The sequence below is a fragment of the Coffea eugenioides genome, chromosome 6 (genome assembly GCF_003713205.1).
Source record: "Coffea eugenioides isolate CCC68of chromosome 6, Ceug_1.0, whole genome shotgun sequence".
NCBI classification, from domain to species: Eukaryota; Viridiplantae; Streptophyta; class Magnoliopsida; order Gentianales; family Rubiaceae; genus Coffea; species Coffea eugenioides.
In genome coordinates, this window is record NC_040040.1 from 51941785 (window position 1) to 52013266 (window position 71482).

The following is a 71482-nucleotide window of genomic DNA, read 5'->3' on the forward strand; positions in this document are numbered from 1 at the left end:
TTTTGGCCATAAGGATAATTTTATAATAATAATATGTTAAAGAATTAAAATTTAAAAGCTTGATAAGGCTCAACGAGCCTTCGAGCATTGCTTTTAAATACTTGAATTCGACTTGCTCAGCTTATCGAGGTACTCGAACTCGGTTTGACCGAGTTCACGAGCAGCTCGTTTTGATTACGGCCCTAGTTTGAAAGGAGGGAGTGTAAATAAGAGGTCTCAAGTTCGCTAAAAAAAACTAGTTAATTAATTGGTCAATTTTTATACAATTTATTTTGTTTAAAGTATTACTCTGACCATTTTAAGGAGTGTGATACTACTGTTAACTAGTCAATTAATTGATCAATATTTTGTACAACTTAAAGTAATTAAGGTATGCCTCTGATCACTATAAGTAGTGTGATACTATTGTTAACAAGTTAAAGAAGAGATGTTCAGATCCTTTGCTAATTGAAATCCATCCCTGAGTGCACAGCACTCAGCTAGTGGGACTGAGCGGGTTCCAATATTTCTTTGCAAAGCTTGCCAGCCAATATCCATTACAGTCACAAATAATGCCTCCAACTCCACCTTTGTTTGACGGTCCTGAGACAGAGCCATTAGTACTTAGTCTCGCCCAATTAGGTGCCGGAAGGATCCATCTGATGAAGATTTCCTATTTCTTCATTTGTTGGGGGTTGACAAGTTCTAGGAGATAGAATTCATGTACCAGATGAAGACAATCAAAACTGAGTTTTTCATTTCTTGCTAAGTGGGATTTTTGAAAAGTTTTTCATTTCGAAAATGCTAGAGGCTCCAACAGCCAAAACTGAAAATGGTGCCCAGGGGAATATGTGGTTAAAAGGGGGATTTGAGACATGATGTACATCCCTTTTTCAGCCATCCATGAAAATTAGTATTGTCTGAAAGAAGGGAGGAAGGTAGGAGACTCTGTTCTAGAAGTTCGAAGCAACATGACAATTTCCAAGGACATGGTTGGTGTCTTTAGAAAGAGAACGTAAGTAAGAGATCTCAAGTTTAGAAAGGGTTGCGTGATTCGGAGGGAGGGAATGTAAGATTTTATTTGATAATCCAATTCAGCACTTAAATTTAATAAATTCAAATATTGACACATTCAGAACATTTGATAACCAAAAATTAAACATCTGAATTAATTAAGTGGCACTAAATTTTCTAGAAAAAAACTTGCTCCCAAAATTAAGTGATAAGCTATTCACTTATCACTGAATGCGATATACACTCAAATATATTAGATTTAATACTTAACAATTCAATAAATTAATGGATTGAGATTTTAAATTTCAGATTTCATACTTCAATTTTCAAAAATATCAATTTTATCAAATGCACCCCAAATAAGAAGTTTTAGGTTCGAACCCACCCACTTACAATAAAAAGCTAGTTAATTTTTCATACAATTTATTCTGTTTAAAGTATGCCTCTAATCACTACAAGGAGGGTGACACTATTGTTAACTAGTCAATTTTTTGTACAATTTAAAATAATTAAAGTATGCCTCTGATCACTATAAGTAGTGTGATACTATTGTTAACTAGCTAAAGAAGAGATGTTCAGATCCTTTGCTAATTGAAATCCATCCCAGAGTACCCAGCACTCAGCCAGTGGGACTGAGCAGGTTCCAATTTTTTCTGGCAAAGCTTGCCAGCCAACATCCAGTACAGTCATGAATAATGCCTCCAGCTCTAGATATGTTTGACGATCCTGAGATAAAGCCATTAGTACTCAGTTTTGCCCAGTTAGGTGCCGAGAGGATCTATCTGACGAAGAATTCTTGTTTCGTCAATTGTCGAGGGTTAACAAGTTCTAGGAGATAGAATCCATGTGCCAGATGAAGACAGCATTTGGCTGAATCTTCATGCTAAGTGGGATTTCTAAAAAAATTTTCATTTCGAAAATGTCAGTGGCTCCAACAACCAAAATTGAAAATGGTGCCTTAGGGGATATGGTTGAAAGGGGGATTTGAGACATGATGTACATCCCTTTTTTAGCCATCCATGGAAATTAGTATTGCCTGAAAGAAAGGAGGAAGGCAGGGAGATTCTGTTTCAGAAGTTCGAAGCAACACGACAATTTCTGAGGATATGGTCGGTATCTTCCGAAAGAGGACGTGAGTAAGAGATCTCAAGTTCAGAAAGGGTTGGGTGGTTCGGAGGGAAGGAATGCAAGTAAATGGTCTCAAATTCGAATCCTCCTACTTACCAAAAAAAAAATTTAGTTAATTAAATAGTCGATTTTTTATACAACTTATTCTATTTAAAGTATGCCTCTGATCACTATATGGAGTGTGATACGATTGTTAACTAGTCAATTAATTGATCAATTTTTTTGTACAATTTACAATAATTAGAGGATGCCTCTGACCACTCACTATAAGTAGTGTGATGATACTATTGTTAACTAGTTAAAGAAAAGATGTTCAGGCCATTTCTGCATTACGAAGCAACCCTCCTCCTGTTCCCCTAGCACTAGTTACACTAGCGTTCGTGTTCAACTTCACAAATTGAATCGAAGGCTTCTGCCAAAGAACCACTTGAAACCGTAAGGAAGTGTGCTGACATTGAACCATATTAAACCAAATACAATCACGATCCCCCGAAAATGGAGCAAAACACTTATATATGCCCTGAGAAAATTAGTGAATGAGAGGAAAACCAGGTAAGAAATAGTCAGGAGATGGTAACTGATTGATGTGCAAAAATACCAAACCGATGCCCAGAAATGCCCCAAACAACATCAGCAACTGGCCCATTCATAAACAAAAGAGTAAACGTTTCCTCTGCTTGTGAACAACACCCACACCTTTGTATCAGACAATCGATTGGAACCCCATTCACGCAACAACCTCCAAGTAAAACAGGATACTTTAAGAGGAATAATGGGATCCCAGATAAACTTATCTATGAGCGAAATATTCCTTTTATGACGCAGAGCTTCCCAAGCCGAGGAAATTGTCTCAATTTGTCAGTAGACCCCGCCAGCCACACCATCCCATCCTTTTAAGACTGATCAAAGGGATTTCGCGTTTCATAAGGAGTTCGATGATGTTGATGTGCTGACAGAGGAAGCTCTATCACTGTTGGCTGGTCTCCAAACGGAATGTTTGTAATCTAGTAGTACAGGTTGATGCAAAGGGTCTTGTGCAGCTGGTTTCCTCAGGCTTCTTAGCCGGGTGGCCTTTGTGTCAGATCATCTAACACATACAAATTCTACTTAGGGATTTGCAAGCTACGATTGTTTTTACCTTTGGAGAAGGGAATTCGTCGGCTGACGCTAACGCCCTTGCGTCAGCTCACTTGGGCTCTGACGTGGCTCCGTTTGAATTAGCTGTTTTTGAAGATGTTTTTGAAAAAGTTTATTGTAACAGTGTATATGAAAAATTTTTACCATAAAATTTTTTGAAATATTTGATATATTGTATGGATGGGATATTTTTTGACACATAATGTATTACTGTAGCATTGTATTTGAAAAACTTGCTCTGGAATCTTCCAGCGAAAGTTAAGGCTTGTTTGTAGGTCGACAAGTTTTCCTTCCCTAATTTTCGAATAGGGAGAACTGCATCAATTGTCCCTCACATATCATAGATGTGAAAATTTAGTCCCTCAAAACAAAAATGATCAGTTTTAGTCCCTAACAAACAAAAAATGATCACCTTTAGTCCATTTTCACTTTTCCGAACAAATTTTGGCCGAAACTCACTGGTCCACATACAATGACCAATTTTTAAAGGGTAAAAGTGGCAAATCACCGTTGACCAATTATGCAGGGACCAACTGTGCAAAACTTTAGCTAAACATTCATCAAAAAAAAAAAACACAAAAACTAATCCACCGTTGACCAGCTCTAGCTTTATATGACGGTCCTGAGACAGAGCCATCAGTACTTAGTTTTGCCCAGTTAGGTGCCGGAAAGATCCATCTGATGAAGATTTCCTATTTCTTCATTTGTTGAGGATTGACAAGTTCTAGGAGGTAGAATTCATGTGCTAGATGAAGACAACATTTGTCTGGATCTTCTCTCTAAGTGGGAAATCTAAAAGTTTTTCATTTCGAAAATGCCAAAGACTCCAACAGCCAAAAACTGAAATTGGTGCCCCAAGAAATATGTATAAAAGGGGAATTTGAGACATGATATACATCCCCATTTTAGCCATTCATGAGAATTAGTATTGCCTGAAGGAAGGAAGGCAGGCAGGAAGATTCTGTTCCAGAAGTTCAAAGCAACATGACAATTTCTAAGAATGCGGTTGGTGTTTTCAAAAAGGGGATGTAAATAAGAGGTCTTAAGTTCAGAAAGGGTTGGGTGGTTCGAAGGTAGGGATTGTAAATAAGACGTTTTAGGTTTGAACCCTCCCACTTACAATAAAAAAAAAAACTAGTTAATTAATTAAACAATTTTTTATAGAATTTATTCTATTTAAAGTATGTCTCTGATCGCTATAAGGAGTTTGATAATATTGTTAACTAGTCAATTAATTGGTCAATTGTTTTTGTTCAATTTGTAACTAATAAAAGAGGAGATGTTCAGATCCTTTGCTAATTGACATCCATCCTGCGCTCAGCTGGTAGGACTGAGCAAGTTCTAATATTTCTAGCAAAACCTGCCAGCCAACATCCATTGCAGTCACGAATAATGTCTCCAGCTCCTGCTTTGTTTGATGGTCATGAAACAAAGCCATCAGTACTTAGTTTTGCCCACTGATGAAGATTTCCAGTTTCTTCATTTGTTGAGGGTTGACAAGTTCCAGGAGTTAGAATTCATGTGCCAGATGAAGACAGCATTTGACTGGACCTTCTTGCTAAGTGGGATTTCTGAAAAGTTTTCATTTCAAAAATGTCAGAGGCTCCAACAGCCAAAACTGAAAATGGTGCCCCAGGGGGTATGGTTAAAAGGGGATTTGAGATGTGATATGCATCCCCTTTTTTAGCCATTCATGAAATTAGTATTGCCTAAAATAAGGGAGGAAGACGGAGATTTTGAAGCAACATGACAATTTCAAAGGACACGGTTGGTGTCTTCAAAATTAGCTCTATGGTTTGTTTGGTAGTATGGTTAAACCTCAAAAGAGGTAAATATAATCAACCCTTATTTTTCCTGTCTAGAACCAATTTTCTACCCCAAACTTTACCCACTACTCAAATACTCAACAAAAGTTAATTCATAATGTAATTACTCCAACACCAAGAATTGTTGGAATATTAGGAGAAACCTCCCCTAAGTTTCTTTCAATATTACTTAGCATCTCTAAGATTTTAAAAATATTACTTACCTTCCTTATTTTTGTTATTTGTGCAACAAAAATTTTAAAAATTCAATAATACCTTTTTGCTCATTTTACTAAATAAAAATATGAAAAATCATTCAAAACGTTCTTCGTATTTCGTCAAGTGAATTTTTTCGTCCTTTACTTTTAAAATAGTAACTTTATGTCACTTACAAAATCAAGCTGATAATATTAGTTCCAACCTAATTTTTTTTTCATCGCTTTTTACGTTGAATTCATCGTGTAACCCACATACAGTCATTTTTTTGGTAAAATGGTTAAATTTCATTTGTAATTAAATAAATGGCTTGATCCATAATCACTTTTGCACCTGAAAAATGTAGAATTTGACTTGAATCATATTTATTTTTCTCCTAAAAAGTGGCATTTGATCTAATTCATATTCATTTTTTTTATCTCTAACAAAGGTGAGATTTGACCCTTGTTGTACATAAAAAATGACTGCATACAGGTCACACAGTGTTTTTCAAGCTAAAAAGTGGTAAAAAAAACTTAGATTTGAACAAAATTTTGCTAATTTGAATTTGTAAGAGACGTAAAATTAACTTTTTAAAAGTAAAGGACAAAAAATTCATTAGGTGAAACATGAGGAATGTTTTGAACGATTTTCCCATAAAAATACTTCTAAATCATTTTGTTTACTCCAAGAAAAATAAAAAATTTAACACTCTATTTTTTTGGATGTAAAATATTTTCATGACGAAAATATTTTCACCTGAAATTATTTTATAGGAAAATATTTGCATTTTAATAATTTTCGGTATTTGGTTGCAATTTTGCAACTTTATTCCTACCCTCAAAACGATCATGATTGATCAACACCACCCCACCACCACTATTCTTTACTGATTACTACACCACCACGTTAAGCCGACAAACCCTTAACCATGGGAATCCATCTTCTCACCACTTTTGGGTGTTTGGTTGTAATTTTGTAACTTTGGACGTAAGGTTCTTTTGTTAACAGATATTATGAGTTTCAATTTAGTTAAAGACACATTCTTCGCAGTTGTGATCTTCTATGCCTCTATTCGGTGCCAAATCCAGTGCCAATTTCACTTATCACGTGATGGTAAAAGATATTTAAATAAACAACACATGACAAATTAAATAAACCGGACACTTGTCATAAATATAGATGTAGTACTGAATTGTCACTGGAAAAATGGCACTGAGGATCTCCCGTGCATTCTTCGGAAAAACAAGTTCGGTAGCTCATTTAGGGAAGTTATTTTATATTGTCCCTGGGAAAATATTTTACCGTAAAATGTATTTTCACTAGTTTTAGAGCAACAAAACACTGGATTATTGAAAACGTTTTCTAGAAAATATTTTCAGACCAAAGAAATACACCCTAAAAAACAATCTTTAATACTACCACTACATCACAAAGTTGTAGTCCATAAAAATATATAGTTGAAAAATAAAAAAGATATTTGTAAAGAATTACACTAGTATCAATTCAACTCTATATGCTCAAAATCGATTTTTTTATGAATTTTATTTTTTGTCCTAATCTTTTCTCAACTCGTGGTATAAACTTTTAAGTTGTATTAAGTCATTATAAAATTTTATTTAAAACAAACAAACAAATCATATTCCACTTTATCATAATCATAAAAAAAAAGGTAAACAAAATTCAATCCACTATATTTACAAATAAAAAATTACAAGTCATCCAAAAAAATGAATAAGAGAAAATGTTGGAGAAAGGAGAAATAGAAGAAAATGGATTTTGTTTCTTTTTCTTCAAATTTTTGAGTTTCATTTATTTGATATATGAATTATGTATCGAGTGAGAATTTATATAGTCATTTTGCAATTATGAAGGGTGCTAAGTGTTATTAGAAGAAACCTCAAGGGAGGTTTCTAATGTTATTCCAAAATTGTTTTGACTTTTGAGATTTCCAAAGTAATCATGAGCTAGGCTGAAAAAGATAATTTTCTTTGGGCTTCCTCCAATTTGACGGGCCACTGTGTCATTTACTTCAAAATTGCCAAGATTAGGGCTTTCGGTCTTTCGCTTCGATTCACCCCGCTTGTTCTTCTTCTTCTTCTTCAGACACTGCTCCTGCTTTTTCTCCAAACATCGAAAATGGTAAACTTTTTCCTTCCCTCCTATGCCTCGGAATTTTGAAATATTTCGCATTGTTCCAGTTAATATTTTATTCAATTTATTAATTTTTACTTTTAATTTTTTGTAGCCTTCCCACAAGACTTTCTTCATTAAGAAGAAGTTGGCGAAGAAGAAGAGGCAGAACCGACCCATTCCTCACTGGATTCGGATGCGAACTGGCAATACTATCAGGTTTTTTTTTATTATTAATTTGATTAAGCTCTAATTTCAGATAATTAGTACGCTAACCGCTGCTCTTGCAATCATTTCCTGTGTTTTTGATTCGTTGTTTGTGGGTTTCAGGTACAACGCAAAGCGGAGGCATTGGCGTCGCACCAAGCTAGGGTTTTAGATGAAAAGTTTTCGAATACTGTTGTTGATAGTGTTAATTTACTTGTGACAGTGTGTGTGTCTGTGTGTGCGTGTGTGTGTGTAGTTGTGAAAGAATTATTATAAATGGGATTTAAAATGTGAGTCATGATATTTAATTGAATTTGGTAATAGTGTGTGTATTTACTGTTGGATTAATGATACTAATAGTGATGAATTTATCTATTTTTAGTACATCTTTAAGGTGGCTTTCCTTGCAATGATTTGGCTTTTGTTATTTTCCTGTATTAATTTGGCATGATTTTGTTTTGGGGCTGTCTTGTAATGATTTTGAATATGGGGAAACGGCATTGTGGTTAGTAGGGTTTTCTTCTGTTCCTAATTTGGGATATCCGATTTCATGAAATTAGGCAACCTAAAGTTCTATAGAATGACTTTTGGATTGGAATTAATCGCTAGTACTGAGCTTGTTGATTGGTATGAATTAGCAGGACTGGCTTGTACATTGGTTGGTTTTGTAAGAATTGAGCTGGTTGGTTGGTCTTTATGTGGGATGGTAATGAACTACCTACAAGGAGAAGAGATATCCTTCTTTTGAGTCTATACAACATATGTGATGCTCAACCTCGCACGATATCACCTTTTGTGTAAACATTGGTATTCTTGGTCTCTTTAGCAGGTGTTCCTAATCCATGTTTAACTGTTTCTACTTCTGTAGACTTGGGATATTTCATTCCCTTGTTAGCAGGGCTGTTAAATTGGAAGTATGTTGCCTTGCTTAGGTTTGGAGTTATGGTAAATGTCAAAACCTTTTTCTTCGATTATTCCAGAACTGAGTTTGCTTGATCAGTTTCTATATATCTGGCATTTGGTGGTAGACATACATTTTCTGGCGTTGTTTTGGTGATTAAAAGCATATATTGGGCATTGTTTGAAGGGGTCCCAGTTGTTCTGAAGCTTGTGTTGAATTAATGTAGTAAGTATGTAGAGTTTCTGCATTTATCTTGATCTGTAGAATGGAAATGGCTGGCTGCCTTTATTGCAATAAGAAAGTTATCATTTGGCAAAAAAGATATGGACGCTGTAGGTCCTCTGATTCATTAAAGTAGTGGATAGGTGTATAAAACTTGGACACATTTGACAAGATGCACAGGGCATCCCTGTCCTATTTGATTCTGTTAAAACTTCGGTAGGAAGCAACATTTGTTGCAGTACTGGGGATGCATATTCTTGAATTTTGGAAAGGGTGCAGTTTTAAAGTTGATTTTGCACTATATCGTGTTATTTTTAGGAATTTTTGTAGAAAAATATACTGTAATGATTTGATGTAAATGAGGCGAAAAGATGATTGAAAAATGTGTTTACAGAAAATGTAAAAAAAAAATTTGTAGAAAATTACGATCCAAACATGCTGAGTCCTAGGATCTTGCAAGTGGTCCTTCTAAACATAGAGGAAAGAAAGCAATGGCCATTGTGCATGTAGGGAGAGTTTAGAACAGAGAGTTCAAAGAGGATGGGACAAGGAATTGGTGGTATTATACTATTATGTGAGCCAGGTTACGTTCACTTGGCTTGTATAGGACGATGTATTGCAAACGAGCTTGGTTATTCTTTTTTGTTTTTTTCGGAGACGACAACTGTTGTATAACCTAATTTATCCAACACTAGGGGAAAGGGAACGGATCTAAGGAGGTTCAGAGGTAACTTGGAGGGGACTGAACCATCACCGAACCAAATGGGTGCACTACGCATCCGCTTGGATTTTTTGAAACCAAGCCACTTTAAATGTGGCAATTTGGTGGGAGTCTCACCCCCATCAAACCTTAATGGCTGGTGGTTCAAACGGGCTTGGTTATTCGCTGTTATGTAAAGAACAAATCAACCTAGTTAAAAGTACATAAGCTTTATGGTCGTCATTGAGTAACTTATAGGATTACTTGTACGTTGCTCAATATCAACCCGGCAATGAAATGAAAACAATTAAATGATCCTGAAAGCTACATTTAGCGTGTAAAATTTTTATGTTTAAAGTCTCAAAATGGCAATATACAATTCCTCAATTTATTTTTATTAACAAAAAAAGGAAAGAGGCCCATTAATCTTCTATTCAAATTATTGATACTTATTATTCATCCTGTGTAGTGGAGACATGGAAATTCTAATTTCTATGTATTCCATCCATCGAAACATAAAGTCCAATCCACCCATCGAATTATCATAAAATTTTTTAAAAAAAGAGCTGTAATTTTAATGTATACTACTTGGTAGATACAAGAATTACTACGTGTAACATGTTCAATCATAAAAATATAAACTCTCATTTGTCCTTTAGAACCTTCTAACTTTGTTTTATTTTTCACTTTTAATCGGAACAACCTACTAAATTTATTTTATTTTTCTCATTTAGTGTGGATCTATAGCGAAACCTTGATAAATTAATACTCTATAAATTAATAATATCTGTCACATAATAATTTTTTCGGTGCCAACTTGGATTGATGAGCTAAATTAGTAATTTTAATAAAATAATAAGATAATAATAATTTTTTTGAAAAGCTTATATAACCCTTTGGTTCTGTTTTTATAATAAATTAATAATTCACTAAAATTACACATCATATTTTACTAAAAATGAGGGTATTATTGTTTATTTAAGTCAACCTGAATCTCATCCCTAATTTTCCTTATTACATCTAAAAGTTTTGTTCTTGAATTAAATTATACTTGTAAATCAAGTTGATATTGATTAAATTATAGTATTCCTTAGACTTTTATCCTCCTTTTATTAATAGAATAATTCATATTTTTATAAGATAAAAAAAAACTTTAGTTGATTAGATTGAGTACACTCAGATAAACTAACGAATTATTAATTTATTGATTAGTTAATACCTTTCTAAGTTAATAGAATTTGTATCATCCCAAAATTATTAATTTGTGGATGTTTTATTGTATCACTATAGACGATGTATCTCTATATACATTGTAGGCAGTTTACTGTGTCGAACAACCCACAAAAAGAAAAATAACAAAAAGTAAAAGTATTTTAGAGCTGTAAAAGTATATGACTGCCTAACGGTAGCCTCATTTTATGTTCTAACCAAACACTTCATCGTCTGCTCAAACGCAAGGCAGAGAGCTGTAGAAAAGGTCGGATGGTCATGATTCGTCCGTCTTTATAGGCTTTCCACGGACGTCCCGGACCTGCCAATATAAGGAAAGGAGGTCTCTAAATAGCGTGGGCTTCCAAGGCATCCTCTCACTTTCAGACGAGATCTATATATGTTTGAGAGAGGGAAAGGCGTTAGTTGAGAAAAAAAAAGAGTAGAGCCCGTTAAGGGGGGGAGATAGAGAGATTTAGTGCTCTTTATCTTTCTTCCTTTATTATACTTGAACTGATTCTCCAAACACTAGTATAGCAATCATGGCCTCTGATCTTTCTTTGGAAGAGATCAAGAATGAGCAAGTTGATCTCGTAAGTTTCCCTGCTGAAAATGTAGCAGCATTGTTGTTTTGTATAATTGTGGTATTTATGGACAACTTGATAATGCAGGCATGCATGCATGCTTGCCAAATTATCAACTTGAACTACGAAAACAAAGAGTTGAATGTTTTATGTAAAAAGAAGATTGCTAATACTAAAATGCCTTGATAGGAAAACATCCCCATTGAGGAGGTGTTCAAGCAGCTGAAATGTTCCAGGGAAGGTTTGTCTGAAGAGGAAGGAGCAAAGAGGCTCCAAATTTTTGGACCCAACAAGCTTGAGGAGAAAAAGGTCCATTATGTTTTCTCTTTGCTTAGAGATTCTTTTATTTATCAAACCGAACAGTGAACTGAGTTTTGAAGAATATATACATATGTATGTTTAATAACAGGAAAGCAAGCTTCTTAAGTTCTTGGGGTTCATGTGGAATCCTCTGTCATGGGTTATGGAATGTGCAGCTGTGATGGCAATTGCTTTGGCCAATGGAGGGGTAATTTTCTATATAACTTTTAGAATTTTGCCTCAGAATATGAGATTAATTTTTTAATATATTATGGGCTAATATTTTTTTTGGTTCCAAATGCAGGGCAAGCCTCCAGATTGGCAAGACTTTGTTGGTATCGTCGTCTTGCTCATCATCAACTCAACTATTAGTTTCATTGAAGAAAATAATGCAGGAAATGCTGCTGCTGCTCTCATGGCTGGTCTTGCCCCCAAAACCAAGGTACCATATTGTGTTTCTCTCATTCATCATAGTGAATACTTTGGAAGAGTTTATAAATAAATTTGAGTCCAAATTGATCATTTTGAACATTTTGAAGGTTTTGAGGGACGGTAAATGGACGGAGCAGGACGCAGCAATCCTGGTTCCAGGAGACTTGATTAGTGTTAAGTTGGGAGATATTATCCCAGCTGATGCTCGTCTCTTGGAGGGAGATGCTCTCAAGATTGATCAGTCAGCCCTGACTGGTGAGTCACTACCTGTAACAAAGAACCCTGGTGATGAAGTCTTCTCTGGTTCCACCTGCAAGCAAGGTGAAATCGAGGCTGTGGTCATTGCCACTGGTGTCCATACCTTTTTTGGCAAAGCTGCCCACCTTGTTGATAGCACCAACCATGTCGGTCACTTCCAAAAGGTAGTGCAACTTCTTGTTGGAATGTGCAAACATTTCATTTAAAGAATTGACTTTTATAGCATGCAAGAATTAATTTGCTGATGTTTTCTGAATTCTATTAGGTGTTGACTGCCATTGGGAACTTCTGCATATGCTCCATTGGGTTGGGTATGGTAATTGAGATAGTAGTGATGTACCCAGTGCAGCAAAGGAAGTACAGAGAAGGAATCGACAATTTGCTGGTTCTGCTAATTGGAGGTATCCCAATTGCCATGCCAACAGTCTTGTCTGTGACAATGGCCATTGGGTCTCACAGGCTATCACAGCAAGGTGCCATCACAAAGAGGATGACAGCTATTGAGGAGATGGCTGGCATGGATGTCCTCTGCAGTGACAAGACAGGAACCCTCACCCTTAATAAGTTGACTGTAGACAAGCAAATGATTGAGGTATTCCCCAAGAACATGGACAAAGACAGTGTTGTCCTGTACGCTGCTAGGGCTTCTAGAACTGAGAACCAGGATGCAATTGATGCTTCAATTGTTAACATGTTGAGTGACCCAAAGGAGGTAATGAATTGGACCCGTTCTGAGTTCTAACAAAAGAAGGCTTTTTTTTTTCGACTCCATTTTCCCATATGGTTCATGCCTGTGAGCCTTGTTTGATCTTTGTAGGCGAGAGCAGGAATCACTGAGCTCCATTTCCTTCCTTTCAATCCAGTAGAAAAGCGCACAGCAATTACCTACATTGACTCCAATGGAGATTGGCACAGAAGCAGCAAGGGTGCTCCTGAGCAAGTAAGATAAATTAACATTCACTAGGTGTCAAAATTGCACTGATTTACATTTCGATTTCGATATCTAACACTTTCACTGCTCCACCAGATTATTGATCTTTGCGAACTCAAAGGGGAAACAAGGAAGAAGGCACATGACATCATTGACAACTTTGCTAACCGTGGCCTTCGTTCTTTGGGAGTTGCCAGACAGGTGAGCTGATAGGAAACTGAATATAGAATTATCCATTTGTGTCATCTCACCTCAGGATTCATATCATTGAAAACTTCACGGTTTTAGTACAGCTAAAGATGATTGTGTAATATGTCATAGGCTGTACCTGAGAAGAACAAAGAAAGTGCTGGTGGCCCCTGGGAGTTCATCGGTTTGTTGCCTCTCTTTGACCCTCCAAGACACGATAGTGCAGAGACCATCAAGAAAGCTCTTGATCTCGGTGTTAATGTCAAGATGATCACTGGTGACCAGTTGGCTATTGGCAAAGAGACCGGTCGTAGGCTCGGAATGGGCACCAACATGTATCCCTCGTCCTCCCTGCTAGGCCAGAGCAAGGATGAGTCCATTGCTTCAATTCCCATTGATGAGCTAATTGAGAAGGCTGACGGCTTTGCTGGAGTCTTCCCTGGTAATTTTGCCAACCCATCGCATTAAATGACAAGAGATATGACTTGTTTCTCAACGCTCTTAGTACCATAACTAACACTAAATCTGCGCAGAGCACAAATACGAAATTGTGAAGAAGTTGCAAGAGAGGAAGCACATTTGTGGAATGACAGGAGATGGTGTGAATGATGCCCCAGCACTGAAGAAGGCAGATATTGGTATTGCAGTGGCAGACGCAACTGATGCAGCAAGAAGTGCATCTGACATTGTTTTGACCGAACCAGGACTTAGTGTCATTGTCAGTGCTGTTTTGACAAGCAGAGCTATCTTCCAGAGGATGAAGAACTATACCATCTATGCTGTTTCAATCACAATCCGTATTGTCTTGGGATTCTTGCTCATTGCCCTCATCTGGAAGTTCGACTTCTCACCTTTCATGGTCCTGATCATGGCTATCTTGAATGATGGAACCATCATGACCATCTCCAAGGATAGAGTGAAGCCATCCCCTGTGCCTGATTCATGGAAGCTCAAGGAAATCTTTGCCACTGGTGTTGTCCTCGGAACCTATCTTGCCGTCATGACGGTGGTGTTCTTCTACCTCGCAGCTGACACTGATTTCTTCTCGGTAAATTCTTTTTCCTTCTGTTGATACGTACGAGGACAAGTTAACCAGCTGAACTGAAGGCAAGAACAATATTAATTAACCAATTCATTTCGTTTTCTTTGAGTAGAATATCTTCAAGGTCAGGTCAATCAGAGGTCACCCAGATGAACTCACTGCTGCTCTTTACCTCCAAGTTAGCATCATCAGTCAGGCACTGATCTTTGTTACTAGATCAAGGAGCTGGTCCTTTGTCGAACGCCCTGGACTCTTGCTTGTCACTGCTTTCCTTATTGCCCAGTTGGTGAGTCCTTTTGAACATTTTCGCCAATTTTCTTGTCAAAATGTGGAAACCTTTTGTCATCACATATATGTGGAAGTATGCCTAACCGATTCTTGACTGCCTGCGTTCAGGTGGCTACCTTTATTGCTGTCTATGCAAACTGGAGCTTTGCTAGAATCCAAGGTATTGGATGGGGCTGGGGTGGAGTCATCTGGATCTTCAGCATTGTCACCTACTTCCCTCTTGACATCCTCAAGTTCATCATCCGCTATGCATTGAGCGGCAAGGCCTGGGATTCCATGATCCAGAACAAGGTATAATTGGAAGCCAAAACCATCCATCTCCATCTTATCATAATACACTTCATGAAGACATTATTTTCATTGTAACCATTCTAAACCATTCTAAACAAAACCATCCATTTCCCCTTTTGGGACTGTTCAGACTGCTTTCACCACCAAGAAGGACTATGGCAGAGAAGAGAGAGAAGCGCAATGGGCCTTGGCTCAACGCACACTTCATGGACTTCAAACTCCAGAATCTGCTGGCTTGTTCAATGACAAACACTTCAGAGAGCTGTCTGAAATCGCCGAGCAGGCCAAGAGAAGGGCTGAGGTTGCAAGGTATAAACATGATCTTATCCAGAGCTGTTCTTGTTTCCAAAGATACAAATGAAGACAGAAGTCTATTCCATCACAAAACTTTTATACTTGCATGTGATTTTTACAAGTAAATGTGCCTTTTTGTTAACGTAAAATTTCTCAAAAACTCACTTTATGTTCTCACCAAGGGCTATGTTGCAGATTGAGGGAGCTTCACACTCTTAAGGGACATGTCGAATCAGTGGTCAAGCTGAAGGGATTGGACATCGAAACCATCCAACAACACTACACTGTTTAGGAGAAATCATGTTCAGAGGATCAGATTGTGAATCAATGAATTGAAGGCCTGGAAATTTGGAGATCAAATCAGCATTCTTTCGACATCACATTATCCCCATTTCAGAAATGATAGGGGAAAAAAAAAAAAGAAGAGGCTCACTGATATGACTATGTAGAAAACATTATTATTGGTTTTCCTTTCCATATGATGAAATCAATACAAGGGGCTTGTTCTCAACCGCTTCAGATTTTGTAAAAGTTCATTTTGTAGGATTTTATTTCAAATTTTTAGAATTATCTGTTCTTTTTTGCTGTTTTTTAAACAATGGATTTTTTTTCCTGCTATCTATTCAGAACTGTGTAATCGGTAATAAACTGACTGTTAGGAAACTACAGAAAAATCAAATTAATTTTGAGAGTGCTTTTGATGAGCAGTCTTGCCTCCCCAGGCATCCATTTCATGAAGACAACACACATGTTGATCTTCAATAGTTTAAGAAAGAAGGTCTCAAATTGAGTAAGCTATGTTTATAACACCTTCATCAATCATTAGCAACATGTTCATGTTTTGGGGGGAAAAAAAGATCAATCATTTGCCCAATTTTTCAAAGAATCAATTTTGTGGGTTTCAATCTCCGAAAATTCCTAAGCTCAAGAAACGTATTGATTGCCCTCTAAAGAAAACCTCAATGTTGGTGATATATTGCAAAAGGCCATTCACCTTTCTTTGAAAAAGGAAAAAAAGATCGCAATCCAATCCAATGCGGCTGTAAGGTTTTAAAATTTAACTAATTGATTGTTTTAAATAACTAGAAAAGTTACTTATAAAATTCATCTTAGATTATTTTTCAAAAGTTTCTTTACAGGCGGAAACGAATTTATTGTTAATTAAACCATAATTACTTCATTGGATAAAATACAAGAAACCCCCTTATAGTTTCGCAAAAAGACACCTTACTCCCCTATCGTTTAGAAACTTCCATATGAACACCCTAAACTTTATAATTAAAGTGAAAATTACCTTTGAGTTATAACTTACAAGTAGCAAGTCGAATACCCAAAATACCCTCATTTATAATAGAGAGGGAGAGAGAATAAGAACTGACGCTCTCTCATTCGTCCTTTGTAAGGAGAAATCGATTTATAATCCAATGAGGTTGTAAGGTTTTAAAATCGATTGTTTTAAATAACTAAAAAAGATACTTATAAAATTCATCTTAGATTATTTTTCAAAAGTTTCTTTACAAGCAGAAACGAGTTTATTGTTAATTAAACCATAATTACTTCATTGGATAAAATACAAGAAACCCCCTTATAGTTTCGCAAAAAGACACCTTACTCCCCTATCGTTTAGAAACTTCTATATGAACACCCTAAACTTTATAATTAAAGTGAAAATTACCTTTGAGTTATAACTTACAAGTAGCAAGTCGAATACCCAAAATACCCTCATTTATAATAGAGAGGGAGAGAGAATAAGAACTGACGCTCTCTCATTCGTCCTTTGTAAGGAGAAATCGATTTATAATCCAATGAGGTTGTAAGGTTTTAAAATCGATTGTTTTAAATAACTAAAAAAGATACTTATAAAATTCATCTTAGATTATTTTTCAAAAGTTTCTTTACAAGCAGAAACGAGTTTATTGTTAATTAAACCATAATTACTTCAAGTTTTTTTTTTTCAACACAGTACTCCTTATCCAAGAATATCAACTCATACTTGTAGAACAACCATGCAGCACTTTCGGTAGAGTAATCAAAATGTATCCCTTCAATTGCATAAAAGAATATCATTACCACATTTGGTTTTCTTAAATTATATTGATCACCTTTGTGTAAAACATTAATACAGGATAATCTTATTGTAAAAAGTTACTATAATTAGATTTAACTTAAAACATTATTAAAGGAAGTCAATTAAAACATCAAACATCCAAGTCTGATTGTAATTATTTTGTACGAGGACCAAAATAAAAAAAAAAAAAAACTGATTGTATATGTTTTGTACGAGGACCAATAATTTCTATCCTCAGTACATTATGGGACAAAATTCTGGAGCAGAAGTTCTGCCAAATCGAGTCGAACTCAAGTAATATTATACTTGATTTTGAACTCGAATGACATGAGTGCTACTCGAAATCGAGCTCGAGTTTGAACTCATCAAGGGGGTCAACCTCAAATTCCACTCGAGAAAGTTGCAAAAACACTCAAATTCGACTTAATAAGATTCGAAAATAATGCCAAACCTATGCTGATTATTTCATATGTATTTTTTAATTATTTAATCCAATACTCGTTAGAACTCGTCAAATTCTTAAATATTTGATCCTTAAGTTCGAAATTAACTTCATAATACTTTCAAATAGCTCGAGCTCAATCAAACCCAATTCTAATTAAATAGCTCGCAAACTCGAATGAGCTAGCATTACCCGTCAATGAAGAGTGACCATCCATGTCACTCATCCAGGGAATGCCACGTAATTTCCCCAACATTGACATCAGCATTCCCGCCTATTTTCTTTTCCCGCCGAAATTATTTTTTAATAATAGCTTCCACGTTCGACAAAAACCAACGCCACTTCCTCATTTCCTCTCCAAATACCAACAGAAGAGAAAAGAGCCCTAATTAAAGCATTTCTGCGTCTTCTTCTTCACTCTGTTGTCCAGTGTGTGTTGTGCGTGTTTTTCTTCGTGTTTTGTGAACAATTGAGGTCATAGAAATGGCCCCTCAAAAGTTGACAGAATACGAGAGACGGAGACTCGAAAACATCAAGCGCAACGATCAAATGCTTGCTGCTCTGAAGATCCACTCTAAACTCTCCCAACTCTCTGAATCCACCAAGCGCCCGAGGTTTCTCTCTTTCTTTTTCTTGGTTGGTAACATACAAATTATATGTGTAATTTTATGTTCAGGGATATGATATTTTGTGATTGGAGATGTGTAAATTTTTGTATTTAAAGTTGATTATTAGCCCTGTTGGAAAGTGGAATCCTTTGTGAATTGTGTCTATTTTGTTTTCGTGTGTGAGTATCTCCAATTTTTTCTTTTTAATTTCATTTTTTTTTATTTTGGGTATTGTGCTGGCTTTTATAATTTCTTCAGTGCTGTTATATATCATAATTTTTTTTCCCTGGAGGGGAAGATGGGGAGGGGGAGGAGTCTAGGGGGGAATGGTGACAGTGAGAATCGTATGACACTTGATAAAGGCCCTTATCATAGTTGTGAGAAAGGGGGGGGGGGGGGAGGGGGCGTTTTAGAAGTTGTAAAGTTGCAAGTTCTTATGTCTGAATATGTTAATGATTTTTCTTCTTTGATGAGATGTTTTGAATTAATGTACTACTAATCTTGTTATGTATTCTCTCTTTGTTTGCAACTTCAGAACTCAAACTAAGTCTTACAAAGTGAGCCCTGAGAAGAAACACAGAACAGAAACTCCAATAGTCCTTCGCAGGTCTCTCAGGACTCGAGGAGTGGCACCAGATTCCTCGACTGCTGGTGGCCTTAAAGATGATTTCGATGAGACCCAAAGTTCTATATCTAGGAAAAACCCCAATTCAGATTCAGAATCCCCATTAACAAAAAGAGCTTATGAAAGAGGGCCTATCAGTATGAGAGATGCTTATAGAACAGATGCATCCGATAGAAAACTCATTGAGGCAATACTGGATTGCTCGAGAAAATCCAGATTGAGTGAGAGTAATAATGAACTGGATGATACAATTAAGGGAATGGAAGGAAATGAGCTCTTGGGTAGTTTGAAAGTAGGAAGAAAGGTATGGGGTTCCATTGACGTCGATGCATTGAAATTGGAGCCGGATAATATTGCACGTGTGGTGCCAGGGAGAATACTGAATGTAAGGTTTTTACCAACTACAGATGCTAGAATAGTTGTCGTAGGCAACAAGTTTGGTGATGTTGGCTTTTGGAATGTTGATGCTGACGCTGAGGATGGGGATGGGATTTATCTGTATCATCCTCATCCAGCACCAATCTCGGGAATAGCGTGTAATCCATTTTCTTTATCAAAGGTACAGATACACTTATTTTGCATGAATGGTAATTTTGCAATTTCAATATTTTACAGTTTATCCTTTCCACATGAACTATACTGGTGCCACTGCCTGACTTCAATGGTATTTCTGACCTGATATAGTCTCAAACCTATCTGCAAAACCAACTTTATCTTTATGTTGGAACCACAGAAAAAGAAAAAAAAAAAAAAAAGCACAAAGGAGAAAATTTTTGTTTTAAGGATATAGCTGCTGTCATTTTAAGTTTTTATCCTAATAAGACAGTTTGGCATCTGTGTTCTTATACTTTCATGCATGTACTCCTATTAAAAATAGTTGGCATGTATGTACATTTTGATAGAATTTGCCTCTGCTTGGTACTATGTTCCTGTAAGTGCTAGCTTATGATGATTGTGGTCATTTGATCTTTCAAGTGCATTGCTTTCTGACAACAGCCCTATGTATTTCAATGCAGATGTTCACTTCTTGCTATAATGGTTTTATAAGGTTGATGGATACTGAGCGAGAGTTATTTGAATTGGTGTATGCTGGTGATCATGCTGTATTTTCTCTTTCTCAAAGTCCAAATGATATGAACTCCTTGTACTTTGGTGAGGGTAATGGACAACTTAGGGTATGGGATGTAAGAACAGGAAAATCTTCAACCTCGTGGGGTTTGCACCAAAATAGGATCAACACAATAGACTTTAATCCACAGAACACAAACATCATGACAACAAGTTCAACAGATGGTACTGCCTGCATTTGGGATTTGAGAAAAGTTGGTGTTAACGGGTCAACATCTTTGAAGACTATTAGGCATAAAAGAGCTGTGCACTCGGCTTATTTTTCACCTTCTGGAAGGTTCCTTGCTACTACAAGGTGTGTTGTAGTTGATTTTAATAAGAAAAAAGTTTATGGATTTAATGCACATTGAAAATATGTTGTAATCCTTAGTTATAAAGAGATGTCTTTGGCGCTTAAGGCATTATAAGCATGGCAAGAACTCTCCAACTTTTAGTGTATGTTGATTGGTGGTTTGTGGGGTTCATCCATGCATCTATGTCTCTCTTAATTGTCTTTGAAAGTCATTTATTGAGTTCTCCTCGTATTGAGTAAAATCGCCTATTACTTTTTGGTATATTTTCCTGTTTGAGTTAATCGCCTATGAATTTCTGGAATTAATCTTGTCTTGGTATTCTTTCCAAATGTACAAGCTTGGCATTTCAGACTTAGTGTTCCATACATTCAATCTCTTCGCTCAGAAACATTGGCTTTTTTCTTAAGATAGATTGTCTGCTGTAAAATTTGTCTGGCTTCAGATGCACAGGAATTCTTGAACCTCAGTTTCTGACTTGGAAACATGCTTGATATTTCTGTTTGTCTGTGCAGTGCTGATGATATGGTTGGTTTATTTAGTGGAGATACCTATCAAAACATGACAATGGTATACCATAACAACCAGACGGGCAGATGGATTTCCTCCTTCAGGTAAAATTGTCAGTTTAAGAACAATGCTGTTGTTTGTTTTGATGGCTTTTGAACTAATCAGTTGTTTCCTTGAATTGGAAGTAGTAGTCTATGAATCAAAGTGGCTGTATTCTTGATTAATAATGCCTCGAATAGATTGCTTACCGTATGGATTTATCTTTCAATTTTATTCTCCTTTGTCTAGAAAAATTCTGTTTCTTGTAGCTGTCTCTAGGAAGAAAACTGTACATTTCTCATTTTGTTAGGTTTGTTCAATAGACATACTCACAGCCTCTGTCCCAGTTTCATGCAAATGCACACTGCCCCCCCCCCCCCCCCCCACCAAAAGTATTTACAGGGAAGGCATGTGATATGTTTTAGTTTCTCTTTGTTGAATTATTTGGATATATATGTGCGCATTTTAAGTTGCCAACCTTTATTTTGGCCGTCTCAGTTAGAAATATATTTGTAACTTAAATTGGTTTTTCAGTCTTTGAAATGCTTTGATGGTCTTATGGATCTTGTGGATAGCCATGATGCATTGCCATATCATAGGATATTATTTTTACTTATTGTGTGCAAAATGGTGTTGATACTTAAGTTTCCCTTCTTGATAACAATGATACCCTAACTACGAGTCTCTTTTGTTTGTTATTTCCACTTCGCAAAACAGGGGAATATGGGGGTGGGATGATTCTTATGTTTTCGTGGGGAACATGAGAAGAGGAGTTGACATAATCTCCACCACGGGAAAAGATGTTACTGCAACTTTACAAAGTGAACACATGTCTGCAATTCCATGTCGATTTGACGCTCATCCATTCGAGGTTGGGACGCTGGCTAGTGCTACAAGCGGGGGTCAGGTTTATATATGGAGGCCATCTTGATGAATGAATCCTTGTTTTGCTAGTTCGTGCTGGAGATGGTTTTCACTTGCCATGTTTATCTGTTGTACATGTATCCTCGTTAGGTAACTTCCTGTGCATCTTTTGCTGAAAAAGCTTTTAGTGGTGGTACAATGATCTTAACATTTCTTGGAATGTAAAGCCATTTCGACTCTTAATGCTGGAATTAGCAGTTTGCATTTTGGGTCGTTTTGGAGTTCTCACATGTAATAGTAAAGCATTCAGTATTTTATCCTTCGGTTGGCCTTGCCCAGTCAACTGATAGTGTTCAATCAACCATCATGCTGGCATTCGAACATGTTGTCACGCTACCACTCCACATTCAGTTTCAGTTGTTGGATTTGCTCCGCCCTGTTTTATAACATTGATGGTGCAGTTTGCAGGGTGAATCTAAGGTGGTCTTGACTTTAGGACCATACACCATCAGCAAAAGAGATGTCTTGAAGCATAAGCACTAATTAACTTGAAACTTTTATCTGCAAGGTCCGGGCAAAGGTGACATGAGTGACAATCTTTGGATTCTTTCAGAAGTGGAAGCAGATATTATTGTCATTATCATTTTACGCTCAAGACTCATGCTTTAGTAATATGGGGAAAATCCAAACCCAGGCATTAGCTGAAAGCAGACAGAAATGTCCCCTTTACAATATATTCACTTGAAATAGTTTAGACTGAAGACATCTTCTGTGTTGTTGCCTCATCTTTTGTTTCCAAAGAAGCAACTCTGAAGGGATTGAATGTTCACTACGTGAAAGTACGGCTTGTGCCATCAATTTACCAAGCCACGCATGATAGAACAAGCCCCTTGAACCAAGCCCGGTAAATACCCAATATTTACAAGCATGATTTCGACCTATGACATTATCTACGCAACCCAGAATTGGCAACGATCCATGAGGGGTGAGTGGTGGCATTGCCCTTAGTCCTGCAACTGCTCCTCTGACTTTCCAGTTGCTTATAGCAGGATATGTAACAAATCCCTTTGATAGAAGTTCTTCTAAGGCTTCAGAAGCTTCTACTGTTGGGACAGCCCTTGAGTAATTTGTAGACCTCCATTCCCATGTTGAGCCCAAATACAGATCTTCGAGGACCCTGTACAGCAAGCCAGGCATCTGACAGGATTGAGGGACTATGCTGCGGATATTCTTCTCTGATAAAAGAGAAATACATGTACTTTTAGAGATATTATCGATTAAAGAGACGCGAAACACAATGCTCGGTTGATGCTTAATGCAGTATATCTGAAACCGGCCAAGAGTGTGATATTATGATGCAAAGTTTTCTGTATCCATGGACCGGACGGATGAGGCTCAAGTTTAAGCAAACCTCCTATGCTAGTTGCAAGCCATGCTATAGGGTAGAGGCCATGTTTAAATTACCAAAGGCTCAAGAACCAGAAACTTTTGCTCACAATCTCAGTGAAGTATTGTGCAATTGACATCCAAATCTCTTGATCAAATGTCTACAGGAGTTGGTATTTCATACTACTAGATTGACCTCTATCTCTTGCTTAACTACTCGTCTAGACAAATTTTTTGATATATTGGAGGAAATCAAAAGAAAATGGGAAAAAAACATATAATTGCATTATTAAGCTTGGTGCTGTAATTGTATGTGGCGTGTCACAAACTTTTGTTGAAGCAAAGAGCATTCCTCTTTTGGCTCCTAAATTTTACTTGTATAGCATGCACTAGTTACTCAGGTTTTCTCCCAATATCAGAAGACAAGTGATTTTCTGCAACCATAATTATTGGATATTCACAATATTAAATTTGCAATGTTGAACCGACTGGTCTCTGAAAGTTTTATCAGTTCGAGTTATTTGAGCCTCAAAGGTACCTGATATTATCAGAGAGCTGCATGTGTGTAACAACACCTCTACATGTTCTCAAGGGAAGTATTCCAGAAAACTCTGGCAGAAAAGCTGCTCTGGCACCAAGAGAAATGACCACGGCGTTATACTCCCCTGAAAAGGATATCTTTATCAAATTTCTCATCTAATCATGCTTAGTTCTCTACAAGCAGTTGACTTATTCTGTCGAACCCAGAGTAGTTCAGCTGCTTCTCACATATCAATGAGGAATAAGCTCTCAGTGACAGCACATACTTGAAGAGCCAAAGACTCTTGTCCAAGGTACCGAACCCCTCATGGAGATTAATTCTAGATATGTGCATCTTAGTCTCAAGGAATTCAAGTGAAGAACTTTGTAATGCCAGTATCCAGGATTCACAAAACTTGTGCAATGTAACTGATATTAGTTACAATTGATTGATGCCATCTTTCATGCATTTGTAGGACTAAGCTCAATTAGCAGGAGATGATTAGGAAGGAATGCATCAGATGCTAACAGTCATTCTGATAATCAAAGAGCAAGAGTTGCAGAATGAACGACAAATGTAGTGATATAAACAATGGTTAAGGAACCAATGCAAGGAAACTTCATCCGAAACAAGGTGGAAAGAAGGGAAGATAGGGGAGGGAGAAAGGAGGATTAGATATATCTCTTTAAAAGGAAATGTTTGCAAAGCTGGTGCAGGGATCATATAGGCAGGCTTTAACACCAGTAAAAAAAGAAGTTTATGTAATTTTATGGCATGCATAAATTTAAAATGCCATTCTTCAGAATTTCAGCATACCTCTCTTATTAAGGTGACAATTAATAGAAAAAAATATCCACAAGTTCTTACCTGCAAATTCAAGGAGACTGCCAACACATGTCATGCAGAAATTCAGTTCTCTAGGCGCAACACCAAGATTCAACATTTCTGCGACTGAATTTTGACAAGCTAAGTAAAGTGCCTGTTGAAGTATTCAAAATAAGTAGTTCTTAACAAGTGCAGGGAGATATCCCAATTATACAGATTACAACCACTCGAACTCTTTTCCAGACCTCAAGATAGTACTGAGAGTGAACATTTAAAGCTTCAGGCATATGAAAGGCCACATTGAGTGGCACAGACAAACCAGGCACAAGGTTTTCTGCAGCATGCTTGTCCATTGACTCTATTCTGCAACTGGCAAGGCAGTTCTCGGCATTCTACTATTAGAGAGCAATAAAAGTATATATTGTTACATGTAGCACCTGAGATACAAAATACAAAATATAATCTTTAAAACGTACATGGTCCATTATGTTTATGTTCTTTAAACTGACAGCTGGTCTCAGGATCCCTCTGATGTAAAACTTCAAAAGTTAAGAATTTTTTGCTTCAATATAAGTATTTACATTCAGATACAGAAGCAAAATTCCCTCCAGAAAAAAACATAGAACAAAAGTAAGACATCATAGATACTTATTAATAGCTGAGGTCACATTAAATTTTGGCTCCTACATTAAGCTCAAAAGAGAGACATAGAAACCAAATTCAGGATACAAATCACCAAGAAGCAGTATCCTTCAGCTCAAAAAGCAAAAGTTTATGGTACAACAGCTATTAATTGGTTGTATAAATCTAGAGAATTGCTGTTTCAAGAGGGTTAGCAATAATATGTTAAGCTTGTAGTCCAATTTGTTACAGTATTGGACAGTTAATACGATACTAAAGATACCCTATCATCAAGTTAAAAAGAAAGGAATACTAGTATTACCATGAACTCCTAACTCTATCCAGTATTTGAATGGACATGTTGATGGATGGCTAATTGAATAAAGTACCTAAGCAATCAGGTAGTTATCAAGCCAACAGCAATCCCTTTGGGACCCATAAAGCATTTTCAATCGATCCTTCAAAGAAATCATAATACAAGTTCCAGTCTTTAGTATCTCCCAATGATAGACTAGAAGAGAATCGATGAAGTCTCTGAATATGTTCTCATCTTTTTCCTTGTATGCTTGTCTTGATAACTTTGAAGAAATCAGGGCCTGGACACATGTCTTATGGACTTCGGGTTCTGCAAAAATGATCTTCTTCAGCAGGTCCCGAATAGGATTGTTACGTGACATGGACGACCTAGAGAACAACACTCCATTGTTGCATGCTGCATTGACGGCAACAGATTTAATGTGAGTCAATAAAGGTCCCAATTGCCTATCTTCGAAGCCATGAAGTGTAAGAAAACAGAAGTAGTTTTTCAAAAATGTCAGCTTCTCCGCAAAGCCTTCGGATAGTTCTGCATAACCTGCATAGAGTGCGTGGTTCTCTGCAAAGTAAACAATGTACCGAGGGCTCTCCAGAAGAGAGTCCATGATATCCATTAGGTCATCTTTCTTTACCGGGGACTTGCTAGACAGCCTTGTCGAGTACTCTAAATCCTTGATTTCTTGTTTGAGGGATGCCGCTTCTTCTACTATGTCATCGGAGATATATGTAGCAAGGTCCATACGATATCCATCTTCCACACTAGTAAGATAGAACTTGTGAATCGCCTGTCCCAGTTTGGAGATGTAATCTTTCATCCTAACTACCAGTGCTCCTAGACTTGCGTCATCATCATCGCCGCACTTTCTCACACATAGAAGAAATGTTCTGAAAATTCCTAGATATATTTTTAGTAACACCATTTCAAGGAGCTCGCTCTCCCAATCTGGAGTTTTAGGACACAGGTTCTCCAGCAACTGCAGATCATCCAAGACGGCTGAAATGCAAGTAAGACAACTGGAGGCCATTTAACAAACGGAAGATGAGTTAAATTTAGAGATGAAATAAGTCAATGAAATATGGCTAGGAATGATGAAAAAAGTTGTAGAGAACTCTCTTTCAGAAACTTGGAAAGCTCTGAGCTTAGAAGAGGTTGGATCGAGGTTTTTGGGAGAATTTGTGTACAGTCCAATATAGAGGTTGTTTAGTTATGAGCTGGTATAGAGGGCTTATAATTGGGAGGGCTGGTGCTGGACTTGGTAGGATAATTATGCCTTTTCTTTGCACAAACTTTGTTGTAAATGTATATTTCACATCTGGCTGATATTAATCTTTCTTTATCCTATTCTTAGCTGGATATAGTTGTTTATTTATTTTTTCCATTGTTGAAGAAATGGAGAGCTACTGAATTATTGGGCTTTGCACTTACATTTGTTTAATCTGAAGTCAACGTACTTGCATTCAATAATCAACCTGTTCCAGCACTCCTCAGGAGAATACGGGTGGAGAAGTCCGCCAGCCACTCCTGATGCACCCCCACAGATACCAACTTCATCATATATGTCAACTAACAAAGGCAAATCCCTGGAGCCGTGCTGCAAAATAAGACATTACAGCAACAGATAAAAGCAATTCAAAGTAGATTAAAACGGGAAGCAAGAAATGTCACGAACATTTATATTCATCCTTTCATCTTTCACTCACAATCACCAGGCAGCACCAAATTATAAAACAAATGCACAATGAACCTCTAGTAGACTTGACTACATACACATGAACAAAGACGATACCTGCAACAAATGCCAAGCAACAGAAAGCCCAGCAAAGCCAGCACCAAGAACAGGACACCTGTAACTTTAGCAGTGAGAAGTAGAGCGCAAAAGGAAAAAAATGAATCTTTAAGTATTATGTTTCCCCCACTTGCTGACCTGAGGGGCTGCTGAGGGAGCGAGGAAGAAAAGCTGAGGGAAGTGGAAGACAAAGAAGAAGAAGGACAAGAAAAGAAGATTGGTGGAAGGGGTTTTCTGATACTCCATAGAAAGGAACTAGCGAGCGTTGGGGCTGATGATGATGATGGAGATGCTACAAATTGACAAGAAAACATGGCTTGGAAGTGCTTCTGTGTTTTCCTTTTCCTTCTTTTTCCCCTCTTGTTTAAATATCATCGCAAAGGAAAGTTGGGATTAAAACTTTTTATGGATTGGGTAGTCACTTTTTGGAGTTTTTGTTAAAAAAAAATATATATTTAATATATGTGAGACAAATAGATTGTTAGAAAATGTAATAATAAAAAACGTAAGAAATTTTTGGAGCAAAATTGCAATCCATTAACTTATTATCTAATTTATAATTATAAGTTCAATTAGTTTATTTTTGGTTTGATAGTTCTGAATTCAAGTGCATATCAATTCAAAAAAAAAAAAAGTGTCGGAAGGAGAGATTACTTAGAATATTGGTCATCCGCAAAAACTTCGCTCAAATATTGGTATTTGAACGGGAGGCATTGATTTATGCCTGTCCAGCCAATTGGCACAACGGGGACGAGAGCTTTTTTTTTTTTTTTTTACCAAGGCCATCCTCTCATTTTAAGACGAGATCTATGCATGTTTGAGGGAGGGAAAGGCATTAGTTGAAACAAAATATTAAAAGAGTAGAGCCCATTAGGGAGGGGGGAGATAGAGAGATTTAGTGCTCTTTATCTTTCTTCCTTTATTATACTAGAATTGATTCTCCAAACACTAGTATAGCAATCATGGCCTCTGATCTTTCTTTGGAAGAGATCAAGAATGAGCAAGTTGATCTCGTAAGTATCCCTTCTGCAAATGTAGCAGCATTGTTGTTTTGTATAATTGTGGTATTTATGGACAACTTGATAATGCAGGCATGCATGCATGCTTGCCAAATTATCAACTTGAACAAAGAAAACAAAGAGTTGAATGTTTTATGTGCAAAGAAGATTGCTAATACTAAAATGCCTTGACAGGAAAACATCCCCGTTGAGGAGGTGTTCAAGCAGCTGAAATGTAGCAGGGAAGGCTTGTCTGAAGAGGAAGGAGCGAAGAGGCTCCAAATTTTTGGACCCAACAAGCTTGAGGAGAAAAAGGTCCATTATGTTTCCTCTTTGCTTAGAGATTCTTTTATTTATCAAACCAAACAGTGAACTGAGTTTTGAAGAACATATATATATATATATATGTTTAATAACAGGAAAGCAAGCTTCTTAAGTTCTTGGGGTTCATGTGGAATCCTCTGTCATGGGTTATGGAATCTGCAGCTGTGATGGCAATTGTTTTGGCCAATGGAGGGGTAGTTTTCTATATAACTTTTAGAATTTTGCCTCAGAATATGAGATTAATTTTGTAATATATTATGGGCTGATATTTTCTTTGGTTCCAAATGCAGGGCAAGCCTCCAGATTGGCAAGACTTTGTTGGTATCGTCGTCTTGCTCATCCTCAACTCAACTGTTAGTTTCATTGAAGAAAATAATGCAGGAAATGCTGCTGCAGCACTCATGGCTGGTCTTGCCCCCAAAACCAAGGTACCATTTTGTGTTTCTCTCATTCATCATAGTGAATACTTTGAAAGAGTTAATCAATAAATTTGAGTCCTCATTTGATCAATTTGAAGGTTTTGAGGGACGGTAAATGGACGGAGCAGGACGCAGCAATCCTGGTTCCAGGAGACTTGATTAGTGTCAAGTTGGGAGATATTATCCCAGCTGATGCTCGTCTCTTGGAGGGAGATGCTCTCAAGATTGATCAGTCAGCCCTGACTGGTGAGTCACTACCTGTAACAAAGAACCCTGGTGATGAAGTCTTCTCTGGTTCCACCTGCAAGCAAGGTGAAATCGAGGCTGTGGTCATTGCCACTGGTGTCCATACCTTTTTTGGCAAAGCTGCCCACCTTGTTGATAGCACCAACCATGTCGGTCACTTCCAAAAGGTAGTGCAACTTCTTGTTGAATTTCAGTTGGTAAAAGTGCAACCATTTCATTTAAAGAATTGACTTTTATAGCATGCAAGAACTGACTTTGCTGATGTTTTCTGAATTCTAATAGGTGTTGACTGCCATTGGGAACTTCTGTATATGCTCCATTGGCTTGGGTATGGTAATTGAGGTTGTAGTGATGTACCCAGTGCAGCACAGGAAATACAGAGAAGGAATCGACAATTTGCTGGTTCTGCTCATTGGAGGTATCCCAATTGCCATGCCAACAGTCTTGTCTGTGACAATGGCTATTGGGTCTCACAGGCTATCAGAGCAAGGTGCCATAACAAAGAGGATGACAGCTATTGAGGAGATGGCTGGCATGGATGTCCTCTGCAGTGACAAGACAGGAACCCTCACCCTTAACAAGTTGACTGTTGACAAGCAAATGATTGAGGTATTCCCCAAGAACATGGACAAAGACAGTGTTGTCCTGTACGCTGCTAGGGCTTCTAGAACTGAGAACCAGGATGCAATTGATGCTTCAATTGTTAACATGTTGAGTGACCCAAAGGAGGTAATGAATTGGACCCGTTCTGAGTTCTAACAAAAGAAGGCTTTTTTTTTTCGACTCCATTTTCCCATATGGTTCATGCCTGTGAGCCTTGTTTGATCTTTGTAGGCGAGAGCAGGAATCACTGAGCTCCATTTCCTTCCTTTCAATCCAGTAGAAAAGCGCACAGCAATTACCTACATTGACTCCAATGGAGATTGGCACAGAAGCAGCAAGGGTGCTCCTGAGCAAGTAAGATAAATTAACATTCACTTGGTGTCAAAATTGCACTGATTTACATTTCGGTTTAGATATCTAACACTTTCACTGCTCCACCAGATTATTGATCTTTGCGAACTCAAAGGGGAAGTGAGGAAGAAGGCACATGACATCATTGACAACTTTGCTAACCGTGGCCTTCGTTCTTTAGGTGTTGCCCGACAGGTGAGCTGATATGAAACTGAATATAGAATTATCCATTTATGTCATCTCGCCTCAGGATTCATATCATTGAAAACTTCACGGTTTTAGTACAGCTAAAGATGATTGTGTAATATGTCATAGGCTGTACCTGAGAAGAACAAAGAAAGTGCTGGTGGCCCCTGGGAGTTCATCGGTTTGTTGCCTCTCTTTGACCCTCCAAGACACGACAGTGCAGAGACCATCAAGAAAGCTCTTGATCTCGGTGTTAATGTCAAGATGATCACTGGTGACCAGTTGGCTATTGGCAAAGAGACCGGTCGTAGGCTCGGAATGGGCACCAACATGTATCCCTCGTCCTCCCTGCTAGGCCAGAGCAAGGATGAGTCCATTGCTTCAATTCCCATTGATGAGCTAATTGAGAAAGCTGATGGCTTTGCTGGAGTCTTCCCTGGTAATTTTGCCAACCCATTGCATTAAATGACGAGATATGACTTGTTTCTCAATGCTCTTAGTACCATAACTAACACTAAATCTGCGCAGAGCACAAATACGAAATTGTGAAGAAGTTGCAAGAGAGGAAGCACATTTGTGGAATGACAGGAGATGGTGTGAATGATGCCCCAGCACTGAAGAAGGCAGATATTGGTATTGCAGTGGCAGACGCAACTGATGCAGCAAGAAGTGCATCTGACATTGTTTTGACCGAACCAGGACTTAGTGTCATTGTTAGTGCTGTTTTGACAAGCAGAGCCATCTTCCAGAGGATGAAGAACTACACCATCTATGCTGTTTCAATCACAATCCGTATTGTCTTGGGATTCTTGCTCATTGCCCTCATCTGGAAGTTCGACTTCTCACCTTTCATGGTCCTGATCATCGCTATCTTGAATGATGGAACCATCATGACCATCTCCAAGGATAGAGTGAAGCCATCCCCTGTGCCTGATTCATGGAAGCTCAAGGAAATCTTTGCCACTGGTGTTGTCCTCGGAACCTATCTTGCCGTCATGACGGTGGTGTTCTTCTACCTCGCAGCTGACACTGATTTCTTCTCGGTAAATTCTTTTTCCTTCTGTTGATACATACGAGGACAAGTTAACCAGCTGAACTAAAGGCAAGAACAATCTATTAATTAACCAATTCATTTCGTTTTCTTTTGAGTAGAATATCTTCAAGGTCAGGTCAATCAGAGGTCACCCAGATGAACTCACTGCTGCCCTTTACCTCCAAGTTAGCATCATCAGTCAGGCACTGATCTTTGTTACTAGATCAAGGAGCTGGTCCTTTGTCGAACGCCCTGGACTCTGGCTTGTCACTGCTTTCTTTATTGCCCAGTTGGTGAGTCCCTTTGAACATTTTCGCCAACTTTCTTGTCAAAATGTGGAAACCTTTTGTCATCACATATATGTGCAAGTATGCCTAACCGATTCTTAACTGCCTGCGTTCAGGTGGCTACCTTTTTTGCTGTCTATGCAAACTGGAGCTTTGCTAGAATCCAAGGTATTGGATGGGGCTGGGGTGGAGTCATCTGGATCTTCAGCATTGTCACCTACTTCCCTCTTGACATCCTCAAGTTCATCATCCGCTATGCATTGAGCGGCAAGGCCTGGGATTCCATGATCCAGAACAGGGTATAATTGGAAGCCAAAACCATCCATCTCCATCTTATCATAATACACTTCATCAAGACATTATTTTCATTATAACCATTCTAAGCAAAATTACTTTTTTTTTTCTGCCCTTTTGTTTTGGGACTGTTCAGACTGCTTTCACCACCAAGAAGGACTATGGCAGGGAAGAGAGAGAAGCACAATGGGCCTTGGCTCAGCGCACACTTCATGGGCTTCAAACTCCAGAATCTGCTGGCTTGTTCAATGACAAACACTACAGAGAGCTGTCTGAAATCGCCGAGCAGGCCAAGAGAAGGGCTGAGGTTGCAAGGTATAAACATGATCTTATCCAGAGCTGTTCTTGTTTCCAAAGATACAAATGAAGACAGAAGTCTATTCCATCACAAAACTTTTATACTTGCATGTGATTTTTACAAGTAAATGTGCCTTTTTGTTAACGTAAAATTTCTCAAAAACTCACTTTATGTTCTCACCAAGGGCTATGTTGCAGATTGAGGGAGCTTCACACTCTTAAGGGACATGTCGAATCAGTGGTCAAGCTGAAGGGATTGGACATCGAAACCATCCAACAACACTACACTGTTTAGGAGAAATCATGTTCAGAGGATCAGATTGTGAATCAATGAATTGAAGGCCTGGAAATTTGGAGATCAAATCAGCATTCTTTCGACATCACATTATCACCATTTTAGAAGTGACAGGAAAAAAAAAAAAGAAGAAGAGGCTCATTGATATGATTATGTAGAAAACATTATTATTGGTTTTCCTCTCCATATGATAAAATCAATACAAGAGGCTTGTTCTCAACCGCTTCAGATTTTGTAAAAGTTCATTTTGTAGGATTTCATATCAAATTTTTAAAACTATCTGTTCTTTTTTGCTGTTTTTTAAACAATGGATTTTTTTTCCTGCTATCTATTCAGAACTGTGTAATCGGTAATAAACTGACTGTTAGGAAACTACAGAAAAATCAATTTAATTTTGAGAGTGCTTTTGATGAGCAGTCTTGCCTCCTCAGGCATCCATTTCATGAAGACAACACACATGTTGATCTTCAATAGTTTAAGAAAGAAGGTCTCAAATTGAGTAAGCTATGTTTATAACACCTTCATCAATCATTAGCAACATGTTCATGTTTTGGGGGGAAAAAAAGATCAATCATTTGCCCAATTTTTCAAAGAATCAATTTTGTGGGTTTCAATCTCCGAAAATTCCTAAGCTCAAGAAACGTATTGATTGCCCTCTAAAGAAAACCTCAATGTTGGTGATATATTGCAAAAGGCCATTCACCTTTCTTTAAAAAAGGAAAAAAAGATCGCAATCCAATCCAATGCGGCTGTAAGGTTTTAAAATTTAACTAATTGATTGTTTTAAATAACTAGAAAAGTTACTTATAAAATTCATCTTAGATTATTTTTCAAAGGTTTCTTTACAGGCGGAAACGAATTTATTGTTAATTAAACCATAATTACTTCATTGGATAAAATACAAGAAACCCCCTTATAGTTTCGCAAAAAGACACCTTACTCCCCTATCGTTTAGAAACTTCCATATGAACACCCTAAACTTTATAATTAAAGTGAAAATTACCTTCTGAACCAGTTGAGTTACAACTTACAAGTAGCAAGTCGAATACCCAAAATACCCTCATTTATAATAGAGAGGGAGAGAGAATAAGAACTGACGCTCTCTCATTCATCCTTTGTAAGGAGAAAAACCCTAAAACAAGGGATTTGACTACTAAATTGTTGCTGAAATATCGTGAATTTGATTTGAAGACGGCGTGGTTGCATCCGGTCGTGAGGAAAGGAAGGTCAGATTAGTGGCTGTATCTGATCATGAAGTTTGTTCGACATTTTTAGCTAAGAATCAGAACTTATTGTTCGATATTCAGTCCATTTGATGTTTAGGATTTGTATTATTTTTTCAATTTGTTTATTCCTTTTCCACTATATATTGAGGTTTAAATATACAATTTCTGTCATTTTTATAGTTGGTGGTCCATATATAGGTGATAATCACAGAAAAATGGGGTTTAAAAATGTAAAGTTCTTAACTTTTTTAGCTTTTTTGGAGTATGTGGTTGATGTCAAGAGGAAATAAGATGTGTAGGGTTTGGATTTGACTACTAAATTAGATTTCACTATATAATCTGAAAGTGTTGATTAAATAATATGTGCCAGGGCTAACTAATTGTTGTTATAATCTGAAAGTTTGATGTAGCTTAATATAGTTTATTAATCTATATTTGAATTTTGAAAGTGTTGATTAAATAATTTAGATTGGAGATCATGTCAGATCCTTTTAGGATAGTGGATATCCACATGCATTATGGTGGGCGGTTTACACATCATCTCAAGATTAGGTATACAAGTGATTTAGTGAGAGTATTTCACAAAAGCCAAATGATCAATACAGATAAGATGGTGTATAATGAAGAATTAGATAAACTCATGCATGTATTGACTATTGGAAAGATCATATTACATGAAACCCTTCAATATTTCAGTTTCTGACATTGATATTGCTTACAGAAAGAAGAGCTTTACAAAATTTTGAAAAGTATATACATACCAAAGTTATGTGGGCTAGACCAAAGGATAGTAGTTAAATTAATTCCACATTTCCAAACCAAAGAAAATAGGATGGCAACAAAATTCATTACACGAAGGCATATGCCAGTAATCCAAGTCTATAGTTTGAGAGTTGGTTTCCCTTCAAGCAAGCATAGCATGACAAAGGCAACAAGTTCAAGGCCAATTATATTCTTTATCTATTACCCACTCCCAGTAGGTTTGAATCTGAAATAGAAATATACATCTTTTTGGTAAGCATGGATGAGTGCTCGAAGGAAAACTCCCACAAAAATGCACTAGTAATTCTAAAATACATTGGAAGATAAATAGTAGGTAATAAAAGTATATAATCAAATTTGAAATCACAATATGCCTCAAATTTCCCACATCTTGGGCTTAAGTGCACAAAATTCTTGCCTTGCCAACATTTTACTACTTCACATTACGAGCAAACGTTCCTTATTGTCTTTTCTAGCCTAGACAATGATCCATCACCTCTAAAACTTAATAACCACAAAAGAAGCAACATTATCCTCTCACCCCTTGCAAAAGGATGAACCCATAATTTGATACAAAATCAAAATTTCTCAATTCTTTCCATATTTCCATCTATGAGAATGTCAAGATCAAGCGCAACTTTATTTCCTTAACCACAATGGCAGCGCAAAGCACCGTACCATACTCGGCTAGCATGAGAGGTTGCACCCTTGGGTGCCACGGGTTGGGCGATTAGTCCTTTCGAGTCGAGATATGAGGGATGTTGCTGATTAGGCCAACAGAGAAGTATTCTAAATTGAACATCACAATTAAAAAAGGCTAGTTTTATATTAGAAACACTTGGGCATGCTATCTACACTACGATTAGTGTCATAAAAAGGAATGACTGCATCTCGTATATTTCCAATGATAATTCCCTAAATCTCATGCAAAATGGATACCACATACCAAATACATACCACATAGGTGGGGTACAAGTTAGTCAGGAAAATTCATAATAGCAACTTAAAGGTCAATTAAATATCTTATACTAATATATCCCATAAATTAATCAAAGAAGACTAAGCATAACATGTACAGGATCAAGTTAAAGAGAATTTAGACATAGCACAATAATTTTTTTTCAATCTTTGAAACAACACAGAGAATTCCCTGATATCTTTGCTTGACCTTTTAATTATTTCTGGCAATTTTATTCTCTCTATTTTTTTTTTTAAAGAGAACTAAGAAAAGGCAAAAGTCTATTAAGAGAAAACACAAAGAGTTAAGGCTATTTTATAGTTTGCAATTTTCTTTACTAAACAAATTGATATCTTGAATTTACCTTGTTCTTTAATATATGAATTCACTTGTTCAAGTAGCTAGAGACTGCAATTGAACGGTGTATTTTCATATTCTAGCAAAGCTTTAATATTTCCATTTCTTATATGTTGCAAAGACTCCAAAAAAGTATAGAAAAAATAAAAATTCAAAAAAAATAATATAGGGCAAGAATAAGGTTGAGTCGACCAAGAATTTTTTTTTGCTCATATAAAACAAGAAAAAACAATGTTAAGATGTAAAATGAAACAAAAGTTCATAACTTATTCATTGAATTAAATCCATTCTCATATGGGAATTGAGACATTTGATAACTTCCATCTAAAAAGGAAAGTAAAAAAAAAAAAAAAATCTCTTGTGCAAGCACATTATCAACTCATTCTCCAAAAAGAATAACGTGAAAAACTACAGCAGACTACTTACTGGGAACAATTTATTTATTTTCTATTTACTTACCTAGGATTCATATAAAACCCAATCTAAGAAGTTTGGCCAAAAGTTAAGTGACTTTTGCTTGAGAACTTCCTCAACTTCAACCCTACATAAAGAAGAAAAAAGTGGCATAAATTCTTCAAATTATAAGCACCTGAACCCATTATAAATTATCCTAATTGCCATAAATATTTTTATTATAAATTAAGGGTCAAAATAACATAAAGCCAACCAAGAACCCTGATGCAAAGTGTTTTCCACCTATTATATATAGACATCACCAATTGCCAATAAATGTTTCTAAATAACCAGATTAATTGTAATATCAAGGAACTCAATTGATAAACCATATTTGTACCTGTTTCACTAAAAGACAATAACAATTGAGAGATTATATTAATTTCTTTGGCTCAAAATCCCAATTTCATTAGGGAATGTGTGAACAGCTACTGGTTTGGATGCAAAGCCAAAAGCAACAAAAAAGCCATTTGAGTTATCCAGCCAAGATCCAGCTAGTCTTAAGAAGAATTATTCTCATCATAGCCAGTATTTTTTTACATCAAGCATGTGTAACAGAGGAAAATCTAAAATAGTGAATTCTGAGTAAAGAAGAGAATAACGAGACAATGAGAGAGTAGATTATAAAAAAAGGAAAACGAAGCGTCAAACTTTTGTAAAGCCTTCTGATGAATTGCAAAAAATAAGGTCCAAATACTCAACATCTTAGCCACATTGTTGCATGTCCCTTTATTTGGTGGCCACATTCTTAATTGCTTTAGATTTTGTAAGTTTGATTATGGAAAGTGATTATAGCGAATAATCAAAATTAGCAAAAACTATGCTTTAGTTGATTATAAAAAATCTATAATCTGATCTAGGGATGGCTCTCGGGGCGGGGGTTGGGGCGGGGGGTGGGGCGGGGGCGGGGGGGAATTTTTTCCCCCCACTTAGAAACGGGGCGGGGGGCGGGGAGTATACCCCCGCCCCATCCCCCGCCCCGCCACCCGCAAAACAAAAAAATATAATATATATATATATATGTAAGTTAATTAGTTATAAACTTATGATAATGATATTATTAGTTAGATGTATTATATAATGTATATTAGTTTATGTAATATAATTGATATTATCAATTATATGAATAATTATACATGTCTACTAATAGAATTTATTAATTAGTTATACTAAATTTACTAATACATTTATACTAAATTTCTAATTACACTTAATAGAATAACACTTTTTTCTCAAAAAAAAACACAAACACAATAATGAATTAGTGATTGCATTTGTACTAAAAGTGAAAACTTGACTATTTTAGTTATATTTATTTCATCATATTGGATTGTATTCAAATAACTTCTGTTTGATTGTTTTTATGAGTTTCAATTGTAAAATTACAATGAATAATAATTTGGTGATGTGTTGATATTTTAGTACTTGATTATTTATTAAAATTTAATTATAATAAAATTATATAATAAAGTTTTATTAACCCCGCAGGGGCAGGGAAAGGTGTGGCGGGGGGAGCAGGAGGCGGGGGACGGGGGGAACTAATAGGCAACGGGGCGGGGGAGGGGTGCAACGGGGCGGGGGTCGGACCCCTCCCCCGCCCCAACCCCGCCCCGTTGCCATCCCTAATCTGAACACAAAAATAATTAAGAATATCACAAAAACTGATTATCTAAAATTAGAATTTATAATCAGTCAAAATAATCAATCGAGAACAAACCCTATAAAACTAATTATTTGGGCCACACTTGATTATATTAAAAAAACTAGAATAATATCTATTTGTGTTGTTTTTGCTACTAAAGTGTTAATAAATTTGCTGATGATGATATTGAGTGTCTCATAGCATAAACAGTAACTTGCGTCATGAACTAAAAAAGAGTGGGTTGTTGAAATTGCATATAAAGAATATGACTTATTAGTGATTACTATTCATTCTACCTTAAATTGCCCAAGGATTTAAAATTAATATATGAACAATTCATAAGGAAAGAAATGATAAAGCAAATACAAGGGAACAATTTGAATTGAACTTGCTATCATTTGAGAATAATTTGACTAATAATCTGCTTCAATGGTAAGACTACATTGATTGATAGTCCCTTCAACAAAGGAAACAACTTTACTTATGATTACTACAATAAGGGAAATTACACCAACAAAGAAATGGAAATAAGGAAAATTTGATCCTAATCCAAGGAGTAGAAAAAACAAGGAACATAAAAAGAAAATTAACTAAGATACTTCAGTTAATGGCTAGAATTTTTTAATCTTTTTGTCTTTGGAGTTGTAAGAAGTGTGTATTGTTTTGCCTTTATCCCCAAATATTCATATTTGAGAATTGAGATGCTCTCATGTGATCACTGCTACTTATATCTTATTATTTTATACAATCTCTCTATCCTTCTAGATTAAAGATGCAATCGAGTCAAATCTAATTCGAATTTCACTACACTTGAGTTCAAATTCGATTCTAATAAGTATATTTGAACTTGAGTTCGAGCTCGCTGAGTCTTCAATTTTGCAACTCAAATTCGACTTGAGATATACTTGAACTTGAACTCGAGTAATTCTAAACTAGAAAAACAATTCAATAGAACATGAAATATTTTCTAATCAATTCCCTAAACAATATATTAAAAACTTTTGATTTTGACATAGACGGAAACCCGAAAGTTCCTGTTCCAAAAGTTCTAAATCACTCTAAATAATTGACTTTAGATTTTGATTTTGAACTAATAACATAAAATAGTAATGACCATAGAATTGGAAAAATAAATTAAAGAAGTGGGAATTAAGAGAGAGATAGGAGTAACAGAGTGAAGATATAGAGAGAATTTTTGTTAGGGAAAAAATAGTGATAGCTAGAGAAAAATGAAGCGTAGTAAAAGAGAAAGCAAAGCTAAATATGTATTATGGTCTTTTGAAAATTATCTATAAATAATTTCACAATTATAAAAAGTTAAAATTATGTATACAAAAGCTCAATAAGGTTTGCTAGTATTTGAGTTTATATTTTGGAGCTCGAGTCTAACTCGATTTCTCACTTAAGTTACTCAAACTCAGGGTTGAACTCCATTTTTATCCTTAAGCGAAGCATTTTTAGAGTGAAGTACTGAATTATTCACGAGTAGCTCAGTTCATTATACAAGAATGTCCTTTAAAAAATACATATTAAGTCGAATAATATAGTTATGAAAAATTAAATGATGTTAAGTTAGTTCTTTTATGTCTAAAGATAACACAATTGTTTAAATTGGCATTTAAAGACTGTGTATATATAAGATAAGAATGCAGTATGCAAACAAACAAAGGTACAACAATTGTTCTCTTTATTTGTTGGATAATTTTGTAAAGATTAAATGTTATGTATACTGATAGTATATACAATATCATGATTGGATATATGACACACATGCAAAATTTGAATTTTAAATTCAAATTATGTATCATATATCTAATGATGAAAGTGCATACACTATCAGTGTATATAGAAGATTAATCCTTTAGTAAACACAAGAGGTTAATAGGAAAATAACAAAAAGATAAAGACAAGTGCACGACCCATCTTTTTTTTTTCCCATTTTATAATGTACCTGCAATCATAACGGTTTAGGATAAGTGCATCTACGTTATATAACACATGGAATATCTTTAGGATAGCGTTTGTTAAAGTTAGTTATTTTTTTTTCCTTTTATATGAGTTTTTTGCCATGAAATTTCAAAATTTTTCTCACTTTTCTGCATTTTGTGTCCTATAAAATTTGTAGAATTTTGGAGAAAAATTGTTGATTACTCACAATATTTCCAATAACTGCCATTCACCATACATTTGCTTTCAAAAATTTGGGCCAGGGCAAAAGGAAAATCAAAACCTTATCAGGAGAAGCTTATTAGTATTAAGCAGCAGCTTTCCCTGGATTATCAATTCTTGGTTTTGTTTATTAGTTATTTATTTATTCATTTTTATTGTTAACGGATGGTGGAAGAATTGAGAAGAGAAAAAGAGGAGGGGGCTGATGATGGATAGATCATCATATAGATAGATGGATAGATTGAATGGGTTAAAAAAAATAAAATAAAATAAAAGAAAAAGAAATGAAAGAATGAAGGGAAGGAAATATGAGGGGGACGAGTGCGGTGGGTTTGTTGTTGGGGGAAGAAGTAGAAGTGCAAGTGCGTCTACCACTAGTGTGTAGATACAGTGAGCAGTGTATATATATATCTATTATGTTTACAACAACTGCTCTGGTACTTTGGTATTTCTCTCAATTTATATTTATTATTTTTTTAGGTGTATATATATCAATCTAATTATGTTTACAACAACTGCTCTTGTACTTTGGTATTTCTCTCAATTTATATTTATTATTTTTTCAGGTATATATATATATATATATGATAACGAAAGAGAAAATGTACTTCTGCACTTAAATTGAGAGATTTGATAAAAGATAATAAACCCTCTTGAATCCCTTTACCTTTATTTTGTTTAAATTATTTAGAAAATTTTTGAATTTATAAATTATTAATTATTTTGATATTTAAAATATATTTAAATAATTAGTGAATTATAATTCGATCGATTTTGATGGATTTTAAATCTTTTATTCAGTTATTCATCAATCCAAAAACAAAACTTGAAATTTGTAGTTTATTTTTTAGTACTACTAATTACCAATAGGTTTTGAAGGTTGGATCAAAACTATTCAACTTGTTACACTTAAAAAAATAGTGTATGAGTTTAATATATAAGAAATTTTAAAATGACACCAAGTTTTATGATAGCAAGAATTGTATGTGTAATCAAGAAAGAAACCTAAAGCAACAGGAAGAAAGATGTGCGTTATGCAATGCTAATTGATTGATTTTTTGTTTTTGTACCGCACGAAAAGACAGCAATAAAGGGTGCAGTTTGTGTGTAATGTGTAATGTGTAATGGTGGCCTCCACTGCACCCAACTTGTTTACATTTGTGTGCACACACATACGTTTCCATATGTGTAAATCATGAGTTCTTCTTTTCTTTTCCTTTTTTTTTTTTTATTTCATGACAAAGGTATCTTCTCCTGAAACACTTGCTGATATATTTCTATTTTTTTTCTTATCATTTTGGGGCAAAATTCTGAAATCGCATATTATTGTAAATTAGGGGCTTTTAGCCACTCAATAAATTAAGGCATCCTCTCAAGAAGATTTAATTTACTTTTTAATATATCATTTTTTTTCTTTTATATCAATAAAAAATAGTAAGGGCCTAAGCCAAGTATATGTGAACAATGGATCATTTGCACTTTTAAACTATGGAAGGAGTTTAGTCACCCATTCTATCTATCGTAGAAGTTCGACATTTATTTGGTTTGATTTGCATAACACTTCGAGTAATTTACAATTTTGTACCATTTAAGCTTGATTGAGTTTGAATTAACTAAAACTAAGTGATCTCAAACTCGCTTCAGTAAGTTAAAATTAAATTAAGTTCCAGCTCAAGTGTTTTAAATTCAGCTAAACTTGAATAGTGCACTGTTCAAACTTGACTCGATTTGTTTACACACTTAGATCCACCGGTAATTATGGTATTACTACTTGTGGGACCTTTTGAAAGTTGTTTCTATATGCCTTTATATAGTAAGCTACAACAGTGGTACATATGGTAATGATTTTATAACTTCTATGAGTTTCTATGTACTTTTTATATTTGTTTAGTGATTTTTTAAAAATCATATGCAATATTATGGACCAATTTTTTAGAAATTAAATACCTTAAGGACTATATTAACTTAACTTGAACATGAATAACCAATTTTAGCCAAGATTAAAAATTTTTGGGGGCTACATTTTTGAAGCATTTAAAAATTAACAATAAATCTATAAGAGATCACACATTTCACAAAATAAATATAAATAGGGAGGTAATTTACACACATGATGAATATATGCATGAGAAGAGGAATAAATTAGTACTACATTAATCACACATGATAACAATACTACCAAATTCTCATTTTTTTCAACTGCTAATAATAACAAAAATCCCTATTTATAAATTAGGAGTGTGTTTGGATAGAGTATTATTTGAAATAATTACTGTAGCACTTTTCGTGATGTGATGTACGTGAGATAAAAAGTAGCATATAATATAAAAAGGTGAATTGAAAAATGTGTTTATGCTGCAAGCAAAATATTTGGTAATCCAAACACGATTATTTGGTAAATAAGTCTTGACAATCGCAATAAATTACCTAATAAAACACCAATTTTTAAATAATAAACTACTACTATCGATTCCAATAACTACTAAAAACCTTGTATTGACTTAGATACTACTAAGCAATAATACATAAACTTTTTGCTCCGTTTGGATTAGTTGTTTTTGGGGTGTTTTTGAAAAATTTTGCTGTAGCAGAGTTTTTAGAGTATATTTTGGGATATTTTCAGAAAACATTTTGGGATATTTAAGAGTAGAAGAGTTTCTAGAATATATTTTGAGATATTTTTTAAAATTTTAAAAAAATTTAAACTAATTTTTAGATTATCTTTTAGAATATTTTTTAAAAACTTTTATTATATTTGAAAAATTAGTTTTTGAAAAACACTCCCATCAAGACTAATTTTTTAGTCTTGATTTAATATGCCAGCAGTCTTGGCCAAAACTTTGTGGACTAATTTAGTTTGCCCCCAAAACATCGAGAACTAAATTTGCGTATTTTTCCCAATAAAATTGTCATCTTAATCTTTAATAGTGGGAGATTGGAAGCAAAAGATTAGATATTTAGTGTATTATGATTATTTTTGCATTACTATTATTATTATGTATTATTGGAAAATTGCAACCATCATCATTGGTTTATTAATAATATCAATCAACAGAAATCGGCTGCCAAATTTAATGGGGCAGTATTCACCCAGTATTCCTGAAACCAAAACTGGGGCCTCATCAACCAAAACTGGCGCCAAAATTCGTTGTAACTGAATTGCTGAAATGGTAGTTAACTGCACGGAAAGATTCTGTCTAACCATTGATAAATCCAGGCAATGTACTAATAGATTTGGGAACAAGAAATTAATCACATTTATTTCTCCCAATTCTCTGCTTCTCTCTCTCTCTCCCTTTCCCTCCCATTTATTTCTCTTCCACGTTCAAACCTTTCCCACGCCTATTCATCTCAATTCTTCCATTGTCACATTACTAAGGGCCTAACATACTCTGACTCTCTCTCGCTCTCTGTCTCTCGCCGTCAGCTGCAGATTTTACAGATCAATGGTAACTTGCTTTCTTTTTTATTCTTCCATTTCTGAATTTCCAAGTGAAGCTTACATGCTAAAATTGTCTTGTGTGTGAATGACATTGAGCCTAGTGAAAGGCTATTGTGGTAATTTGCACACATATAATTGTTCTAGAGTTCAGGATCATAAAGCCTATCGCCTGTCATAAATTATGTACCAGATGATGATACAACTAAATTTTTTATTGCTGGAGTAAAAGTCGATCATTGGTGGAGAATGATTCAGCTGACAAAGGCAAACAAATAGCTAAACTCAAGATTTATGATAGCACTTGCCATATTTGCTGCAAAACACATTTGCTTAGATTACGCAGCTATTCATCTTATCAGACTGACAAAGTGTTGCATTATTCATCTAATGAGCTTCACTGATGAATTCATTGCATTATCATCTCCAAGTGCAATAGTGCTAGAGGTATGGTAGTTTGTACATCTGACAAGCTTTTAAGTCTAGTGGCACGGCTAGATTTGACACATTCATGGCTTGATATGCAATTGAATTTCTGATGCCAGTAGCCTCCAGGCATAAGGATTGGCTCCATGGTTCTGCGATTTAAATGGTAAAATACAGGTAGCTCTGTAAATTATATGTCTAGTTAAAACATCTCTTTAGCTGTGAGGTTTTGCACAAACCTGAATCAGATGTTGTTTTTGAATTAAAATTGTCTTGTGTGTGAATGACATTGAGCCTAGTGAAAGGCTATTGTGGTAATCTGAGTTTAGATGTGTATCTAGCTAACTAAAATCTGAATTTCTAGAGTTATTTATGAGTAAGCTAGCCGTGACTTCCTTTTATGTTTTTGAGTTAAATTTCTGGTTGATTGTTGTAAGGAATGATTGTTTGTCATCAAGAGCTAATGATTGATGAAGCTCTTGGCCATTTGAGTAATTTTTGCAAGAGTTAAATCCTTGGTGGAATTGTTTAAGTGGTTTGGCCGAAATGTACTTGAAGGTCCATGAATTGTGGTTACTAAGGCCTAACATACTCTGTCTCTCTCTCTCTCTCTCGCGCCTTCAGCTGCAGATTTTACAGATCAATAGTAACTTGCTTTCTTTTTTTATTCTTCCATTTCTGAATTTCCAAGTGAAGCTTACATGCTAAAATTGTCTTGTGTGTGAATGACATTGAGCCTAGTGAAAGGCTATTGTGGTAATTTGCACACATATAATTGTTCTAGAGTTCAGGATCATAAAGCCTATCGCCTGTCATAAATTATGTACCAGATGATGATACAACTAAATTTTTTATTGCTGGAGTAAAAGTCGATCATTGGTGGAGAATGATTCAGCTGACAAAGGCAAACAAATAGCTAAACTCAAGATTTATGATATCACTTGCCATATTTGCTGCAAAACACATTTGCTTAGATTACGCAGCTATTCATCTTATCAGACTGACAAAGTGTTGCATTATTCATCTAATGAGCTTCACTGATGAATTCATTGCATTATCATCTCCAAGTGCAATAGTGCTAGAGGTATGGTAGTTTGTACATCTGACAAGCTTTTAAGTCTAGTGGCACGGCTAGATTTGACACATTCATGGCTTGATATGCAATTGAATTTCTGATGCCAGTAGCCTCCAGGCATAAGGATTGGCTCCATGGTTCTGCGATTTAAATGGTAAAATACAGGTAGCTCTGTAAATTATATGTCTAGTTAAAGCATCTCTTTAGCTGTGAGGTTTTGCACAAACCTGAATCAGATGTTGTTTTTGAATTAAAATTGTCTTGTGTGTGAATGACATTGAGCCTAGTGAAAGGCTATTGTGGTAATCTGAGTTTAGATGTGTATCTAGCTAACTAAACTCTGAATTTCTAGAGTTATTTATGAGCAAGCTAGCCGTGACTTCCTTTTATGTTTTTGAGTTAAATTTCTGGTTGATTGTTGTAAGGAATGATTGTTTGTCATCAAGAGCTAATGATTGATGAAGCTCTTGGCCATTTGAGTAATTTTTGCAAGAGTTAAATCCTTGGTGGAATTGTTTAAGTGGTTTGGCCGAAATGTACTTGAAGGTCCATGAATTGTGGTTACTAAGGCCTAACATACTCTATCTCTCTCTCTCTCTCTCGCGCCTTCAGCTGCAGATTTTACAGATCAATAGTAACTTGCTTTCTTTTTTTATTCTTCTTCTAATTAACCTCCAAGAACTTTATATATACTTTTATTCTATGTCTTTGTAGGCGTTTCAGGAATATATTAGATATGTTATTGCATTCATATTCTTCTCATCAGCTGGCCTTTGGACATCTCTTCTGATTCTTCACGTCAATCCACAGTTCGTGCTGCTTTTTCTGGTTTTCACTTATCCACATGTGACATTTTTAGTTTTACATTTTATTTGGAGCGATCGGATTGATCGTGCCATTGGTTGGCTTCGTCGGAGACGTTTAGCGCGTCAGGCTGGGTATATTGCTCTTTTTGCCTACGGGCGCATTGCAGTCAGTAGTAAGGATGAATGGCACGTCGCCGTTCTCTCATGTTCTATCCTGTGTGGAATGAGTTTTCTCGGTTTTTTCTCTGCCGCCGAAGATTTTGTTGTGGCGCTTCAATCTATATCGAAGTATTCTGGAGCTGCTGCCTTGGAGTTGATGGTTCTTGGTCAGCACCCTGTACAGGCCAGCTGTGCTGCTGGCCTGTATATCTTGGCGGAAGCTATAATGGTAGGTCTCCGACCATTTGGTGCTTTTCTGCCAAAAACTGAGAATTTGTGACTTAGACTTAAAATGGCACTTTGTGTTTGCAGTTCGTTGGTGCTGACCCGGCAGCATTCCGGGGATGCCTGGCTTTCGCTCAACCCCTGCTCAACCACCGGTAGAGGCTGCTGGCAGACGGAGATCAGCTGGCGTAACCGCGTGTTTAACGGCAAACACCTGACTCGCTGGAAGTCCCGGAATATTTTAGCATTCAAAAGTGCTCCTAAATTTTACTTGTATAGGATGCACTAGTTACTCAGGTTTTCTCCCAATATCAGAAGTGATTTTCTGCAACCATAAATATTGGATATTCACAATATTAAATTTGCAATGTTGAACCGACTGGTCTTTGAAAGTTTTATCAGTTCCTTAGAATAATAAACTAGGTGAATATGAGTTATTTGAGCCTCAAAGGTACCTGAAATTATCAGAAAGCTGCATGCGTGTAACAACACCTCTACATGTTCTCAAGGGAAGTATTCCAGAAAACTCTGGTAGAAAAGCTGCTCTGGCACCAAGACAAATGACCACAGCGTTATATTCCCCTGAAAAGAATATGTTTATCAAATTTCTCATCTAATCATGCTTAGTTCTCTACAAGTAGTTGACTTATTCTGTTGAACCCAGAATAGCTCAGCTGCTTCTCACGTATCAATGAGGAATAAGCTCTCAGTGACAGCATATACTTTTTTTTTTCTCTAAACGTTAGCATTTTATATATATCTCCTTAACCTGTACAGAGTTTGGACAACGGTCCAAAGAAAAGGAACAACCTGTCCCAGCAACCTACTGATGCACTAGCATCTAAGATTGGGATTCACCCATTCTTCATCTATCCAGATGTTTAGAGCATGCAAGCTCAACTTAATACATTCTACTTTCCTTGAAATAGCAAAAGAGATAGAGCACTTTTGAAACAGATTACAAATGGACCTTATATCCTCTAATAGAGTAGCCATCAGATGATTGTTGTGACTTGGTTTCTTTATGGCATCTACCAGCTTTCGGTTGTCCAGTTCCACTTGAATGTTCGTCCATCCTTGATTGCCAGCTTTCAGTAGAGCTAACCTGACAGCTGCAGCTTGGTCTTGTAGTAAATCTCCTGATGTCCTCTCTGTTAGTGCCCAGACTGCTTGCAATTGTCCCATAGAGTCTGTTGCTGAGATTCCAATCCCCACGGTTGCCTTATCTTTACTTTGGTGGGTGTGAATCTTTAACAGCAGTCCAGTATGGCACTCCATTTGCTCTTGATCTGTCCTTTGCTGTTCCTCTGTTTCCAGAGTGCTCTTCCCAGCATCCTTCCCTTTGTTAGCTTCTTCGAATTCTGTCCAGTCCTTTAGAGCCTTCTCTATTATCTTAAAATGCTCCTTTTCCTTATGGTTAAACTCCCTATTGTTCCTTGCCTTCCAGATCTGCCAGAGTATATTGATGGTGAGGTTGACTTGATCCTGTCCTCCTCTACTCACTTGAGCTTCATGTATTGCAGACCACCATTTGGTGAAGCAATTTGACAGGTGTTCTATTCCATCCCACTTCACTGGTGCCATTTTCCAGATTTCCTTAACTTTATGGCATTGGAGTAGCATATGTTCAATCGTTTCTTCATTTGCCCCACATCCAGCACATATCGGGGTGCCTTGCCTAGTCCTTGAGTAGATGACTTCTCTAACTGGTAGTCCCCCATGCAAGCACTTCCATATGAACATTTTCATCTTTTGACTTACATTCTGCTTCCACAGTGACCTCCATATTTGAGTGATGGTTCCATCCAGACTAGTTCCAGCTTCGTCCCTCCTTCCAGAGCTCTCCATTTCCTTTTGCTTTACCCAAGCCTTGTATCCAGACTGAACTGTATATTGTCCATTTCGATTATGCGCCCAGTAGTAGCTGTCTTCTATTCCTGTCACACTTATTGGTATAGACAGAATTCTTACAGCATCTTGATGATTGAAAGTTTTGAAAATAAGGACTCTATTCCATCTATAGTTCCTGATCAGTTCAGACACCAGTTTTAGTTGGCACCCCTGGGGTTTAACAGATGTTGGTTTCCCTCCTGGCGTCTCTGGGATCCAATTGTCTTCCCAAATTCTTGTCCCCTTCCCGTTACCTATTCTCCTCCTGATTCCTTCCTGCAATTCATTTCTGACCCCAGCTAGGCTCCTCCAGATCCACGATGCATTCTGGGGCACCTTGCTATTGAAAAGTGATAGCTTAGGATAGTACTTCTCCTTCAACACTTTACTGACAAGCAAGTTTGGTTGTGTAATTAACTTCCAGACTTGTTTAGCCAGCAGAGCTTTGTTAAACAGATGCAGATCCTTAAATCCTAATCCCCCCTTGCTTCTTTTCGCTACCATTTTCTTCCATCCTATCCAGTGTATTTTTTTCTTCCCATCATTGTCACCCCACCAGTAATCTGCCTTTTGAGAACTCAACTCCCTGCATAGCTTCGTATGTAGTTTGAAGCAAGACATAGTGTAGGTAGGCATGGCCATTGCTACAGCTTTAAGCATTATCTCCTTCCCTCCCTGACAGCATATACTTGAAGAGCCAAAGACTCTTGTCCAAGGTACTGAACCCCTCATGGAGATTAATTCTAGATATGTGCATCTCAGTCACAAGGAATTCAAGTGAAGGACTTTGTAATGCCAGTATCCAGCATTCACAAAACTTGTGCAATGTAACTGATATTAGTTACAATTGATTGATAACATCTTTCATGCATTTGTAGGACTCAATTAGCAGGAGATTATTAGGAAGGAATGCATCATATGCTAACAGTCATTATGATAGTCAAAGAGCAAGAGTTGCAGAATGAGCGACAAATGTAGTGATCTAAACAATGGTTATGGAACCAATGCAAGGAAACTTCATCAGAAACAAGGTGGAATGAAGGGAAGATAAGGGAGGGAAAAAGGAGGATTAGATATATCTCTTTAAAAGAAAATGTTTGCAAAGCTGGTGCAGGGATCATATAGGTTTTAACCACCAGGAAAAAAAGGAGTTAATGTAATCTTATGGTATGCATAAACTTAAATGCCATTCTTCAGAATTTCAGCATACCTCTCTTATTAAGGTGAAAATTAATAGAAAAAAATATCCATTTTACAAACTCGTCTAAATTCATTTTGAAAACTTAACTGCCAATTTATACAACCTTTTTTTTAACTGTCATTAATTTAAATATTTACTTATAATGCCCAAAAAGCCTAATTACCAATTTTTTCTTCTCGCGCTCAAATATAACATTAACCCGCATGCGAGGTAACGTTGAAATTAAAAAAACACAGAATCCCGCTTGCGGGTTTCAGCGTTATTATGCAGTCGGGATTTTAACCTGCTTGCTTGTGAACATGTACCACATTGCTTTGAATTTTTGTGACAGGTGAAAGCTTTTTCTGATGAATGTATTTGTGAAATGACCTGAGTGGTGGTAGATGGGTTAATTGGGTCGGTTGCGTTACCCAATTATTTATACCCATAAGTAAAATTTTATGATTCCCATACCCATCTATTTGTGGGCGGTATGAGTAAATGTAGTTCAATGGACAAGTCAAAAAACAAGTTTGGCAACCCAATTACTCGTTTACAACCCATTTATTCTAACTTTTTACAAACTCGTCTAAATTAATTTTGAAAACTTAACTGCCAATTTATACAACCCTTTTTTTTAACTGTCATTAATTTAAATATTTACTTATAATGCCCAAAAAGCCTAATTACCAATTTTTTCTTCTCGCCATCAAATATAACATTAACCCGCATGCGAGCTAACCTTGAAATAGAAAACACACAGACTCCCACTTGCGGGTTTCAGCGTTATTAAGCAGGCGGGATTTTAACCTGCTTGCTTGTGAACATGTACCACATTGCTTTGAATTTTTGTGACAGGTGAAAGCTTTTTCTGATGAATGTATTTGTGAAATGACCTGAGTGGTGGTAGATGGGTTAATTGGGTCGGTTGCGTTACCCAATTATTTATATCCATAAGTAAAATTTTATGATTCCCATACCCATCTATTCGTGGGCGGTATGAGTAAATGTAGATCAATGGACAAGTCAAAAAACAAGTTTGGCAACCCAATTACTCGTTTACAACCCATTTATTCTAACTTTTTACAAACTCGTCTAAATTAATTTTGAAAACTTAACTGCCAATTTATACAACCCTTTTTTTTAACTGTCATTAATTTAAATATTTACTTATAATGCCCAAAAAGCCTAATTACCAATTTTTTCTTCTGGCCCTCAAATATAACATTAACTCGCATGCGAGGTAACGTTGAAATAGAAAAAACACAGAATCCCGCTTGCGGGTTTCAGCGTTATTATGCAGGCGGGATTTTAACCTGCTTGCTTGTGAACATGTACTACATTGCTTTGAATTTTTGTGACAAGAGGAAAGCTTTGTCTGATGAATGTATTTGTGAAATGACCTGAGTGGTGGTAGATGGGTTAATTGGGTCGGTTGCGTTACCCAATTATTTATATCCATAAGTAAAATTTTATGATTCCCATACCCATCTATTCATGGGCGGTATGGGTAAATGTAGTTCAATGGACAAGTCAAAAAACGAGTTTGGCAACCCAATTACTCGTTTACAACCCATTTATTCTAACTTTTTACAAATTCGTCTAAATTCATTTTGAAAACTTAACTGCCAATTTATACAACCCTTTTTTTTAACTGTCATTAATTTAAATATTTACTTATAATGCCCAAAAAGCCTAATTACCAATTTTTTCCTCTCGCGTTCAAATATAACATTAACCCGCATGCGAGGTAACATTGAAATAGGAAACACACAGAATCCCGCTTGCGGGTTTCAGCGTTATTATGCAGACGGGATGTTAACCTGCTTGCTTGTAAACATGTACCACATTGCTTTGAATTTTTGTGACAGGTGGAAAGCTTTGTCTGATGAATGTATTTGTGAAATGACCTGAGTGGTGGTAGATGGGTTAATTGGGTCGGTTGCGTTACCCAATTATTTATATCCATAAGTAAAATTTTATGATTCCCATACCCATCTATTCATGGGCGGTATGGGTAAATGTAGTTCAATGGACAAGTCAAAAAACGAGTTTGGCAACCCAATTACTCGTTTACAACCCATTTGTTCTAACTTTTTACAAACTCGTCTAAATTAATTTTGAAAACTTAACTGCCAATTTATACAAACCTTTTTTTTAATTGTCATTAATTTAAATATTTACTTATAATGCCCAAAAAGCCTAATTACCAATTTTTTCTTCTTGCATTCAAATATAACATTAACCCGCCTGCGAGGTTACGTTGAAATAGAAAAAGTTAAGTGACTATTGCTTGAGTTAAGTGACTATTGCTTGAGACCTTCCTCAACTTCAACCCTACATAAAGAAGAAAAAAGTAGCATAAATTCTTCAAATTATAAGCACCTGAACCCATTATAAATTATCCTAATTGCCATAAATATTTTTATTATAAATTAAGGGTCAAAATAACATAAAGCCAACCAAGAACCCTGATGCAAAGTGTTTTCCACCTATTATATATAGACATCACCAATTGCCAATAAATGTTTCTAAATAACCAGATTAATTGTAATATCAAGGAACTCAATTGATAAACCATATTTGTACCTGTTTCACTAAAAGACAATAACAATTGAGAGATTATATTAATTTCTTTGGCTCAAAATCCCAATTTCATTAGGGAATGTGTGAACAGCTACTGGTTTGGATGCAAAGCCAAAAGCAACAAAAAAGCCATTTGAGTTATCCAGCCAAGGGATTTTCCAATTTGCTGAGGAAAGCTGAAGAGAGGAATGACATAACAGGCTTGAGAATTAGCAGACAGGGACCTATTATCTCACACCTTTTCTTTGCAGACGACTCTCTTATCTTTTGTAAAGCCAATATAAAGCAGGCCTCTGAAATTATGAAGATACTCAAGATTTATGAAGAGGCCTCAGGACAGTTGATTAACCTTGAGAAGTCGTCTGTCTTTTTTAGCAAGAATATGTCACTGGAGCAAAGGGAAGATGTATGTAGCTCAATGGGAGGGATGGCAGAGATAAAGCAAGGAAAGTACCTAGGACTGCCTATGGTCATCTCAAGGTCAAAGGACCAGGTTTTTGGTTTCATTAAGGAAAACATTAAGAGAAAGCTGCAGGATTGGAGGAACAAGTTGCTGAGTTCTGCCGGCAAGGAAGTGATGCTCAAGGCAGTATCAATGGCTATGCCAACCTACGCCATGTCCGTCTTCAAACTACCAAGGAAGCTATGTAAAGATATTAGCTCAATGATGGCCAATTATTGGTGGGGGGACTCTAATGGCAAAAACAAATTGCATTGGCTTTCTTGGAAGAAACTGTCTATGAAAAGGAATGCAGGAGGCCTAGGATTTAAAGACATTGAAGCATACAACAAGGCCTTGCTAGGTAAGCAGATTTGGAGAATTCTCACTAAACCAAACCTCCTGTTAAGCAAAGTGATGAGAGCAAGATACTTCCCCAAGGACTCAATTTTCACATGCAAGGTTCACAAAAATTCGTCCTGGATATGGCAAGGTTTACTAGGAGCCAGAAACTTGTTGGACAGAGGGGTGATCAGACGGATTGGCAATGGGAGAAGTACTAGAATATGGGACCATATGTGGATCCCTGGATCTAATTCAGGCAAACCAACCGCAGCCAGTCCACTGAGTAGGGAGTTGAAGATGGTTCATGAGTTAATAAGTCATCACAGATGGAATAGAGTCACCATCTTCAAGAATTTTCATCAGGGTGATGCTGAGAAAATACTAAGCATTCCCATAAGCCTAACGGAGAGGGAGGACAGCTACTACTGGCAACACAATGCAGGGGGGATATACACGGTCAGCTCAGGATATAAACTTCAAATGGAGGAAAGTGCTAATGCAGAGAAGGAAGAAGCAGAAGGAGCTGGGCCAAGCATTACAGATGGCAGTCAACAAGTTAGACAAATGTGGAACACCCTTTGGAAGCTCAACATTAAACATAAAATTAAGATTTTCATTTGGAAATGCTTAACAGGGGCATTACCAGTTAGAGCAGCAATTCACAGGAAGACAGGTTTGGGGGATCCACTGTGTAGAATCTGCGGGGAAGAGCAGGAAACAGTGGAACATCTTTTGCTCAAATGCCAACACACCCAGGAGGTATGGAAGGTAGCACCATTACAATGGGATGGGGCGGTAGACCAACAAGGAGACTTCAAACGTTGGTGGGTAAGAATCTCAGAGGCAAGGAAAAGGCCAAAGGGGCAGGAGCATATTGGGTTGACTGCAAACATCTTATGGCAAGTGTGGAAAGAGAGGAATAAGAAGGAATATGAGAATATAAGCGTTTGTTCACCAGCTAGGACAATTGGGAAAGCTCAGAAGGAATGGCTCGAACAAGAGGGAAGTGCAAACTCAAAAACCAGCCTGAGCCCAGAAGAAACAACTCCCAACCATGAAGAGCACTATCAGAGGCAGGCAGAAGAAGGCACCATTCTGTTGGACGTGGCTACAACAAGTCACTATGACCAGGCCTCACTGGGGATTGGAGTCACAGCTAGGAGACATCCATGCATTAGGCTAGCGGAATGGGCACTTAAAGAGAGAAGCCTGGGAGAAAAAGCAATAGATGAAGCAGTGGCCATTAAGCTGGTGTTGTGCAAAGCTCTAGAGCTGCACTGGAGTAGAATCATGATTCACTCCAACAACCAGGAACTGTTGCGACAGCTAAAGTACAAGAGCCCATCCAACAGTAGATTAGCCACCTTGATAGATGACATTTTGAACATGCAAAAGTTGTTTCGCATGTGCTTGTTTTGTTTGGTTCAGAAAGAAAGATTAGTAAGAAGTAAAAGACTAAGTTCTCATGCCATAGGCATTATTGTGGATGAGGAATGGAACTTCCTCAGTGCTACCGTGCACTAGATGTATAGTTTTATCGAGCCTTTGCTCGCACTTGTAATTTTCTTGTTATATTGAATGAAATGATCCTACCGTTTCGATAAAAAAAAAAAAAAAAGTTATCCAGCCAAGATCCAGCTAGTCTTAAGAAGAATTATTCTCATCATAGCCAGTATTTTTTTACATCAAGCATGTGTAACAGAGGAAAATCTAAAATAGTGAATTCTGAGTAAAGAAGAGAATAACGAGACAATGAGAGAGTAGATTATAAAAAAAGGAAAACGAAGCGTCAAACTTTTGTAAAGCCTTCTGATGAATTGCAAAAAATAAGGTCCAAATACTCAACATCTTAGCCACATTGTTGCATGTCCCTTTATTTGGTGGCCATATTCTTAATTGCTTTAGATTTTGTAAGTTTGATTATGGAAAGTGATTATAGCGAATAATCAAAATTAGCAAAAACTATGCTTTAGTTGATTATAAAAAATCTATAATCTGATCTAGGGATGGCTCTCGGGGCGGGGGGTGGGGCGGGGGCGGGGGGGAATTTTTTCCCCCCACTTAGAAACGGGGCGGGGGAGTATACCCCCGCCCCGCCACCCACAAAACAAAATATATATATATATATAAATATATATAATTATATATAATATGTAAGTTAATTAGTTATAAACTTATGATAATGATATTATTAGTTAGATGTATTATATAATGTATATTAGTTTATGTAATATAATTGATATTATCAATTATATGAATAATTATACATGTCTACTAATAGAATTTATTAATTAGTTATACTAAATTTACTAATACATTTATACTAAATTTCTAATTACACTTAATAGAATAACACTTTTTTCTCAAAAAAAAACACAAACACAATAATGAATTAGTGATTGCATTTGTACTAAAAGTGAAAACTTGACTATTTTAGTTATATTTATTTCATCATATTGGATTGTATTCAAATAACTTCTGTTTGATTGTTTTTATGAGTTTCAATTGTAAAATTACAATGAATAATAATTTGGTGATGTGTTGATATTTTAGTACTTGATTATTTATTAAAATTTAATTATAATAAAATTATATAATAAAGTTTTATTAACCCCGCGGGGGCAGGGAAAGGCGGGGCGGGGGGAACTAATAGGCAACGGGGCGGGGGTCGGACCCCTCCCCCGCCCCAACCCCGCCCCGTTGCCATCCCTAAACTGAACACAAAAATAATTAAGAATATCACAAAAACTGATTATCTAAAATTAGAATTTATAATCAGTCAAAATAATCAATTGAGAACAAACCCTATAAAACTAATTATTTGGGCCACACTTGATTATATTAAAAGAACTAGAATAATATCTATTTGTGTTGTTTTTGCTACTAAAGTGTTAATAAATTTGCTGATGATGATATTGAGTGTCTCATAGCATAAACAGTAACATGCGTCATGAACTAAAAAAGAGTGGGTTGTTGAAAATGCATATAAAGAATATGACTTATTAGTGATTACTATTCATTCTACCTTAAATTGCCCAAGGATTTAAAATTAATATATGAACAATTCATAAGGAAAGAAATGATAAAGCAAATACAAGGGAACAATTTGAATTGAACTTGCTATCATTTGAGAATAATTTGACTAATAATCTGCTTCAACGGTAAGACTACATTGATTGATAGTCGCTTCAACAAAGGAAACAACTTTACTTATGATTACTACAATAAGGGAAATTACACCAACAAAGAAATAGAAATAAGGAAAATTTGATCCTAATCCAAGGAGTAGAAAAAACAAGGAACATAAAAAGAAAATTAACTAAGATACTTCAGTTAATGGCTAGAATTTTTTAATCTTTTTGTCTTTGGAGTTGTAAGAAGTGTGTATTGTTTTGCCTTTATCCCCAAATATTCATGTTTGAGAATTGAGATGCTCTCATGTGATCACTGCTACTTATATCTTATTATTTTATACAACCTCTCTATCCTTCTAGATTAAAGATGCAATCGAGTCAAATCTAATTCGAATTTCACTACACTTGAGTTCAAATTCGATTCTAATAAGTATATTTGAACTTGAGTTCGAGCTCGCTGAGTCTTCAATTTTACAACTCAAATTCGACTTGAGATATACTTGAACTTGAACTCGAGTAATTCTAAACTAGAAAAACAATTCAATAGAACATGAAATATTTTCTAATCAATTCCCTAAACAATATATTAAAAACTTTTGATTTTGATATAGACGGAAACCCGAAAGTTCCTGTTCCAAAAGTTCTAAATCACTCTAAATAATTGACTTTAGATTTTGATTTTGAACTAATAACATAAAATAGTAATGACCATAGAATTGGAAAAATAAATTAAAGAAGTGGGAATTAAGAGAGAGATAGGAGTAACAGAGTGAAGATATAGAGAGAATTTTTGTTAGGGAAAAAATAGTGATAGCTAGAGAAAAATGAAGCGTAGTAAAAGAGAAAGCAAAGCTAAATATGTATTATGGTATTTTGAAAATTATCTATAAATAATTTCACAATTATAAAAAAGTTAAAATTATGTATACAAAAGTTCAATAAGGTTTGCTAGTATTTGAGTTTATATTTTGGAGCTCGAGTTTAACTCGATTTCTCACTTAAGTTACTCAAACTCAGGGTTGAACTCTATTTTTATCCTTAAGCGAAGCATTTTTAGAGTGAAGTACTGAATTATTCACGAGTAGCTCAGTTCATTATACAAGAATGTCCTTTAAAAAATACATATTAAGTCGAATAATATAGTTATGAAAATTAAATGATGTTAAGTTAGTTCTTTTATGTCTAAAGATAACACAATTGTTTAAATTGGCATTTAAAGACTGTGTATATATAAGATAAGAATGCAGTATGCAAACAAACAAAGGTACAACAATTGTTCTCTTTATTTGTTGGATAATTTTGTAAAGATTAAATGTTATATATACTGATAGTATATACAATATCATGATTGGATATATGACACATATGCAAAATTTGAATTTTAAATTCAAATTATGTATCATATATTAATGATGAAAGTGCATACACTATCAGTGTATATAGAAGATTAATCCTTTAGTAAACACAAGAGGTTAATAGGAAAATAACAAAAAGATAAAGACAAGTGCACGACCCATCTTTTTTTTTTCCCATTTTATAATGTACCTGCAATCATAACGGTTTAGGATAAGTGCATCTACGTTATATAACACATGGAATATCTTTAGGATAGCGTTTGTTAAAGTTAGTTATTTTTTTCCTTTTATATGAGTTTTTTGCCATGAAATTTCAAAATTTTTCTCACTTTTCTGCATTTTGTGTCCTATAAAATTTGTAGAATTTTGGAGAAAAATTGTTGATTACTCACAATATTTCCAATAACTGCCATTCACCATACATTTGCTTTCAAAAATTTGGGCCAGGGCAAAAGGAAAATCAAAACCTTATCAGGAGAAGCTTATTAGTATTAAGCAGCAGCTTTCCCTGGATTATCAATTCTTGGTTTTGTTTATTAGTTATTTATTTATTCATTTTTATTGTTAACGGATGGTGGAAGAATTGCGAAGAGAAAAAGAGGAGGGGGCTGATGATGGATAGATCATCATATAGATAGATGGATAGATTGAATGGGTTAAAAAAAATAAAATAAAAAAAAAAGAAAAAGAAATGAAAGAATGAAGGGAAGGAAATATGAGGGGGACGAGTGCGGTGGGTTTGTTGTTGGGGGAAGAAGTAGAAGTGCAAGTGCGTCTACCACTAGTGTGTAGATACAGTGAGCAGTGTATATATATATCTATTATGTTTACAACAACTGCTCTGGTACTTTGGTATTTCTCTCAATTTTTATTTATTATTTTTTTAGGTGTATATATATCAATCTAATTATGTTTGCAACAACTGCTCTTGTACTTTGGTATTTCTCTCAATTTATATTTATTATTTTTTCAGGTATATATCTACCTTGTATATAAGAAAAGAGTAAGATTTTAGTGTTTTCCTTTCCTCTTGCCATATGGCTTCTTAATTATCTGACAAGTGGCAAGGTAAAATGTCTAAATCTAAAGCTTCTCTTGTCCGTAGCCCTCTATTTCTTTTCCTTCTTTTGCTATTGCACGTTACTGTAGCATGCTGTCTCACTGACACATACCGCTCTTGGTGAATTTTTGAGCTTTCATTCTTTCCTTTTCTTTTTATAGGCAATGGTGGATAGATAGATTGGACTGCATTGCACAATGACCAAATTTGGTCTGGCATTGACATTCAAGTATGAGGTCCAATTATTTTTATTGGAATTTTCAATTTGTAAGCTTTTGATAGATGTAATTCAATTACAAATTATTATTATTATTATCATTATTTATATACCTTGTATATAAGAAGAAAGCCAAGTAATTGTAGCAGCCTATCTTGTTGACACATGTATTACGTATATTTTTGACAAGTGGAATCTTGATTATTTTAGCTAAATTTTTCTTTCACTTTTTTGATTCAATTGGGCCAAAATGATTAAAATATTTTTTCTCCTTGAGAAAATCAACTCCGTCTCTTCTTCTTCTTCTCGCCACAGCTATTATCATTCCTCACCTTTTTTATTTTTTATTTTTTAAACCTAATCTAACTAAGATTGTTGCCATTTGTTTCGTCGAGATGATTAGCTACTTAACAAAGAGATGTCTTTATTATTTTTTTATCCCATTTTACATTTTCTTTTCTTTCTTTCTTTTTTTGTATTTCTAATCTCTCATGTTTGCTCTATTCTTCGATCATAATGTTATAGCCAACTGGCATTTGTTTGTAAAATTTATAGGATGACGTTGTTATTTGATATTTCTTCACGGATAAAAGGTGAAGTATTAAAATATGTAAAAAAATCTTATTACACGAAATCCTTCCTCCCAAGTATAAAAAAGCAAAATCATATTACTTACAGCCAATAAAATAAATTAACATCCGAGTTTCTTGTTGCTTAATTAGCCATGCTGTAGAGGATCATAAAAATAACAAAGCGTCAAATATCTCTGGTGTCTAGTTTTCTAATCTCTCTCTCTCTTTTTTTTTTTTCACAACGACAACATTCTTATAATCTATTATCAAAAAAAAAAAATCTTATAAGCTAATGTATCATATCCTGCAAGGAAGGGAAATCTGAAGAAACTGTGTAAGAAATTAACAAATAAATAAATTTTATTAAATCAAAGGGTTGTTCTGCTTTTTTTTTAAAAAAAAAAAAATTTCATTGCATATATAATTCGAACTCTCGACTTGTGGCCCAGTGAGCTGTTTGGATTGTAAATTATTTGAGATATTTTTACTGTAGTACTTTTTGTAATGTGATGTATGTGAGATAAAAAGGTAATTGAGAAGATAAAAAGGTGCGTTGGAAATTATAATGATGATGTAAGCAAATAAATTTTGGCTAATAATTCTCTATCCAAACAAACCGCTAGTTTTCTAATCACTTGTACACCTTTAATAAAGAGACTAGCACATAGACAAAGAAAGCGTACCGCGTAAAAACTACTGCCACACGGTTTCAGTCCGCGTAACGACTACCGACCCCACCCTCCTTCCTCCAAAGAATCCATCACCTGTAAAGCAACGATAGGCTGCTACTGCCTCATCAATAAAGGCAGTTACTTTCCTTCTAACGTCAGCTTTGGTTTTGACTCTTACCGAAATAAAGGATTTAATTAATGAGTACTTAGAGTTGGTTTTAAAAATACTATTAGTATTAATTTAAAAAGCATTCAGATGCAGGAAGATATAATTAATATAACTGTGTATATTTACTAAGTAGATTATGTACAATTTACTAAGTCAGATGCCGAGTTCCCTCTGAATACCTGTTTCAAAAATCCATATGAAAAGGAAAAATAAAGAAAAAACAAAGGGCCTGCATTTTAACTCGTGATAGATAAAAAGCAAACGCTTATGCAATAATAAACTAGTATAATAAAATGTGATGAATCCCGCATGTTTCGTTCAAATCACACCTCAAAATCCATATTGACCGCATGTAACTGAAGTAATAGCAGTAGTAGCATCAAGCAACAAGCGCTTTGTGGCTATGGTGCAGTGCAGCGCCACCAAGTAATGTAATACCCAAGGAAATCGGATCTTCATTTGCTGCCTCCTTTCTACCTACTTCATTTCTGATTATCCCCTAGCTAGTTTGTGAGTTGAGGATAGAAAAGAAAGGAAGAGAAAGGTTAAGTTATGAGAGAAAAGAAAAGATAAGAAAAGAAGGGAAGAGGTTTTAATGTTGTTTGGGAGTTTACGAAAGAAAAGAAGTGATTTTGGACATATAAATAAATAAATATTTCATTCAACAGCTTTTTAGGGGTAGAATGGGCAATTTAAAAAACTTTTTGCTGCCTTTCCGTGCTTTCCTTTGCTTTCTGCCCGATTTGGGCCGGAAATTTTTTTTAAACTGTAGCTATTTTTTCCTCCTTCCAATTCCGTCGGTTTCTTTTCCTTTCCTTCCACTTAAAACTCTCAAATGTGAGAGATGCAGTCTTTCTCTTCTATTCCTTTCTTTTCTGTTCAAATCTCATCTCCCAAACTAGCTTGATATCCCATTTCAGTTCCGTTGCGCCCCTTCCAAGAGAAAATTGCTCAGAAACTTCGCCATGTTGGCGTCATCCTCAAAGCGTATAATAGAGGATGCTTCTTTGCTTTCTACTTGAAATTGTCCTTCTCCTTTCTTAATCACAGCCCGCGTACGATCCCAGACATTTCCTTGTAGTTCCTCCTTTGTTTTTGCTTATATAAACACTGCACCGCAGTGCTTGGTTGAAAACAACGTTTATTTTGATATTGTGCATGTGTACGAAACAAAATCGTTGCAAGATTGACAGTAATGGAGAGCTACTTGAATGAGAATTTTGAGGTGAAGCCTAAGAATTCGTCCGAGGAGGTTTTGCAACGATGGAGGCATCTCTGTGGGGTTGTCAAAAATCCCAGGCGGCGGTTTCGATTTACTACCGATCTTTCCAAGCGTTACGAAGCGGCTGCTATTCGCCGTACCAATCAGGTCCCCTCCATTTAATTTACTTTTTAATATATCAATTTTTTTCTTTTATATCAATAAAAATAGTAAGGGCCTAAGCCAAGTATATGTGAACAATGGATCATTTGCACTTTTAAACTATGGAAGGAGTTTAGTCACCCATTCTATCTATCGTAGAAGTTCGACATTTATTTGGTTTGATTTGCATAACACTTCGAGTAATTTACAATTTTGTACCATTTAAGCTTGATTGAGTTTGAATTAACTAAAACTAAGTGATCTCAAACTCGCTTCAGTAAGTTAAAATTAAATTAAGTTCCAGCTTAAGTGTTTTAAATTCAGCTAAACTTGAATAGTGCACTGTTCAAACTTGACTCGATTTGTTTACACACTTAGATCCACCGGTAATTATGGTATTACTACTTGTGGGACCTTTTGAAAGTTGTTTCTATATGCCTTTATATAGTAAGCTACAACAGTGGTACATATGGTAATGATTTTATAACTTCTATGAGTTTCTATGTACTTTTTATATTTGTTTAGTGATTTTTTTAAAATCATATGCAATATTATGGACCAATTTTTTAGAAATTAAATACCTTAAGGACTATATTAACTTAACTTGAACATGAATAACCAATTTTAGCCAAGATTAAAAATTTTGGGGGCTACATTTTTGAAGCATTTAAAAATTAACAATAAATCTATAAGAGATCACACATTTCACAAAATAAATATAAATAGGGAGGTAATTTACACACATGATGAATATATGCATGAGAAGAGGAATAAATTAGTACTACATTAATCACACATGATAACAACACTACCAAATTCTCATTTTTTTCAACTGCTAATAATAACAAAAATCCCTATTTATAAATTAGGAGTGTGTTTGGATAGAGTATTATTTGAAATAATTACTGTAGCACTTTTTGTGATGTGATGTACGTGAGATAAAAAGTAGCAGAGAATATAAAAAGGTGAATTGAAAAATGTGTTTATGCTGCAAGCAAAATATTTGGTAATCCAAACACGATTATTTGGTAAATAAGTCTTGACAATCGCAATAAATTACCTAATAAAACACCAATTTTTAAATAATAAACTACTACTATCGATTCCAATAACTACTAAAAACCTTGTATTGACTTAGATACTACTAAGCAATAATACAGAAACTTTTTGCTCCGTTTGAATTAGTTGTTTTGGGGGTGTTTTTGAAAAATTTTGCTGTAGCAGAGTTTTTAGAGTATATTTTGGGATATTTTCAGAAAACATTTTGGGATATTTAAGAGTAGAAGAGTTTCTAGAATATATTTTGAGATATTTTTTAAAATTTTAAAAAAATTTAAACTAATTTTTAGATTATCTTTTAGAATATTTCTTAAAAACTTTTATTATATTTGAAAAATTAGTTTTTGAAAAACACTCCCATCAAGACTAATTTTTTAGTCTTGATTTAATATGCCAGCAGTCTTGGCCAAAACTTTGTGGACTAGTTTAGTTTGCCCCCAAAACATCGAGAACTAAATTTGCGTATTTTTCCCAACAAAATTGTCATCTTAATCTTTAATAGTGGGAGATTGGAAGCAAAAGATTAGATATTTAGTGTATTATGATTATTTTTGCATTACTATTATTATTATGTATTATTGGAAAATTGCAGCCATCATCATTGGTTTATTAATAACTAGGCTTGGTGCCCCGCGGGTTCCGCGGGGTGTCCATTATTGCCTATCTTAGGATAATATAAGATTTATTTAATAACATAGACTTAGAGTAGTTTGTATGATAAAGGAGTTGGAATAGTAGATAGAAGAGTGATATATTGGATTGATTTATTTATAAATAGATATAGTAAAATTTATGTGATTTGTATTGTGTTTTTATAAATTAATATGATCTGAAAATTTGATGGGTAATATTGGTTTCAAAAATTTTTGTTTTTTGATTTTAATTTAGTTATAAGTAAATATTATTTAAATTAATGGAATATATATTATTTTTTTTAAGTTGATAGGATGAAAAATTAGGTGGAGAATTACATTAAGAGTGTTATAATTTATTGTACTTTGGGTGTTGGTAGTTTATGTATTTTTGGATGATGATATTTTCATAATTTGGATAGCTAGGATGAGAGTGTGCATTGTTGCAGTGGAAAAGTTTATGGAAAGGATATAAAAGAATGAGAAGTTTGTTAAAAATTAAATGGATAATAGATTTTTTTTTGGCAAATTTTGATATAGTCTTGGTGTTGTGTGATGAGATAAATTAATAATTTGGAATAATTTGATATTTTAGCTTGGTAAAATATGTGTTTATTAATTAAGTATGTTTTTTTCCATAAGTAAAGATGATATTGATTTAGTTATGAATGAATGCGATTGAAATAGTTGGAAGTTGTATTTTTTTTAATTAATAGAATCTGAATAAGTAAAGAATAATAGTAATTTTGAGAGCTGGGAGATTTTATATTAATATTTTATTGATAAATGGATATTATTGAAAGTAAGGTGATGCAAATAAATTTTTTTTATAAGAAATAGAAGTGATTGCACATGAAAATTATAGAGTTTAATCACTGTAATTTGCAGTAGAATTTTTAAATATTTATTGTTTGATGTTTATGTGACTTAGTTTAGGTTACTCAAAGTTGCAGTGAATTTTGTATTAATATATAGATATAGGTATACGATATATTTTGTAATATGTATGTGTGTGTGTGTATATATATATATATATATATGCGTGTGTGTGTTTAGTATTTTATTTTACGTGTTATAATGGTTTAATTTTTTTAGTGTTTATATTTGTTGTGGTTTTGTTTGTTTGTTATATTTTTATTATTTATTTATTTATATATGTGTATATATATATGTGTATAATCAATATTTTATTTGAGCTTGTATGATTGTTTAATATTGTTTTAGCGTGTCTATCTTTTCTAATTTTGTTTGTTTGTTATATTTGTGGCGTTCCTATTTGTCTTATGATTCATGTGTCAATATGATTTTTTTTTGAGTTGCATCATGTATATTTTTGTCTATATATATATATAGGGGTGTGGTTTGAAGTATTTGTATGTAAATTTCTAGAAATTTGGTTATCTTTATTATAGTTTTAGAGAAAAGTTTGTCTTTTTTATTTTGGTTTTAAGTGGTATATTTTCTAATTTTTTAATTTTTGAAATATTATCAAAGTAACATTTTTGAAATCAATTAGTCATATTAATGCAAGCTAATATGAAGCGCACAATTGATTTATACTTATAATCAATATTTCTGTAGATATATATATTTTGCAAAAAATGAAATATATAAGGGCACACAATGAACTATCACTTTGTATTGACCGCATTTATGTTATGTTACTCAATCTTAAAATGCAAAAGCTTTAAATTAATAATTCAGTAGTTAACAAATATTATGGAAGTTACATTTTTGAAATAGAGGGAAATTATCCTATATTTTTAAAAACAATTGGTCGTATTAATGGAAGCTAATACAAAGTGGCACAATTGATTTATATTTATTAGATACACACAAAATTTCTGTCGATATATATATTTTCTAGAAAATCATTATTTTCGTCGATATATATATTTTGGAGAAAATTAATACACACACACACACACACACACACACATATATATATATAAAGGCACACAAATAGGATGCAAGAATATATATAGATTTTTATAGCCCAAAAAATTCGTGTATGCATTAAGGAATGGAAGGTAGCGGCTGCACAGCTACAACAAACAAAAGCAAAGAAGCAATAATTAAGAGAGAATATCATCGAAGCAACATCTTTGAAATAGAAGGAAACTATCCTATATTTTTTAAAGCGAGCATCTAATTAATCGTCATTTTTATAGAGAATAAAAGTAATGTCCTAAAGAAATACTGTCAAATTAACATTTTTGAAATAGAGGGAAATTATCCTACATTTTTCAAAACAAACATGTAATTAATCATCAGTTTTATAGAGAAGCATCCATTTTTATTCGTTTATAGACAAGTATCTAATTAACTATCACTTTGTATTCACTACATCTATGTTACATCACTCAATCTTAAAGTATAAAAGCTTTAAGCTAATAATTAAATAATTAACAAATATTGTTGAAGTAGCATTTTGATATCAATGTAAGCAAATACAAAGTGACACAATTGATTTATATTTATTAGACACACAGGAAATTTTCATCCATATATTTATTTTGTTGAGAAAATGAATATTTTTATAGACACAAAATTTTTGTCCATATATTTATCTTGTCGAGAAAATCAATATTTTTATCGATATATAAATTTTGCAAAAAACTAATATATATAAAAATGGACACAACTAATCTATCTAGATTTGTATAGCCAAAAAAATTTGTGCGTTCATCTGGGAATTGAAGGTAGCAGCTGCGGGCCTAACAAACAAAAGCAAAGAAACAATCATTTTGGTCAATATGCATAGAATTTTTGTTCATTTATATATATTACATACACATAGGATTTTCATTGATTTGCATGTAATGCAAAGTAGTACAATTGATTTATATTGATTAAATACACATAGAATTTTCATTGATTTGTATATATCACATTGATTGATCTATAAGGAAAATTTAAATTATGATTATTTGATATGAATAACACTTATTATATGTTAATATGAAGCGGTACAATCAATTTATATTTATTAGATACACATAGAATTTTGTTCATTTGTATAAATTATATACACATAGGATTTTCATTGATTTGCATGTTAATACAAAGTAGTACAATTGATTTATATTGATTAGATACACATAGAACTTTCATTGATTTGTATATATTAGATACACACAGAATTTTCATTGATTTGTATATTTTTTAGAAAATTTTAGAAAATCAATATTTTGGTCAATATACACATTTTGGAGAGAGCTAATAAATATAAAAGGGTACGAAAAATTATAAAGATAAAAACATAGGATTTTCATTGATTTGCATGTTAATACAAAGTAGTACAATTGATTTATATTGATTAGATACACATAGAACTTTCATTGATTTATATATATTAGATACACACAGAATTTTCATTGATTTGTATATTTTTTAGAAAATTTTAGAAAATCAATATTTTGGTCAATATACAAATTTTGGAGAGAGCTAATAAATCTAAAAGGGTACGGAAAATTATAAACAAAAAAACGCAGATGAAGAAAGTGACTGAAGATAGCATGTGCAGCCGTCTAAGATACAAGAAACAAAAGGACAAAATTGACTGCAAAATTACAAAGAAACCAGGACAAGGGCACAATCGGAATAAGTTAACAAAAGGAAAAATGAGGAAAAGCACAACAGCAGCCAAAGCAGCTGCATGGAACCTGGCAAAAGACACAAAAGCCCAAAATCAGCCACACAATTGCATTGAAACCAAGACAATCAACTGTAGCTCGACCTTCGGCGCTTTATGTAGTTTAAGATTTAAGATAAGATAAGATATCAATCAACAGAAATCGGCTGCCAAATTTAATGGGGCAGTATTCACCCAGTATTCCTGAAACCAAAACTGGGGCCTCATCAACCAAAACTGGCGCCAAAATTCGTTGTAACTGAATTGCTGAAATGGTAGTTAACTGCACGGAAAGATTCTGTCTAACCATTGATAAATCCAGGCAATGTACTAATAGATTTGGGGACAAGAAATTAATTCTCTGTTTCTCTCTCTCTCTCTCTCTCCCCCTTTCCCTCCCATTTATTTCTCTTCCACGTTCAAACCTTTCCCACGCCTATTCATCTCAATTCTTCCATTGTCACATTACTAAGGGCTAACATACTCTGACTCTCTCTCGCTCTCTGTCTCTCGCCGTCAGCTGCAGATTTTACAGATCAATGGTAACTTGCTTTCTTTTTTATTCTTCCATTTCTGAATTTCCAAGTGAAGCTTACATGCTAAAATTGTCTTGTGTGTGAATGACATTGAGCCTAGTGAAAGGCTATTGTGGTAATTTGCACACATATAATTGTTCTAGAGTTCAGGATCATAAAGCCTATCGCCTGTCATAAATTATGTACCAGATGATGATACAACTAAATTTTTTATTGCTGGAGTAAAAGTCGATCATTGGTGGAGAATGATTCAGCTGACAAAGGCAAACAAATAGCTAAACTCAAGATTTATGATAGCACTTGCCATATTTGCTGCAAAACACATTTGCTTAGATTACGCAGCTATTCATCTTATCAGACTGACAAAGTGTTGCATTATTCATCTAATGAGCTTCACTGATGAATTCATTGCATTATCATCTCCAAGTGCAATAGTGCTAGAGGTATGGTAGTTTGTACATCTGACAAGCTTTTAAGTCTAGTGGCACGGCTAGATTTGACACATTCATGGCTTGATATGCAATTGAATTTCTGATGCCAGTAGCCTCCAGGCATAAGGATTGGCTCCATGGTTCTGCGATTTAAATGGTAAAATACAGGCAGCTCTGTAAATTATATGTCTAGTTAAAGCATCTCTTTAGCTGTGAGGTTTTGCACAAACCTGAATCAGATGTTGTTTTTGAATTAAAATTGTCTTGTGTGTGAATGACATTGAGCCTAGTGAAAGGCTATTGTGGTAATCTGAGTTTAGATGTGTATCTAGCTAACTAAACTCTGAATTTCTAGAGTTATTTATGAGCAAGCTAGCCGTGACTTCCTTTTATGTTTTTGAGTTAAATTTCTGGTTGATTGTTGTAAGGAATGATTGTTTGTCATCAAGAGCTAATGATTGATGAAGCTCTTGGCCATTTGAGTAATTTTTGCAAGAGTTAAATCCTTGGTGGAATTGTTTAAGTGGTTTGGCCGAAATGTACTTGAAGGTCCATGAATTGTGGTTACTAAGGCCTAACATACTCTGTCTCTCTCTCTCTCTCTCGCGCCTTCAGCTGCAGATTTTACAGATCAATAGTAACTTGCTTTCTTTTTTTATTCTTCTTCTAATTAACCTCCAAGAACTTTATATATACTTTTTTTCTATGTCTTTGTAGGCGTTTCAGGAATATATTAGATATGTTATTGCATTCATATTCGTCTCATCAGCTAGCCTTTGGTTATCTCTTCTGATTCTTGGCGCCATTCCACAGTTTGCGCTGCTTTTTCTGGTTTTCACTTACCCACTTGTGACGTTTTTAGTTTTACATTTTATTTGGAGCAATCGGGTTGATCGTGCCATTGGTTGGCTTCGTCGGAGACGTTTAGCGCGTCAGGCTGGGTATATTGCTCTTTTTGCCTACGGGCGCATTGTAGTCAATAGTAAGGATGAATGGTACGTCGCCTTTCTCTCATGTTCTATCCTGTGTGGAATGGGCATTCTCGGCTTTTTCTCTGCCGCCGAAGATTTCGTTATGGCGCTTCAATCTATATCCACGTATTCTGGAGCTGCTGCTTTGGAGTTGATGGTTCTTGGTCAGCACCCTGTACAGGCCAGCTGTGCTGCTGGCCTGTATATCTTGGCGGAAGCTATAATGGTAGGTCTCCGACCATTTGGTGCTTTTCTGCCAAAAACTGAGAATTTGTGACTTAGACTTAAAATGACATTTTGTGTTTGCAGTTCGTTGGAGCAGACCCGGCAGCGTTCCGTGGCTGCCTGACCTTCGCTCGACCCCTGCTGAACCACTGGTAGAGGCTGTTGGTAGACGGAAATCAGCTGGCGGAACCGCGTGTTTAACGGCAAACACCTGACTCGCTGGAAGTCCCGGAATATTTTAGCACTCAAATGTGCTCCGGTTACTGTTACTGTTTTCTATGATTTTAGTTCCATTTTGTTGAAGCAAAGAGCATTCCTCATTTGGCTCCTAAATTTTACTTGTATAGGATGCACTAGTTACTCAGGTTTTCTCCCAATATCAGAAGATAAGTGATTTTCTGCAACCATAAATATTGGATATTCACAATATTAAATTTGCAATGTTGAACCGACTGGTCTCTGAAAGTTTTATCAGTTCCTTAGAATAATAAACTAGGTGAATATGAGTTATTTGAGCCTCAAAGGTACTTGAAATTATCAGAAAGCTGCATGCGTGTAACAACACCTCTACATGTTCTCAAGGGAAGTATTCCAGAAAACTCTGGCAGAAAAGCTGCTCTGGCACCAAGACAAATGACCACAGCGTTATATTCCCCTGAAAAGAATATGTTTATCAAATTTCTCATCTAATCATGCTTAGTTCTCTACAAGTAGTTGACTTATTCTGTTGAACCCAGAATAGCTCAGCTGCTTCTCACGTATCAATGAGGAATATGCTCTCAGTGACAGCATATACTTTTTTTTTTTTCCTAAACGTTAGAATTTTATATATATCTCCTTAACCTGTACAGAGTTTGGACAACGGTCCAAAGAAAAGGAACAACCTGTCCCAGCAACCTACTGATGCACTATTCGGACACAGAAAACGCGATTAGAAACGCGCCTTCAACTCGCGTTTACTAAGTCGCGTTTCCTGCACAAATCCTGCAGGAATGAAAACGCGACTATGTTGGAAAACGCGAATTTTAGTCGCGTTTCTAAAGTCGCGTTTGTGAATCTTGATCCAGGCTTGAAAACGCGATGTTTATGATCAACGCGACTTTGTGTCGCGTTTTGAAGCGCGTTTTATTCAGTCTCGTTGCAGAATTTGAAACGCGTTTTGATGAAAACGCCACTTGGAAGCGCGTTTTCATGCTAGGTGCGTTTTCTTCTGCAATTTTTTGCAGAAAATGAACTGTGAAAAATTACCATTGGTACCCCCAATCACTCAAAATGTATCATAAATCATTTGTTTGTAAAATTTATCGATGTGCACACATGTAAAACATTAAAAACATGTGTTTTACCTCTTTTAAACGGATCAAATAACCTTGTAACGCAAATCGAGGGTTGAGTTGCTTGATCAAAGTTCACTTTTTTTTTTACCTCAAATGGTCATTTTTGCTTCCAATTGCCAACCGTATAGCACAAAAACAACAAATTAACTAAAACACTTATTCAAACCACAAAATCACACCAAAATAACATAAGGTACTAAAACATTGGGTTGCCTCCCAACAAGCGCTTTTGTTTATAGTCGTTGGCTCGACTATATCACCTCATTTTTTTTTTCAAGGAGGCTTAGTTAACGAATAATCCACCATTTTAGGTCTTGGTGGATCATTAAATGGTGACTTTATAGCAAAAGTCACATGATTTAATGGTTTGAGAAATGAAAGTGACTTACCTATCCCAAGTGTTTCATAGATATTACCTTGAATATGCATCACTTGAGAATTCACCAAAAGAATTGCCATGAGAATATCCTGGGTAGCAATACCCTTAGAACCTATACTTTCAATGCACTCCTCAAGAGGGGTGAAAAATGAGTCATTAAAACTCACCTCTTGAGGCTCAAAGTTAGTTCCAAAAATATTATCATGTGAAATGGATATTTGCTCATTAAAACACACTTGAGATTCATCATTTTCATCAAAATGCAACCCATTTTTACATACAACATTCCCACCATTCATGCTAGGATTATTTTGCAAATTATTAGAGGAAATAACTTCACACAATGCATGCAATTTCTCTTGTATTCTACTAAAGTGAGAAGTCAGTTCATCTATTCTTTCTTCAACCCTATCAAAACGGTCGGAAGTTGCATTAGCTAATTTTTCTAAAGGTAACTCCCAAGATGGTTTAGAATCATTAGCTACCATTTCAATTGCCAACTCCCAAGATGGTTTTGATTCATATTGGACACATTCAGGTTGGTAATCGTAAAAATATGAAGAATTACTATAAATAAATTGATTATCCCAACCATAAGCAGGAGAATTGCTCCCATTAGCTCTATATTGATCAAAACAAGGATTGTAATGCTCTAATTCATCATAATAATCCACATTTTGTGCTTGCATACATGTATTAGTAGCATGATAACCTCCACACAAGTCACAAATCACATGATAAGAATTAAAAGCATTAACATTCCTCCCTTGCTCAATTTCATGCATAATTGTGTCCATTTGAACTTGTAACATGATTACATCAAATTTTTCCGTTAAACACTTCAAACCATCTTCATAAGACATACCTCTAGTAATTTCTTGGTTACCTCTATTGAAGGAGTTTTGCACTTGGTAACCATCCCTTGCCAATCTTCCACTTCTCAAGCATTGTCCTCCAAATTGACGTACCCTTCTCATCACCTAAAATTGCTTTTAAACAA

General features: G+C 35.3%; 5 protein-coding genes, 1 long non-coding RNA gene and 1 pseudogene across 6 annotated transcripts; 5 read left to right on the plus strand and 2 right to left on the minus strand.

The window, feature by feature from the left end:
* Nucleotides 1-7248: 7248 nt before the first annotated feature.
* Nucleotides 7249-7991, plus strand: LOC113775454 (60S ribosomal protein L39-like). Its single transcript, XM_027320343.1, has 3 exons — nucleotides 7249-7400; nucleotides 7507-7610; nucleotides 7722-7991. The coding sequence occupies exons 1-3, from the start codon at nucleotides 7398-7400 to the stop codon at nucleotides 7768-7770; spliced, it is 156 nt and encodes a 51-aa protein (XP_027176144.1). The 5' UTR covers nucleotides 7249-7397; the 3' UTR covers nucleotides 7771-7991.
* Nucleotides 7992-11169: 3178 nt separating this feature from the next.
* LOC113774839 (ATPase 8, plasma membrane-type) lies at nucleotides 11170-15599 on the plus strand. Its single transcript, XM_027319472.1, has 14 exons — nucleotides 11170-11223; nucleotides 11404-11523; nucleotides 11624-11722; nucleotides 11819-11956; nucleotides 12054-12368; nucleotides 12470-12916; nucleotides 13022-13144; nucleotides 13232-13336; nucleotides 13457-13766; nucleotides 13858-14372; nucleotides 14479-14652; nucleotides 14763-14945; nucleotides 15076-15254; nucleotides 15435-15599. Exons 1-14 carry the CDS (start codon nucleotides 11173-11175, stop codon nucleotides 15529-15531), a joined length of 2856 nt encoding a protein of 951 aa, XP_027175273.1. The 5' UTR covers nucleotides 11170-11172; the 3' UTR covers nucleotides 15532-15599.
* A 2514-nt stretch (nucleotides 15600-18113) lies between these two features.
* Nucleotides 18114-22077, plus strand: LOC113775242 (WD repeat-containing protein 76). Its single transcript, XM_027320032.1, has 5 exons — nucleotides 18114-18363; nucleotides 18893-19541; nucleotides 19999-20405; nucleotides 20916-21014; nucleotides 21667-22077. Exons 1-5 carry the CDS (start codon nucleotides 18233-18235, stop codon nucleotides 21878-21880), a joined length of 1500 nt encoding a protein of 499 aa, XP_027175833.1. The 5' UTR covers nucleotides 18114-18232; the 3' UTR covers nucleotides 21881-22077.
* A 462-nt stretch (nucleotides 22078-22539) lies between these two features.
* LOC113774408 lies at nucleotides 22540-25029 on the minus strand (annotated as a pseudogene).
* Nucleotides 25030-27027: 1998 nt separating this feature from the next.
* On the minus strand, nucleotides 27028-27499 carry LOC113775506. Its single transcript, XR_003468888.1, has 3 exons — nucleotides 27406-27499; nucleotides 27268-27325; nucleotides 27028-27072 (listed from the first exon to the last, which is right to left on the minus strand). It is a non-coding gene; the product is annotated as an uncharacterized LOC113775506 (long non-coding RNA).
* Nucleotides 27500-28226: 727 nt separating this feature from the next.
* On the plus strand, nucleotides 28227-32706 carry LOC113775504 (ATPase 8, plasma membrane-type-like). Its single transcript, XM_027320411.1, has 14 exons — nucleotides 28227-28280; nucleotides 28461-28580; nucleotides 28685-28783; nucleotides 28880-29017; nucleotides 29107-29421; nucleotides 29537-29983; nucleotides 30089-30211; nucleotides 30299-30403; nucleotides 30524-30833; nucleotides 30923-31437; nucleotides 31547-31720; nucleotides 31831-32013; nucleotides 32145-32323; nucleotides 32504-32706. The coding sequence occupies exons 1-14, from the start codon at nucleotides 28230-28232 to the stop codon at nucleotides 32598-32600; spliced, it is 2856 nt and encodes a 951-aa protein (XP_027176212.1). The 5' UTR covers nucleotides 28227-28229; the 3' UTR covers nucleotides 32601-32706.
* Nucleotides 32707-60888: 28182 nt separating this feature from the next.
* On the plus strand, nucleotides 60889-69099 carry LOC113775505. The gene is made up of 3 exons (XM_027320413.1): nucleotides 60889-61284; nucleotides 68288-68767; nucleotides 68851-69099. Exons 1-3 carry the CDS (start codon nucleotides 61111-61113, stop codon nucleotides 68920-68922), a joined length of 726 nt encoding a protein of 241 aa, XP_027176214.1. The 5' UTR covers nucleotides 60889-61110; the 3' UTR covers nucleotides 68923-69099.
* Nucleotides 69100-71482: the final 2383 nt, after the last annotated feature.

What these genes read in the sequence shown, in the direction of transcription:
- LOC113775454 (XM_027320343.1), top strand. An exon ending in CGAACTGGCAATACTATCAG is followed by an intron (nt 7,611 to 7,721) that starts GTTTTTTTTTAT and finishes TGTGGGTTTCAG; the next exon opens with GTACAACGCAAAGCGGAGGC.
- LOC113774839 (XM_027319472.1), top strand. Translation starts at nt 11,173, where the DNA reads ATGGCCTCTGATCTTTCTTTGGAAGAGATCAAGAATGAGCAAGTTGAT. An exon ending in ATGTCGGTCACTTCCAAAAG is followed by an intron (nt 12,369 to 12,469) that starts GTAGTGCAACTT and finishes GAATTCTATTAG; the next exon opens with GTGTTGACTGCCATTGGGAA. An exon ending in CTTTGCTGGAGTCTTCCCTG is followed by an intron (nt 13,767 to 13,857) that starts GTAATTTTGCCA and finishes AAATCTGCGCAG; the next exon opens with AGCACAAATACGAAATTGTG.
- LOC113775242 (XM_027320032.1), top strand. Translation starts at nt 18,233, where the DNA reads ATGGCCCCTCAAAAGTTGACAGAATACGAGAGACGGAGACTCGAAAAC. An exon ending in GAATCCACCAAGCGCCCGAG is followed by an intron (nt 18,364 to 18,892) that starts GTTTCTCTCTTT and finishes TTGCAACTTCAG; the next exon opens with AACTCAAACTAAGTCTTACA. An exon ending in AGGTTCCTTGCTACTACAAG is followed by an intron (nt 20,406 to 20,915) that starts GTGTGTTGTAGT and finishes TTGTCTGTGCAG; the next exon opens with TGCTGATGATATGGTTGGTT.
- LOC113775504 (XM_027320411.1), top strand. Translation starts at nt 28,230, where the DNA reads ATGGCCTCTGATCTTTCTTTGGAAGAGATCAAGAATGAGCAAGTTGAT. An exon ending in CTTTGCTGGAGTCTTCCCTG is followed by an intron (nt 30,834 to 30,922) that starts GTAATTTTGCCA and finishes AAATCTGCGCAG; the next exon opens with AGCACAAATACGAAATTGTG. An exon ending in ATTCCATGATCCAGAACAGG is followed by an intron (nt 32,014 to 32,144) that starts GTATAATTGGAA and finishes GGGACTGTTCAG; the next exon opens with ACTGCTTTCACCACCAAGAA.
- LOC113775505 (XM_027320413.1), top strand. Translation starts at nt 61,111, where the DNA reads ATGGAGAGCTACTTGAATGAGAATTTTGAGGTGAAGCCTAAGAATTCG. An exon ending in CTATTCGCCGTACCAATCAG is followed by an intron (nt 61,285 to 68,287) that starts GTCCCCTCCATT and finishes ATGTCTTTGTAG; the next exon opens with GCGTTTCAGGAATATATTAG. An exon ending in TCTTGGCGGAAGCTATAATG is followed by an intron (nt 68,768 to 68,850) that starts GTAGGTCTCCGA and finishes TTGTGTTTGCAG; the next exon opens with TTCGTTGGAGCAGACCCGGC.